The sequence below is a fragment of the Conger conger genome, chromosome 1, assembly GCF_963514075.1.
Source record: "Conger conger chromosome 1, fConCon1.1, whole genome shotgun sequence".
NCBI lineage: Eukaryota > Metazoa > Chordata > Actinopteri > Anguilliformes > Congridae > Conger > Conger conger.
The window spans coordinates 23265432-23325852 of record NC_083760.1 but is presented as its reverse complement, the minus strand read 5'-3'; the positions used below and the strand labels follow the sequence as shown (position 1 = coordinate 23325852).

Genomic DNA, 60421 nt, shown 5'->3' with positions numbered 1-60421 from the left:
ATCTCTGCCGCTGTAAACAATTTAATATTGGGGTCTACTGTGCAGGGCATAGCCAACACATCCAGATGATCCAGTCTTGGCACAGTGACATTTACCTCATTATTACCAATTGTCAAATTGGTAATTTATGTAAATGTTATTTTTTATCTTTCCAAAGCAGCATGTCTGTGTGAAGGCCCATGAATTTACTGAGGCTGTTTTCAGCTAGGTGCCTGGGCAGAGTTTTCATAGTTTAATGACAGACTATGTTCAGACCCTTCCTGTACCATCCTGCCATTAAAAGCAAGACTTTGTAATGGCTGAGCTGATCCAGTCCAGAGAGAAACAATGTTCTAACATAATTAACCCAACCTCCACCCCCTTAGAAGGGGACAGCATTTTCTGTTTCTGTTTTGGTTAAAAAAAGAAAAGAAAGATCTAACAAGTATCAGAAAAAATCTGCCTACGCCCATTTTCACTGTTGGGTTTTTGATCCCCATTTGACACACAGGCCTGTTTCCTCCATGTTATGTTCTGTTGGTACTGCTATAGCAGTGGCTGTGATGTGACAACTTATAGAAATGCATACATTTCTTTTCATTATTTGGAAAATGTGTGGCCAGAGCAGTTCTCACTGAAAGAAGATGGGTGAAGGAAAAATCCTTATTTTCAGGTGTCTGTCTGATTTCTTTTGATCATATTCCCCATACATTTTACTTGAGTTGGAAATCGAGTCCACTAGCATTCATATTGTATGGATTAATCAGTAATTATTGTCTACTGTCAATCTGTGATGTTCTGCTATGATCTGTGGATCTGCCCCGCGTCTATTATTGCCCAAGGTGATTTGTTCTGATGTGACTATCGCTGTTGTTCTTTTTCCACCCATAAGATCTATAAAAACATTACAAAAAACTGTCTTCTGTGAAGCACAGTCCTGTACTGTAACGGCGTATTAAGTAACATCTGACCGTCTGATTGGCGGAGGGAGGTTCAAACCTGCAAGTGTGGTTAAAGTAATAGCTTGCATTTCAGCTTAAACGTCTTGACGGGGTTTGGCAGCGCTTTCTACCCGACACCCAGGGCAGACTGTGATTTGGCCCTTTTCGCGTTTACTTTTCGCTTAAACGTGCGAGAACTACTGTGTGCGCGTTTGCTTTGCCCTCCTCGGCTTGCCACCCGCTGTCTCCGTATGACGTAACAGACGGGGGAAAAAGTGACGGGGCCCTGCTAATCTGCGAGGTCCAGGAGAGCGCCCGTCATCGAACTCTCCAACCTGTCAGTGAGTCCATGGAGCCCGTGCTCTAGCAGCGGGGATATTAAATTGCGGGAGAGGAGGATTAGATGCGTTTGCGCTGAAGCTTTGGCACGTGCTGGAGAGACGAGGGAGGGCGGGCTGACCTTCCCCGTGTGAGGGGCTCGGAGGCACGTGCTGATGACGATCGAGTGGAGCGAGGGGGGGGGGGGGGGAGGGTTGGGCGGGCGACGTCATCCATCCCCTGGCTGTGAAATGATGGTGCATTTCCCAGAGTCCTCCCAGGGCAGGTTAGGGGAAGCGCAGATCTGACCCTAAATGTCCGGGCCTCCCCACCTTCACCACACTGCGACCTAGAACATTCAGTTTCCTGTCCCTGCTACAAATACCAATATGAAAAGTATTTGTTCTTCCTTACTGTCGTGAATTTTCTCCTCCCGGTTCTGCAAAAGAAATGTTGAGGAAACGAATCATCGGAAGGCAGAGGAAGGAAGGCCTGTGAAGGAAATGTAGACCAGATGAATGCGGTTAAAGAAATGTGTGTTCGGAGATAGTCTTGGATTCGCATTGTAATCTGGTAACCATGCCACCTTGGCCGCCTATCCGAATGACGTCCTCCGCCGAAGAGACGGGCGTGTGGGCAGGGGGAGCGGGTTTAAACGGGCGGGTGTGTAGGACGCGCGAGACAAAGGGCACAGCTGATGCCACAAAGCCACCCCCTGCTTTCTCCTACCGTCGCGCTCCCTCCCCACGGGGTCAGATAGTGCGTGGAGACGATTCGGGAATGAGCGGGGGCTTAAAAAATGCCGGGGGCGGTGACAATGGCCCTCGCAGGGCCGGGGGGACCCCATCTGCGAGCCGTCGGCTGTGTCGGCCCCGCCTCGTCGGGGGGGGCCGGGGGTACACAACGCCGCTGGCTTTTGTGAGGCGTGCGGGTCAGCAGTGTGGTCCCCACGGAGCGAGCTCAGCGCATTCCCAGAATTCCGATGGCTGTCAGGCTGCAGTCGCTTGATTTTGGGCCGGGCCCAGCTGCCCCATGGGACGCAACAACAACCCGCCAGTCCTCCCCCGAGCGGTTCCAACCCCCGCTATGACCCACCGGTAACCCAGGGAAGGGGTGCGGGGGTCGGCCTTTAGTCATGCAAATGCGTGGTAACGTTCATGTAAAAAAGAGTGCCTGGTTCAATAGGAGGGGGGGGGGGTTGCATCAGAGCAAATGCATCAGAGCAAATGCTGGAAAGGTAGAAGTTGCTGACGAGGGGAGTCGCGTTTCGCAGTCGGTTGGAAGTTCACCCAAGCTCACATGGTCCGCTATAAGGCACTATTGCCCGGCTTATGCTGCTCATGGGTCAATGTGTTGATTTTGCCTTGAATTAACTGCTGCTTCCACATCCGACCAAATCCCAGTACAAGATAGAAGCCCTACAGCCGGAAGGCTTCTTCCCCCATAGCCCCAGCTACTCCTATTGCACATCTCACCCCTGAGTCAAAAAGCCGTGCCTCTCTTAATCAGACCACTTCTGAAGTAGCGACTGAAACATCACCAGAAGGGTTCTGTGCTGGTCTGTCACACGTCCCAGTGGCCACAGCGGCTGCAGCGGCCAGCTCTTTAATCGGCTGGCATTCCGATCCCCTCCCCTGGCCACCGGGCACATGCTCTTTTCTAATCCAGTCAGCGGCGGCCCTGAGAACGCCTCTATCACCGTGACAGCAGAACCGCGCGCTTAGCAACCGCTGTCCACGGGTCAGGCCGTCACCACGGAGAGCGGGCTGGAAGCCGGGCCCGAGCGCTCTTTGATCCACTGTTCTGTAGCAGTCCTGACCTTTTCGAGCCGGCAGCGAATACCGTGATTATTATTTTTTATTTGTATTTATTTATTGTACAGTTGTGGAATACGCTGGGGCCTCGTATATGTTCCACAAATCTGCCTGGGCTTCGGCCAAGTCTCTTGAGGCGAAGTGAAGTTCTATTCTTGGAACGGGCAGATTGCCGCACGTGTGCAGCCCCACACACACACGTTTCATTCGCTGCAGGTCAGACGGTCAGTCATGCGTGTGAACGGACACAATCTGCCTTCACTGGGCCACAGCCTCTGGCAGACCGTACTGTACATAAACACTGATCCAAAACAACGTCCTTTCTGTATTCACCTCTGAGAACATCCGGGTCTTTTTCTCTAGTAATATTACTAAATACTCGCATGTGGGGAGATGCTTTTTCTTGGGCACTAAGTCCGTCTACCGATTTTCTAAATTTGAAAAGCAGGCGCTGTGTGCTGTAAATGGCATATCATGAAGGGGGCTGTGATTTAATGCACGCAGGCAACGTGATGCTGTTAGAAGAATGCACATGCATGATAGCGGATAGCCAGCAGACACAGGATATGTTTCATCTTTGTTTTGTCTCTGATGCATATAAAAGCCTTTTCAGAAATGTGAAAATATGACAGTGACTGTGACTAAGATCTGCCTTTTTTTCTTTCTTTTTTTTTCCTTCTTTTTTTTTTTTACACTGCAAAGTGAGCTTCATGAGCACCAAATTGTTTGAGGGTAACCGTGTTCCCTTGGACTCCAAAACAACCAAACCATGGATGCTTCTCCCAGTGAACTAATTTGAGCTCATTTATACATCTTTGGCATGCTCTTATCAAGTATCTAACATAGCTTACATCAGGGGTGCACAGCAAGGGCCGATCCGTTTCAGAAATTAGTGACAATTTCTGCTCTTAATTATTTCATTAACTGAACCGTATCTGACATTTGATTTGACTGCAAGTGTATCGTAAAGATTTTACTGTACAAGTACAGGAGTGAATCAGGTCTGCATAGTTTATCGAGCTGTTAGAAAACTAGTAACTGGTTGATACAAAAACTGTGAGTTGGCCTACATGCTTCCTCAACCGGGTCTCCAGGTGAAGCACTTTGTGCTCTCACGCTGTGGATCTGAACTTTGAATCTCCTGATTGCAGGTCTCTCCCTTAACACTGCCGCATTGCCACTCCCCCAGAGCTATTTCAAGAGTTCTGCGAATACAAAAACCCCAGCAGAATCAATATGACAAAGAACTTTGGCTTTCACAGCAGAAATGACTACGTTCCTCTGTTTTAGGGTAATGGACAGCACATGTGGTTGTGGTTGCCAAAGTTAACTGATGCATAGAAGGATGCTGTTACATCCACCTATTTGTGAAAAAATGTGCACATGGTAGTATGCACTCGGACTGCAACTTGAGTAGATGAAAACAAATAAAAGTGAAAACTAAACATCGGGGGCAAATTGCAGTGACCTTTGCTGGTATTTAAAACCCCCTAATTAGAACACCCCATCAATCACTACAGTTTATAGATCTAAAAGCATGGCCTAACCCTAATGTGGTTGCTTGCTTTAGTGTTTGTTTTCCAGTTGTGGTGGAACTGAGGACACTTGTAAACTATTTTGTATAGTATATCCGTATTTTGCAGACAGCTGATAAAGGTGTGATTAATCATGGAAAGCTTAGAGCAACTGCCTCCAAGGAGTCTTTAAAAGCATATTAAATACTTATTGCAATGTATTGAAGGATTTCAAGTCAATCTGCTCTATCAACCGAGGAGACGATGTTTCATTGGATTTCACTGACCATGTAAAAATATCGACTTTGACACAAAGTCCCTGATAGAGATATTTTTCACTCCAGCAGATTGTGAGAAAAGTCAATATTCAGCCTGGGAGCTCTTGGTGCTCATTGCCAGCTCTTTTCTTTCTTTGTGCAATTATGTTTGTGAGAGCTGTTTGAGGAGAAAAAATGGCTGAGGGATCATTTCACCTGTGAATGTGTTTCGTCGATGTCGAAAAGAAAGAAAGAAAGGGTAAAGAAAGAAACTTGACAGCCGAGTGACGAACTGCGATGGAGGTGATGAATTGAGTTTTGAGATCATCTGAAGTGTAGCGGTTTACAGGATTGCGAGGGATACATTCACCCCCCGGTTTTTATCACCGTCTCCTTTGTCTCACCAGTCCTCGTGGCCCCTTGGCCTGCTGACCCCAGCCCAGTGCGTGGTCACTTGTTCAGAGACACAGTTATAACCCCCTTTCAGGCTGAGCCAGAGCGGCTGTTAAATGAATTGGTGTGTTAACGGGGTCGATACTCGCTGAAATACCCACCATTGACCTGGAAGAGGCCGGGGCCTGTGTCTGTGACACACGATAAACTGCAGCATCATTGCTCACACATGCAGATCCTCTGACACACAAAACCACACGCGCCCACATGCGTGTGTGCCCACACACATTTCTCTTACGTAAGGAATCAGACTACCACCTTCTTGTTCATTCATATGCCCTGTCATACTGATACCCAGTCCACAAATATATCTCACCCATACGACTTCCGATATACATGCTCAACCACTCACTGTCACACCCACTCAGAATCACCCCTCTTGCGCAACTTTACCCTCCAAAGTTAAACGTAGCAGGAATGCCATCACACAATGCCTACACTTGCACCTTAGGAACTATAGTCTCCACATCATTTGGGACTTGGATATGAAAGTTGCCATCTTGAAATTCTACCTAGAATCTTCTATTTATTTTCCCTTGCAAAATAATAAGGTATATATAAGTAAATCTGCCATTTAGGCAACCAAGATAAGTATGTACTTGGCATGTGCCCTCATACGTAAGAATACAGTAGAGGTTATGAGAACCCAGATCTCATCGATGTGGTTTATATTTGACCTGAAAAACACTCCTAGGTGTTGTACATCCCATAAACACCTCATATCTCATACACACTCAAGCAAATACTGATCCAGCCAGAGAATATCTCACACACACACACACAACCCACAGGCATCCATCACCCTCCACTAAAAAGATAATGACATTCTTCAGTGCTTGATTATTTTCACTATAATCAAAAACTTGATTATCTTATCTCCACTCCCAAAATAAATGAGCAGCACAGAAGTGAGGACAGCCAAACATCCATTTCCAATGATTGTGGCAGCCAGCCAGTGACATCGCATGCAGGTATGAGCTCCTCACACGTTCCTCTTGCTCCAGGAGACGGGTAATGCATGGCCTACATGCCTCATGCGACTAGCGCTCTGCAGTGTGGGAGGTCTGGGCCCTGCTGTTTCAGAGCTGTCCCATCCACTTCCTGTAGGAATGTCTCCCTCTCTCCCTCCACCGGTGCTCTAGCCATGCCCTGTTCCAGCCCTGCTCTTGTTTGTGTTTTTAGGGGAAGAGGAAGGGTGGGGGAGGGGAGTGTCTGGCATAGAGAGCCCCTCTGTCCCCCTCCCCCAAACACGCACGTGCGCGCGCACACACACACACACACACACACACACACACACACGCACACACACGTATAGGCCCAGCCCACCCCAGCACTGTGGCTCCTTGCACCTGCTCTCAATCAGGACAGTGTGTGCTGGAGAGCCTTTGATCCCTCCTCCTCCAACAGCCAAAAGGCGGGAGGGAGGGAGGGAAAGGGGGCAGGAAGTGGAGAAACAGGATTCTTTTTTCAACAGATCTTACCCTCCTGTCAGCGAAAGGAGAAAGAAAAACGGGGGGAGGAGGAGGAGGAGGAGGAGGGGAAGAGATGTGTGGGGACTGCTGCTTTGCACACCCACCGCCGCCAAACTGGGGGAAGGCAGGGGCGGCAGGGCTTCCAAACACTCGGACAGAAGGGCCATAAATACTCGCGAATGTGTCGAGAACCCCCTGAGGCTCAACAGCCAGCACAATTTGGACTTTATTGCACATAACGACCCAAACACAAATAGGCCCCAGGTAGAAATGAAACAGTGCTGCACTTTAGCCAGACCTCTGGCCCATCCAACTAACATGATCTTTTCCCACCATACTTGAATCTATTGTAGAGGCTCTCCATAAGTCACTGTCGGAAAAGGTTGTCGCCCAAAGTGCATGAGTTAAAAAAACAAAAAAACAAAAAAAGCCCAAAGCTACAGTGTGGATCCAGTCTAATTTCCATAAATCAAGGCAAGCTGCTGAGTTCTGTACAGGTGTAAAGATCAGTGCACTGTACAGTAGGGGCTGAAGTGCTCTATGTAGAGACACTGGACACAGAGGAGAACAGAGAGCATGCGCAATGTGCAGAAGCAATACTACACAAAGGAACGCTACCTGCACCCCTGCACAGGCCACTCCCTCTAGAACACACCGATTATTCCCCATTATTGTGGAGTTACATTTGAATCAGTCAGCAGGACAATGGCCCTGCCTCCGCTGAATGGCAGCGAAAATCCCTTGCTGAATCAAACCGGTATCAAAAGATGGGGCTGCTGGATGGCTCATCCTGCTAAGGTACTGTTCTAGTGCATGGATGGGCCCCACACCCTACAGAGCGAAGCACAATTGGCTGTATCAGGAATGAGAAGATTCAGTCGGGTGAGATGACGACATCTCATTGCACACCAATCACCCCTGCCAGTTCATTGGGCCACCGCAAGTCTGCCTGTTGAGCTAAGCATCACATTTTGGAAGTTAAAGTGTCGCAAAGATGCATCTTGGTCATTGTGAGAGACAAATGAGTACGCAGAAACCTTCGGGATTCGATAAAAACAAATCAGATAAGATCAGAGCTGGAATTTTAGTTTGCATTGTTCAGTTTTCTAGCGCTCGGGTTTACCACTGAGAACTTGAAAACCTCTGAATCCTAAATAACAGAAGAAAATGAGAACCCCCCAGAGATACTGACACAGCCTTTAACAAAAACTTTACGCAGATTGAAATATAAACTCAGCAATTATTTGTGTGAGGTCGACAGTTCTTTCACCGTCAATTCTCTTCCCACAAATGGGACTGAAGATGTCAGTGGAGATTTGGTTTGGACTTGGGCAGTCAGTCTCTTTCACAGACACTGGACCTAAAGGGATCATTGGTAACCATGAGGACTGTTGGGGTTTTGTACATAACCTGGTTAATTGAGCAATACAGGCTGTGTGTAACCTGTGCAAGATCTGCACAGCATGCTTACCTTGAATGAAACCTCCTCACATAATGCTGGTTTGTACATAGATCACCGCCAATGTTCCATGGAACTGCACAGTCAGGCTCTAGGAACTGAGTAAGGTCTCAGGGGAGAGGGAGGAATGCTAGGCTGCAACACGACCAGACTCTGCCTCTTTGACCTGATATCATCCCCACATTTCATCTAATGTAAACTCACGGGAACCGGCTGCTTCCATCAGACGTTAATGTCCATTCTATGGTAGTTTTTCTCCTGAGGAATGTGGTTTATGATTATGGTTGCTTATTGACTATTTCAGACATTAAACACTTTTATTGATGTGAATTGATTGATATTAGTTCACAATGGTCCGAACAATGCCGTATAAGCCTGCCCAGTCCGTAGTCTCTCGTTAGCAACAGCTTCCCCACCACAATGTTACAGACTGTTACCATATCACTGTATTCTGAAATGGATTGTGTATGAGACTCATACCAAGTTTTTATGAAAACGGAAGGAATTATACTTTACAGACACACACACAAATAAAAGCTGATCTGAACACGGTGTTCAGAACACGGTGATTTTACAATACTGTACATTATTCCAAAATAATGCTTCCCTCCCCGTGACATGTCTACTTGTATGTAGCCAAAAAGTCAAGTCAAGGCCAGGGCCAGTGTCTGGGCCAGGGCCAGCACCTCTTCAACTGCAGGGCTCCTCCAGCCTCTTCACACGGAGTCTTCCCTTCTCACCTCGTGGATGAGCCCACACCACCTGCTCTGGTGCCACAGAGACAACACTGAGCTAATGGCTGGCTCAAACAACATCCTGTTTAGACAGCTGGATTCAGATAGGAGTGTAATTTCAGAGGGAGGAAGAGGAAAAGTCACTCCCTGAAGGTTGATGACCGCAGCTAACACCATTACAGCATGGGTGCTGAGTAAAACTGCTGCAATCAACATAAAGATAAGTTGAGTCAGGTGGTTAGCCAAGTGCCTAAGAGGCTGTACCCCCCCTATCACCTCCTCCACTCTCCTGTCCGATTTAAGCCAAAACACTGCTGGGAGTTGTGTTGCGTGCATGTGGGCAACATTGGGAAGTTATGATTGGGGAACTTGACTGAGATTCTAGGCGTGGCACTGTATCCATGACCAAGGAACAGAACCTGAATCGTTTCCAGAAATACACAGCTGTGTATAAGGAAACCAAATATAGCAAAGAAAGCTGTGTATTATAAACAATACAGGTACTGAGCTACATTGTATGCTAAAAAATGAGAAATTATATATATGAGAGTCCATTTACAAAGGACTTTGTCTGCATTTGATTAAGCAACATAAGTTCTGGAAGATCACTAAGCCACATATAGGAACGAATGCAACCTTACCCAGTGCCGACTTTCACTTGCCAAATTCTATTATAAATGATGTTCAGAGAATTACCCAATCATAAACAAATGCACTTTGGAAAATGTAACATGATATACCTATGTGCAAGTTGAACATTTCGCATTAATATTAGGTAGCCGTTAATACCTGTTAGCATTCCTGGCATGTCTTTTAGCTAACAAACAGTGGTGGGCAAAATTATTAGAACACTTGGCATATTCAAGAGGTTTCAGTTGTTTTTGTTGAATTGGCCATTAAAATACCCATGAAACAAATGAAATATCTACAAAGCATTATGTGAGGAGAATAGAGCCATCATAAAGAGATATACGTCATTTTCCATACAAAAAACAAGCTAGGCCTATTTCACTGTCAATGTCACACAATCATGTTCTTTCACAGAAGAAGCCAAATTACCTGTGTAATCATTGTCAGGTGTGATCGTGGTTAAATTGATGGTGATGCAAGAGTCTTAGGACACAGCTGCATGATTTCTTTGAATGTACAAGGCCTATCCTGCTCATTAAGTGATTGGTAACATCAGGGTTTTATCACTGAGGCCACACCACCAATTGGTATAAATTCAAAGCCTCTAGAAGTAGTCTTGAAGCACATGTTGCTCTTTGAACATGGCTAAGGTGAAGAAGGAGCTAACGAGTGAGCAACGGGTTCGAATAAAGGCCCTTTTTGATGCTGGCTGGAGTTACCGCCGCAGAGCCAAGGACTTGAGATGCAGTCCAAGCACTGTAAAGTACACTTTAGACTGCCATGATGCCACCAATTCACACCAGAACCGAAAGGGGAGAGGTAGAAAAAAGAAACTTTCAGACAGACAAGTGAAGCATCTCAAAATTCTCAGTCTTAAGGACCGAAGAAAGACCTCACGAGAACTGCGTGACGAGATCAACACCACAATGACTAATAGTGCAACAGTGTCTTCAAGAACTGTGCATCGGAAACTGGGAGAAGAAGGACTTGTTGGCAGAAAAGCAGCAAAGAAACCGTTACTGAGAGAGAAAAATACCAGAAACACCAGAAATTTGCAAAAGAACACAAGAAATGGACAAAGGAAGATTGGTATAAAGTGTTGTGGACTGATGAGTCCAAGTTTGAACAGTTTGCCAACAAGCGAAGAGTATATGTTCGATGGAGGGAGGGGGAGAGATATAAAAATGAGTGTCGCTTGCCAACAGTTAAACACAGAGGGGGTAGTATTATGGTGTGGGGTGCCATTTCAGCCTCAGGAACAGGTGACTTAGTGAAAATTGATGGCATCATGGATAAGAAAGTATACCACAACATTCTGGTGAGGCATGGAGTACCATCTGGGAGTCGTCTTATTGGGCCTGGATTTATTTTCCAAGAGGACATTATTCTAACTATTGCCGGAACTACCTGCGACAGAAGGAATCTGCTGGAACATTGAAAATGATGGACTGGCCCCCTCAAAGTCCGGACCTCAACCCCATCAAGCAAATTTGGGGCGAGTTGGACAATAAACTGGATCTATTGTACATTCAAAGGAAAGCCTTTGGCTTGAGTTGCAGAAGGCATGGGATAACATTAGTGTTGAAGTTCTCAGGAAATATATTGACACTATGTCAGAGAGATGTGCTGCTGTAATTGCTGCAAAAGGTGGACATACCAAATATTAAAGTTAAAAGTGGATAAAAACAGTAGGACTCACTTCATCTGATATTTGTTGTGCTCAGAGCAACCATCTGCATATTTGATGAACATTATGAAATGAAATCATGTTTTGGAGGCAAGAAAATGTCAATATTTTCAGATCTGTCAGGTGTTCTAATAATTGTGGCCACCACTGTATATGAAATTGAATAAATTGAATCTGGTGACCTTAATGGAGGTTTGAAGCCACTAGGTATGGGTGTTGTTGGGTTGACAGAGAAATATCCTCTGTGCTTTTAGCACAGCCTTCTGTACAAGATCAATTACATTCTTGTACATCCTTACATCTTGCCTGTCTGCGCATCCATTAATTCACCATTGTATTAAAGACCCAAAGATGACCACAGAACACAAGAGACATAGAATTACACTATTTAGGGCCTCATTTGACATTGTCAAACAATATGTGAGAACAATTATGCCAAAATATATTACTTCAGATCTCAATGATCACAGTGGGGAAAAAACCTTTTGTGGTCTCACTTTGCTGGGACATTTTAGTTACAATCTGTTCACTAAAACAAAATGGCTGCTTGTGCTGCGATGAGTTATGGGGGATGTAAGGCAGATGGGACCACTTCTTTATTTAATTTGTATAAACACCCTCAGGAAAGGATGAAGTTCCCTCATCAAAAAAATGGAGAAGAAGTTAACCCTTTGACATAACGTAATGATACGTTATGCAGTTTCATAACGTATTATTAGATGTGCAAATCTCATAATACATGCAGAGAAATTCCAGTGAATGTAAATATATTATGAACAGAGCAGATATCCTATTTTGTTATCTGCAATCCAATCAATTAAGTCTTAAGACTACAACAAGTTGAAGTTGAAGACAGGACAAAGCAATTTGTGGCAATTTATTAAGATTATGTATGGGAATAGATAAGACTAGATCATTCTTACACTAAACATCAATTAGCCTTTCTTTGAACAAACTTCAGTAGCAGTGTAAACCTGGTATACCATACAGGGAAGAATATGATTATTTTGCACAAACATAACATTTTAATAGCACAGCTTTTTTGTAATTCACATGCAGTTGTAGAGGCGTCAACTATTTTTAAAAGTTTAAATGCATGGTTACCGGACTGTAACAAGCATTACATTTTAGGTCTTTACCGTGTTAAATTTAATTTTGTAAATTGCTTTGGATAAAAATATAATCTATCAAATGACTAAATTGTAAAAAGTCTTATAGATTTCAGTTTTTTCCATTTTAATAAAGAATATTTAAAATATTGAAAATGATTTTGCTCTGTCCATTAATCAATGCACAATTGCTCATAATTGGAAATAATGAAAGAACTGAGCTCCGTAGGATATCACAATGTGTGAGAGTTTAATGATTACTCCACAAGAGACAGTGTCAGAATCTTGCCACTGGGGGACGGAATTATAGTGTTTAGTCCCTGGTAGACTGAAATGCAGGACCCAAGCGAAGAGAAACAGTTCTGACAATACTTTTCTATTGAGTATAGTAGGCCACTGTATAGCATATTAGGTTGGACCATGGTGGCAAACACACATATATAGATATACACACACAGCGTGGACTAGTAGGCTTGCTATTCCACTTACCCTCCTTAAGTACAGTAATTGAAATTGACCTGCTTATTAATAAGCTGCGGGTTGAGGTCAGGACAAAGGAAGGCGGTGGTATGGTGAACATGGCAGTGGGCTGTGAAATGTGGAGTGGCTGAGGTGGGGAGAGTAGGATGGTGTGAAAAGGTCTCTCCTTGAGGAAAGGCCTATTTCCAGCAATGTTGTAGCTGCACATAGGAGAAAATAGCACAAAAATACTGTAAACTAAACAATAATAAACAATATTGACATGCACTTTACTTTCCAGCATGTTTAAAATAATGTGCTTTACTAATGATTCAATGGAATCAACCAAAAATATAAATAGAAAATAGAAAAAATATTTCCCCCAAAAAGTTTTTCACAATTATTTACCATTCCTCCATGCAGAACATTTCAAGATCATTGATATCCTTGGGGCGGCACGGATGGTGCAGTGGGTAGCACTGCCGCCTCACAGCAAGGAGGTCCTGGGTTCGAATCCCTGTCGGCCGGGGCCTCTCTGTGCGGAGTTTGCATGTTCTCCCTGTGTCTGCGTGGGTTTCCTCTGGGTACTCTGGTTTCCTCCCACAGTCCAAAGACATGCAGGTTAGGCTGATTGGAGAGTCTAAATTGCCCATAGGTATGAGTGTGTGTGAGTGAATGGTATGTGTGCCCTGCGATGGACTGGCGACCTGTCTAGAGTGTATTCCTGCCTTTCGCCCAATGTATGCTGGGATAGGCAGTGACCCTGTTCAGGATAAGTGGGTTAAGATAATGGATGGATGGATGGATGGATGGATGATATCCTTGGGTTTTGCACTTCAATTCAGACCACATTTTTGATGGGATTTAAGCCTGGAGACTGAGATGCCCATTGCAGTTCATTGGCTTTTCCCATCCTGATGTATGACAAACGGATTTTGCATGCTTCTTACCTCATTTTATACTTTAGTGAAACACAAAGTGATGTGCTGACACAATATACACTCAGTGAGCACTTTATTAGATATTTATTAGAGATTAGAGGTTTGACACTTTGTGTGTTCAGAGATGCTCTTCTGCATACCACTTTTGTAATGCGTGGTAATTTGCGTCACTGTCACCTTCCTGTCAGCTCCTCTGACCTCTCTCATTAACAAGGCATTTCACTGAATGTTTTTTGTTTTTCTGCATGATTTTCTGCAAACTCTGGAGACTGTTGTGCATGAAAATACCAGGAGTTCAGCAGTTTCTGAGATACTCAAACCACCCTGTCTGGCACCGGTCATGCAATGGTCAAAGTCACTTTGATCACATTTCTTCCCCTTTCCGACATTTGACCTGAGAAATAGCTGAACCTCTTGACCATGTCTCCATGTCTGCATAGTTGTATGCATTTAGTTGTTGCTACATGATTGGCTGATTCAATATTTGCATGAACAAGCTGGTGTACAGGTCTTCCTAATAAAGTGCTCAGTGAGTGTGGTTCCTTTAGACATGTTAACTAAATTAAGTATTTAATTGCCAATTAATCTTTGATTTTATTTGCAAGAACTGTTATGGGTGCCATGGTTTAAAGAATTTTTTGATTAGTTCATAAAAAAACATTGAAACATGAGGGCAAATGTATTGAAATAAAAGTATATAGTTTTCCCATATGTTTGAATATAACATATTGATTATTATCTGTGTTATTATATGTATCAAGGGCCCCAATTCTGGAGCTGACTGTATGTGTGTGTGTGGGTGTGTGTCTTTGCCTGCGTTCATGCATGTTTGCGTTTGCTACTTGCACTATTTCCACTCTGTGGCAAGAAGACTCCTTGCTAGTCCAATTTAAAAGGACTGTACACAGCCAAGCGACAAATTGATAAACATATTAGACGCGTATCAAAGTCTAAGAACCTGGGTCTGGACTCTTTACAAGTTTCTCTTAAATACCTGTTTAGTGGTTTTTAAAATGGGTAGTATTACCGTGCACCTTCTATTCAAGCTATAGATTTCCTGCATCCAACGTGACGTCTCAAATATATTAAGCGATATAAGGGCCATATATTTGCTCCTTTAAGAATCCCGAGTCTTTACTCTTTGTTTACATAACAGAAGAGACCGCCTCACACCAAAGACGTAATCATGTGGAGTTGAAAGGAGATAATTCATTTATATGTCATGATTCACTTGAAAAAAAATACTTTTAAAACCACCATTTTAACCAAGGATTTTAAGTATAATTTAATTATGTAGCAAAACAACATATATGGTGCCGAATGTTTACAACGTTAGGTACATTTCTCCACTTTTTAATCATTGGTCCCCCCTCATAAAGCAGTGTGTAGCAGAATGGTATAACCCACCCCCTGCTCGGGGCTGTTTTTGTATCTGCTTCAGAGCGGATTGAACCGCCAAGTGGATATGAGTAGTCTGTGATGTGGCTTGGAGTCGTACTTTAAACAAAGTTTATATTCTGATATATATGACGGAAACACAAGATTATAAGCGCGACCTACAAAGATAAAACTACGGCCATTCTGGCAACGACATGTACACTGAAATGGCAGTCACCTGCCCTCTATAAAGGGTAGGCTTTTGCTTGTGGGTTTTTTTCCACGCTTGAGGACGAGTAGCTACATTGTAACTGAGTTGCGTAGTTCACAGAAGCCCCATGTTTTCGCCGAACCAAGAGGAGCACTGCGCCCCCACGAAAGAGCCAGTGAAGTACGGAGAGCTGGTGGTTTTGGGGTGAGTTGGAAACATTAAATCACTAGCACTCCACTGGCGACTTCAAACAATTAAGCAATCCACGAGCAAGATTTTCACTGCCCATTCGTTGATGTAGCGATAGCTAGGCTACATTAAAGTGACTTCTTTTCATGTATAATTATATAATTTAAACATAGGCTTTTTAGATGCCTAAAATATGCCATCACACAAAGTGAAGAGTAGTTTTTTCTTCCAAACTATGTGTAATAAATATTATGTTTGTAGGTTAGTGAAAAATTGCAAATGAAATGATTGTTTACTGTTAAAGAACAGTTTGGTTGCGTCAATTGAGAACCGTGCGAAGTATGCTAGCTAACACCGCCACACACATTATCAGATTAAGTAGCCTACGTGTGCATAAATCTATTTCCTGCATCGCCTATTCTGTAAATGTAAAATACATTTCGGACAAATCAATTGCTGCTTTCATGGAGTATTTTGCAACGTTGAGACCAACTTACAGGAGCTCGTGAGCGGTGGGGGAGGGGAGCAGAGGAAAAGTATAGCTTCTGGCTTTGGTGATTGTGTTCATCGCTTTTCCTCTTAATGTCGGGGAATGTAAGCTACCATTGATAAGTCAGATAGGAAATGTACTTTTTTGAACTGCCTCATCCATGGGTAAAGATGGGGGGCAATGTGCGGCCGCCGGACTCGGAAGTATCCTAAGTTTTTACAAAGTCGTGATGGCTGGACACCACTGCTGATGTGGATGGGAACATACTGCCCTTTAATTTCCTGACCCAAACATTACCGAGTCTCGGTGTAGCTACGGAAAAAGGCTAATCTCCTCCAAATAGCAGAGGCAGTCGCGCAGAAAATTCCAAATTGTCCAAGGCCCCGTTTCCTGCACGGGACCGCTTTTAATTGCCCTTTGTTTTTTTCACGAGATCAATCGTGTGAAAGTTATGGCAGCTAGCTGCTAGGCTACATTAAAAAACAGCATCCGTATGTTTGTATAGCCGATGCTGGAGTCTTATAGTAGCCTATTCTGTTGCTTCATGATACATTCCCATTAAAATGTTTAACTAGGCTTAAAATGGTGGAGGAGAATAACGCGCAGTTTTTCCAATCGACACCTCTGCTATGAACTGTTCGTGAAATTCGATAGGACGAACTAATGCCGCGCCTAATTACCTAGAGATATAAATGGAGGTATTCTGTGGAGTTTTTCTGTCGTTGAGTTCTGGTAGGGCTACTTTCCCTCCGGCAGTGATCCTTTGGTTACTTCCCCCACAATGAGCCAGGGGACTTGGAAGTTACTTATCCCGCCCTCACTAGTCGCTCACGCCTTAGATCTTTAACAATGCCGTCAGTAAAATATTACCAGTACGCGTTCTGTTCCGTGAAACTTTACAGCTGCGCATATACTGTTGCATAACCGATACTTTTTTAAAAATGTTTTTTTGTAGACAACTTGGCGTAGTATCCAAATAACACTTCTTCATTTAGGGCTTAATTTGTCAGTGTATGGGTTCGAATAATCCTCCGCCTCTATAATACATATTCACAGAAAGAGCGTAGGCTATATGGCACGCTCGTGTTGAAGCACACATTTGTTGTTTTTCTTCCACTCACTGTTTGTATTATGAAAATGAAAGCCTTTATTAAAACGTAAGGAATACTGAAGTAACCGCTGGAACGATGCCCAAGGTGATTGCGTTAGGTAGCGCTAGGTTCTTCCTGTTTGACACCAGCATATTGGGTAGACGCGTCACCTTACTAACCCTAGGATGGTTCACTTTTTTTTTTGCAAGTGAAAACAATAGATTTTCTTGTGTGCATACTGAAGTTTCCCTTTTCTGCGGTTGGTAAACTACACATGACCACACAAGAATGCCTGCAAATGACATGTTTTTATCCTTTTAAAATAAAATGGCATACTGCACCATATTCAAAACTATATATAAATATATAATTGTATTTTTTTTTGTACCAGTGTTTGTTTCCCCTTTTCTTTGATAGGACTAAATACTGTTGTCTTGATGCTGTGTCATTACATGCTCAGCAAGAACCAACACAAGACTATTTGGTTGCATTTTTGACACGTTTCCTTTCCTTTCCTTTCCTCAAAATGCAATTTGAAGTTAAGTAATGATCTTGCATCTAGTGTTATTTCAGTGTCCAGTCAGTGCAACATTAGTGCTTTCAGACTTCCCTAAAAGATCTTAGTTTCAGAATCAAGCATAGCTTTTTTCTGTGCCGTCATTGTTTTATAGGCTCGGTCTGAAATATTAATAGGGGTGTATGAAGTAATGCATCGCTGATTTCCCTGGCATCTGATGCTCCCTGAACGTCTTGCGCAGAGCATCAGCTAAAAGCATTCGGGACCAGGTGCATGTAAAAGATTTATATGTACACTTTCCTCTGCCTTCCCTCCCACACCTGCACGTGTACATGTACAACACTCGGAATCACACAACAGGAAGAGTGTTAGCCGGTCTCCGCGCAGGGTCGGTTTCGCTGGAAGTTGCGCACGGGTCGGTCGAACCCAGTGCCCTGAAACCCGCCCTCGGTCATGTTGACCGGGGGCGCTGTGAGCAATGGTGCCAGTCTCTCGTTCCCGCTTGTGCGGCTGCTTCCCCGGCCAGGTGCGCTGTCGTGTCCCTGGCACGGGGAAGCAGGCGGTGTGGGCACAGGAGAGGGGGTATCATGGGCACAGGGGATGGGGTCCGGGCTATGAAAGGCAGTATTGATCAGGGCGCAGTAGCTCCATCTCCCCGGCTCCCTCTGTCCATTGTGTCTGCGGGACAGGACCTAACGATTGTGCATTGTGCGCCTCCTCGAACAAGACCTCTCTGTTGGGGAGGTGTGTCGTAGACGTCACAGGTTGGCCGTCCCCGACGCCAGGACCGCCGTCTCCTCGGGCCTGGCTGGGGACTTGTGGAATCTTTCTTTCTTTTCTTTTCTTTTGCTAAAAAAACATCTGCTCCCATTCTCCATCAGAAATGTTAAAATAATGTTGCAATAATTTTAAAACGGGCCATTGGAAATTGACCTTGGTGATGAGGCATTTTTCAAGGGGCTACTTTAAATGGCGACAACAAAATGAGCATCCGCCCATCTGACAGTCAGATTAAAGCAATACAGATACAAATGCATGCGAACAAAGAAGAAACTTTGGCAAACTGGGATGAATTGCAAATCTCTAAATTCCATGCTGAAGCGGTCCCAGTGACTGGAATCTGAAATGGGAGCGGGAGGGGACTTGCCCAACATGATCTACGATCATGGACAACCAGTAATGACTTTAAAATCCAGGGGCTCAGTAACCTGGTAATGTAACCCCCCTGGTTCTGTGCACTTCCCTCTGCAGACTTCAGGATTCCCTTTGAAGTGATTTGCAGCCATGTTAATAAATGGGGACAAGGAGACTAATGTTAGAATGTGTGTGGTGGAATTTCAAAAGTAAATTTGAACATTTTTGTCAACATTTGCTTGATCTGTTTTTGAAAATTTGTTGTTTAATGAGTGATGCCGGTTATTCCACTGGATGATCAACTAATTTGTCACTTTTCGTGATGCGTGAAGTAGGGCCGATTTTGTTATTCTGGGGAAGTTGCTCCGCCATCTTTCTGGGTTACAACCTAGCAACTTGATGTTTAATGTCGGTGTGAACAGTGCCATAACATTGGATCTAATGCACAAACCTCTTATTGTTTTGCAGAGACAGTCCAGCTACGGTGTTCTTTACTAGCCTACTGGTGGAAAAAATAAACTGCACCAAATATTTTATACATTACTTTTGCTACACAGAACATGTTCACACTATCATGCATCCACCTTGTCTTTCTATGCAATAGCTTCTAAAGTTCCTGTAGTTGTACATGCTGTCGTGCACATTGACATGAGTTGTTCGCTTTTATAATAAAACGTTTTCTTCATTAGCAAGCTTCTTAATGTGTGTTTGCTTCTCTGATTTAGTAAACCAAAGCCACAAAATCATACCTTGTTTGGCCTGCCTTGGGTATGCTCTTGACTTATGTCCATCCCAGCATAGCTCTTTTTGACCATTTCACAATTACTGGCACGTTCATATCTGAATGCTATCAGCCTGTTAAAATAAGAGTCGCTGGTTGTTTAAACAAAGAGGCGCCACCATTGTTGCTGGAAAGCAACGGTGTTCAGTGTTGCATGTGTGAACTTGCCGTGGAGAAATGCATTTGCAGGTGATGCTGGCTCTGCTTGAGTGTGAATGAGTGCACTGGAGAAGTTTAGTGCTTCAGCAGCTGTGCTATTTATGTGGGTGCCACAGCACAGTCTTCATAAGCATGATTAGCGCTTCCATATTGCGGGTAAAAATGAAGTGGTGTTTAAAGAAATTCACAGATTAATTAAAATCAACTTGTAGATATGTGTGGGTGGCTTTGCTACTTTAAATAGCAGTTAATCTTGTAGCAAATGTAAAAAAAGAGAATTGACCCTGGTCCTTGTACTGATTTGACTGCCTGTGGCATTATCATTGTTCCTCCAGGTTTGGACTTGTAACTGTGATGAAGATCAAACTCATATTTAACCTGTTTAGGACAAATTCCCTTCTACTTTAATTCTTTAGTTTAGGATGCTAGCTTACTTACTCTTGTCTATGTGATAGATGGCAACGGATGGGCACAATCACCATGAAATGAAATTAAAACACAATTACTGCTCAAGATGTCAGTCCTCTGATTTATTGTGCAGACCTAAACTGTGGACTGTTAATAAAGACCAATGTCTGACTTTGATCTGGGGAAGACACCTGCATTCAATGTGTCATCCTGAGCTACTGTAAGTTATACTGAAAGTAATACAATGGGCAAGCAGTTGCGCTGTATAGAGTTCACTGGTTTTGCCTCTAGCTAATGTTTGCATGGTTCCCCCTTTACAGTAGAAAAGGGGATTGAGCTTTACTCTTTGAAGAGTGGGTTTTTTGGAATGTTTTTTCAAAAATGTTACAGTGTTCAGTTAAGAACATTCTCATCACACATTGTTGGTCTTGTGCCTTCAAGGTTTAATTAAGGTCCCCATCCCAGCCAAAGCATCTGAGGATGGTCTCACTTGATTTCTATCTCAATCCATCTTGTCTATTTGACTCTATTTGGTCTCTTTCAGCAAAACCCTATCTGTCTCTCTCTGTCTTTTATTCTCCCTCTCTCTGTGTGAGAGGTGGAGTTGAGTGGAGAGGAAAACAAAAGGTCGCTCCCCCAAGTGAAGTTTGGATGCTCCACCCAGTGACAGAACTCCCACTTAGGTAAACAGAGAACACACTGTTGTCAAGCGACCTTAATGCACCCGTGGCTCTGCTGCTGAGGAATGCGTTCTGAGGTCCCTCTAATCCGTAGGACAGGAAGACAGAGGAGGCGCATTGTGTCTGTCGAGACGGCTTCATCGGGCTGTTAATGATTCATTAAGTCCGGGTTGCGTAACCGGCATAATATTAGAACTGTGCGACTGTGCAACAAAAGTTATCATGGGATTACTCCCGTTGTCTGTCTGAGCGGGCACGTCGGTGAAAACATGCGCTCCCTCGTGAGCTTGTGCTGCAAAACACTTCCATGTTCCCGAACAGGCTTCTGGCTATGTACGGCTAAAGTGTGCCGCACTATCTGTGGGCACTGGGGCAGTGCTTGGTGACTATATGACGAACCCACACAACAATGGGAACAAAAACCACGTTTATATCTCATGTCATCTTATCCTCTGTGATCTTCCGCCTGGCTTTCAGTCTTTTGTCTTTTTTTTTTGTGGACATTATCCTTTGGCCAGAGCTCAACATACATTTCCTGCCCCCCCTCCACCCCATCCTGGCTCCATTTGTCCTTTTTGAAGATACCCACCACCTCGTCACACGCAGTTCTTCTGTGTGAGGCCAGCTCTCTGTCTGAAGCCGGCCGCCGGGTCCCGTGTTATTTCCCAAGATTACCCTCTGACTGGACGGGATTTGTGGAGACGAGGCCTCTCCCTGCCTGAACTCTCCCTGCCTGAACTCTCCCTGTTTTCCCTTCCGTTTGCTGGGATTTCCGTCTGAAGTCCCGCTGAGGGATTGCGCCGAGGTGCAGGCCTGATTAGCCGGGGCATTATTTTAGCTTATCTGGAGAGGTTTCCACCAGATTAACGCTGTCCTGGCTGGGGGCCGCAGAGGGCCGAGGGACCCGAGAGAGGAGCAGAGGTGAAGCGTAGAAGAGCTAATCCTCCATCTGCGGCAAAGGCAGGATGCTGAGCAAGCAGCTGAAATCCGCTGTCCGTCTGATCCGGGTCACAGAGAAAGGGACTACAATTATCCAGAGAAGAGATTGAGGAGGATTTCCTCATCAACAGGAAGCGAGTGGTCTGGCGGATTCTGAGACTTCCTGTTTTTTGCGGAGGGGAAAGGCTTCATAGCACATGACCTAGAACATGGATTTTGCACTGAAAAACATTGAATGTGCATTTCACGCTTGTGCATGTCATGTCAACTTTCTGAAAGCGCCAGAAGCCTCGTGTTTACTTTGCTGCATGTGTAGCACTGCTGTGGGCTCAATTTGATTAAGTCCGTTCACTGAAAGAAAACAATGCACATTTTTTTATGTTTTACTATGCAGGTGTGTATCAGGACTTCAGAAATTAAGTGTGAATGTACAGGCAAATATATCACAATTGAGCAAAGTTCAAGGGTCTCCCGGACAGCTTGTACAGATAAAGCAGTTGACCTTGGTGAATCACCCCAATGTTCTGGAATCCATCGCTGACTTCGCCAGGCTGACTGTGTCCCAGAGTTCCTGTGGCGAATCATAACTGGCCATTGCGTCACTCTGGGAGGGAGTTTCCGTTCTCACGGTTCCCCCACGTCATTACACAGGCTGTTCCTCTGGTGGATTGAGTACCTGCCGTTCGTGACCTGCTGTATAACTCCTGCACAATGGCTGCACAGATTAGCTAGTGTACCGCAGAGTGAAAAGGCGCACAAACTGGAATACATACATGCTACTTTCCACTGAATTCATTTGGTGGGCTGAAAAATAAGTTTGGGGATTCCGGATTAGGAGAAAAGTAAAAGATGCGATCGAAAGTTGTTCCAAAATATGTTTTATTTGGAGGATTATAGCAGGGAAAATATTCAAAGTGAAGCTTAACCTTCACCGCAAACCTGCTTTTAAATTAAAATCAGTTGCGCTATTTTTTTCCTGCAGAAGCTGGCAAAAATATTAAATGAATTGCTTTACGAATTTCCATTAACAGCATACTCGGCACTATATAACCACAAAAGCAGAGCTGCTGTAAAGTACATTTGATTCGTTTTGATAACCTTGTTAGCGTTTATTTTTAACAGCTAAATATGAAGGAAATCATTTTCTATTTTTGTATTGTGCATCTTGATTCCTGATGCCTAATTTGGTTTTGGTTGGCTTTCTTTCAGAAGGATTTGCTTGTGGAAATCATGTACACCATGTGTCATGTAGTGAGACAAATCTTTCATCATGATTCAAAATGATACAAAACCGCTAGTTTCCATTGGTGGTCGCCCAGTGGGTAAACTTCAGCAATCACAAACTCAATTTTTGCCAGCAAAATTGGTGTTCCCCCTCAATGTTCAAAATGGTTGTCTTCAACTTTTCATGCATCCAGTCTTAATTTCACTGCTTTTGTCATACTGCAAAGGAGCAGTTAGAGATCACTGGGTAGATTGATTGCCAAGTCCAAAGTAGGTGTAGTCCCCCAACCCGATTGCTGGAACAAGGATCCTGCAGCTAGAATTCAGGTTCCACCTGCTTTCCTGTGAGGCGGAGCGAGAAGTACACAGTGACACGTTTCTTCTTGCAGCTGTGTAGCTAACTGCAATTGAAAGTGTGCACTTAGCTGTTGCACTACCAGGCATCAAAACATTTGAGGCATCGATTCCATTAACAAGAGATAAGCAAGGATGGAATGGAGGAAAGGAAATATAAAAGGTAATTCTGTTTGAAGAACAAAAAAAAAACCTTGCTCTTCGGTTGATTAGCTTGAGATGAGTATTGAATAGATTATTTATCATGTGATTAGTGAGCTTGAAAATTCTGACCTAAAATAGCTTTTCTTTAAAGTTTACAAATGCACGCTTTGTCCGCTCAGTTTCTGTTCTGTTTGGCTGGAACGGCAGTGCGTCTTATATGAACAGTGAGGTACTGTTTCTGCAATCAGGGTTTTAGACGCAGGCAGTGGGAACCTTCTAGAAAATGATTTAATTGTTACAAACTGAGCACTTCTCTCTGGAGGGGTCGAATAGAGATGCCTCTGTCCATTAAAAGCCAACGGGCTGACATTTTCTATGAGAGTAACTACCTTTCCACTCTCTGTAGTTGAGGGTTGTCTGTTAAAAATGCTTCTCTGTAACCTTGTAGAAGCAGCCAGGAAAAGGGCTGGAAAAAGGTAAACAGTTCTGAGAACGCCGTTAGAAAAAACATTTCCTCCTTTTTTGGCGGCCCATGGCTCTGGTGTCCCCGTTTCCGGTTTCTACAGTAAAACCACCCCAACTGGGACCGTGTGCCCCTCAGTCCGGCCAAGGGGTGGACAGGATGCCCAGTTGGAATACTCTAGGTACTCTTGAATTGGTCGGTTGTGGAGAGAGACAGAAGCTCCACCATAGGATCATCTTCAGTTGTGCAAAAATACAAGCGCAAGGCCCAATAGCCACAGGCCCAGTCTAAGAAGTCATTTGTAGTCCTTTCCTAAACCCTTCTCTCTGGATGGAGAAGAAAAGGCGTTGTGTTTGCCGGAGCAGGGGCGTGTATTAGAGGGGTGCAACGATAACAGAAGGACGGCCGCTCTTGGATGGGGGCAAAGGCATGGGGTTGTCCCAGCTGTACAAGACAGCTGGTGGGTGTAGATTTTTGGTCTCCTGCCCTAGGACGTTGGTTATCTCCTCACAACACCGGTCGCTTTATGCAGCAGACTCGGGGATTTAATTCGGGGGAGTACGGGGGGGCTATTAAAAAATAGACCGTCTCCCACACAAACTGATGGGAGGGAACGTGCTCCGGATCCACATGGCAGAAAATGGAGAAATCTTTTGTTCTAAACCCGGACTGTTTTTAGAGCCCTCTGGCTGTTAGTCTGGAGGCAGAGAAAGTTGGGAGGGGGTTTGTTACTCATCTCATTAGTGCCTATGTGCTTGGGGCAGTAAAGGAGAAGGCTGGGCTCCTGCTAAGAGAGCAGTTTAGGCTCTTTTCGCAGTTCAGCCTGCAGAGAGACACCCACTGTAATGCCAATTTTCCACTGCCCCGGTGCAGCCGGGCTGGCTCTGTGTCTGTGCAGATGTACATTATATTTTTATGGTTGTGCTAAACCAGTTGGCTCTGCCTTCTAGGATTACTTTTGTTTTATATTTCACTTTCTTTTTTTGTCAGGGGCCACATTGGGTTTTTAATGTAAATGACATCATATTATGTACTAATGTCATTTGAAAATATCTAAGCTAACTAAAGGCCTCTGTCCCTGGGCATGTATAACCATAAAATACATTAGCAGAGAAATGGTACTTTGCACGAGGAATGGTACTTTGAGGAGACACCAGAAAAAGCAGTGAAATCACTCTTCATTTGATCTGCATACGTGACAGCTTTGGGTGGAACAGTCAACCAAATCACTACCCTAAATGAGGTGCCGTTCCAGCATACTGCTTATTGCAGTAAACCTGCAGAACTAATAATGAAGTCCAGTTCATACAGAAAATCTGCAGTCCAAGCCTGATTAAGTACGCTTTGGTCGTCCCAGTCTAGGTTGACGGCAGAATGCTTATACAGCTACATTAGCTTGGTTGCGGGAAGCGCAGTGAAACAGCAAGCGTGCTGGACCCAGTCAGCCGGCATTGCCTCTAGCGCATCCTAGCCTTGTTCCAGCTCTGCAGTGTCTGAGAGTTATAGGGAAGGCAGGCAAGACCAACATCTCGCCTGAGAGGATAAGCTGCAGGAGACCCTGAGACCTGCAGAGAGGACTGTTTCTAGAAGGTTCTTCCACGATTAGCCCACAGGGTTATTCCCTGAGTGCCCCTTTCTCAGTAAATGGTGAGAAATCAATATGACAGGGCCCCACACTAAATCATGTCCCCTGGTGAACGGGCCATGTGTGCTTTGTGACAGGGATTCCAGAATCATGGGATCACTTCACAGAAACCCCAGCAGGATCCGAAGACTGGCTTTTCCCAAGGCTTGTGGCCTGGCTTGTATTTGATAGCTAACTGCAACATGTACATTACAATGTTTGCTGTTCTGTTTCAACTGTGCCAACTGAATAACAAACATCGTCTGTCTCTGCATTGTTTGTTGGTTTCTGTACATGTTCCATATGAATAATTGCAGAAATAAGCAAAACAAACCAAAAAAAATAAAAGTCGGAGGAAGACGTTTTATGTACAGCTTACCATGCAGACGAGCCGGCGCCCGATCAACCAGTAGGGATTTGCTGGGGAATGATAAAACGCAGATCCCTGCAAACTGAATCCTCCCTAACCCTGGGCGACGTTCCTGATGATTACGCGTCGCCCCTGCGGGGCTACCAGCCGCTCGCCAGTGTAGGTTTGATCATGAACAGTGAGCCTATCCCTGCACTAGAATGAGTGCCTGAGCCAAAGGAGCCACCAGCAGCCCATACAGCACTGATACGGTTACGGCTAATCTCGTATCTGAGGGCATGATTGTAATATGGACAGAACCTGCACTGTGTTGTGGCCAGGTCACGTCCTGTGAGTAGCCTGACATTACATTACAATCACTTTGCAGACGCTCTTATCCAGAGCAACGTACAGGAATGGAGAACATCAGTGCAACTCAGCAATACAAAAATGTGATATCGCCAGGAAGGCACTGAGGGCCATCAATAAGCAATAAGTAAAACGTTACTCTAACAAGCCACAATTCGTATTATAACTAAAAACTGTACTATGAGACAGAAACAATATTTTTACACAGCTGTAACTATAACATTAGTCAAAGCAAAAATTCCCCAGGATTCAGGGGAGCAATGGTGGAATATGACTGGACCACCTGCCACCACATTCTTTCCAGAACATTCTCTGGTACAGGGCACTCTTTTTGGGAACGCGCTGTCTTGTCCTGGAGGGGGGCATTAAAAAGGCTTATTTAATAATGCGCTATAATGCTGTGCTAATGGGGCAAAGCACAGAGGTCAGCAGTAAAATAATTATTTTTTGTTTGATTAGCAGTTGTGCTTTAGCACTTAAAAATTCCTGAACAAAGACTTGTGCGGTAAAGCAAAAAAAAAAAAACTTCAAATAAACATTTGAAGGTTTAGGGTATCATTGTATTGCCAGTACTAACATAACACATTTTCATGTATTGTATTAATTTATCTCTTCCGTTGCATTTGACCCAAATGGAAGTGATAAGAGTTCATACACAGAAGCCGGCCTGGTGTGATATAACCTCCTAAGACCCGGCAATTCATTTTTGTTCCCTGGTGGAGACACAAATCTGTAGTCTTAATCTGAAGAACCATATATTCTACTATGCTGAAAACCTACACCACAAATGGATATAAAATAAAAAAAATGGAATGAGTAATCTTTTTGAAAATATTTTCCCTTCAACATATTTTTGCCATCCAAGATGCATGTATTATGTCAAATAAAATTAAAACACTTAAAATGTTTTTTCTGCCAGGTCTCAAGAGGATAGCACTGGCGTACTGTTCTAGATTTTTCTATTTGGCTCATGGATGCCTCTTAACTCAAGTGCCTCTTTATGATGTCTGGCTAGTCGGCTTCATGATTATCTATGATCATTCACCATGATTCCAAGCAGCCCCCCTGTCTGTTTGAAGTGCCCCCGGGATAAGAGATCCAGGCTCGGCTGGCGTATTGTTTTACAACAAGGTGCTCTTTATGAGCGGCACCATGGTCGGGGGCTCGTAAAAAGGGGCTCATCTGAAGAGAGCGGGGGGATCAGTGTTAACGGTCAGTCCGCTGATCCCTCTGATCCTTGTTTTCTTTAGGGAGTGGAAATCTCTGCTTTTCTCATTAACCAGCCTTTTTTTGCCCCCCCCCCCCCCCGGGGTGGGGGCAGGGGCCCGGGGGAGAGGGTAGAGGGTAGAGGGGTGGGGGTGGGGTTAGGCGTAGGGGTAGGGTGTGGTTGGGGCCCCCCTGTGGAGAGATGGCTCCACATGGCGCCACTCTCTGGGCCCGTCTCAGGACACATTCAGGCGCTGGTGTGACGATTCGGTATGAAAGTAAACAGACTGTGAGGGGGAGAGACGCTTGAATATTTCATAACGCGTGCGCTCGCACGTGAGCCGAAGGAGAGCAGCCTGCTTCCGAGACGTCGGGGCCAGCGCTACGGCACTCGCGAGACGTCATCCGCCTTTCCTTTTATTTCCTCCTCTCTTCCTTCCTCCTTGTTCTTCGTCTCGTTCGTGCCGTTGGCCATTGTTCTCAGCACAACCACGGGCTCGTAAACGACACGTTTCCGTGTGAAATACCGCTTTGTTTTGGCGCCAGGCAGCACCTCCCGATATTAGCTGTCCCCCAAAATTAATTATTGTCCGCGTTACGACAGCGCTTACGACTGTATTGTTGCACTTGTTGTGCGGCCTTTGTGCTGTCAAAGGGAGAACAAACTTATATGGAGCAGTTAAATTATGCTGACTGATGTAGCTGGTGAATGAATGTGAACGGTAGCCCTTGGTACTCAGTCCCTGTCCATTACAGCTGTGGACTGGGGATAGAAACCAAGGCCTGTAACCAGAAAGTTACAGGTTAATTTCCTAGGTCGGTTCATGGGCATTTCACTGTTTTTTCCAAAGATCTCAATCTAATGGCTTTGAGTAAATATCCTGTTGTACAAGTGGATAGTATACGGAATGTAAGCTGTCTGTTCGGTCACCCTGGATAAGAGTGCAATTTAGGCAAATAATTTATATTAGAATTCTCCTGGGAAACCCTCCCGTTGGGTGCCTGTGCTGGAATTCGTATTCATTCCAGTGCGGTTTGTTGTCCTGCTGTCTGAATGCTGCTGTGCTCTTAACTGCTTGAGAACTAACCTCGTTATTCCTTACAGGAGGGCATACAATAGAGAGGTTGTGTTGTATTTGTAGAAGAGGGGTGTGGAGAAGTGTTGTAAAGGAAAAGCATACGTTGTTCCACGCTGAGATAATGATGGCCGTCTCTTCTCTCTCCGGCAGGTACAATGGATCCCTGCCCAATGGTGACCGGGGTCGAAGGAAAAGCCGCTTCGCTCTGTACCGGAGGGCCAAGGCCAACGGTGTCAAGCCCAGCACCGTACACATCCTCAACTCTCCGCAGGCTAGCAAGGTAACCACCGTACACATCCTCAACTCTCCGCAGGCTAGCAAGGTAACCACCGTGCACATCCTCAACTCTCTACAGGCTAGCATGACCACTGTGTGGGCGAGTCCCCAGCCCCTGCTGACCAGAAGGGACGGTTATCAAACCCCCAGAATGGCTTTAAATCTCTAGGGGAAGAGAGGGTTTGGAGGCCTCGCAGTGAGAGGGGAGCTCCAGAGGGGTTAACCAGTCCTCTCGGTTTGTTCCTCAGTCTCCCCTAGCCAAGAACAAAGCCCAGAACAGAACAAGACGTTGGTCTTCTGGCATTCCTTTATTTTGGTAGCTTAGCAATGCCGCAAACATGCAAGGGCCTGTTTACTTTAGCATTTCTTGGAGAGATGCGTTTCACAATGCCGTTCCCTTTTTCTTCGCCCCCCTCCCTCTCTCTCCCTGAATTCTGCTTCCCATTCCTGATAAAGCGCACTCCTCCGCTCCTGCCCGTAATAAACGCTAACTCCTCACGCCTCTTCCCAGTGGGTGGTGTGTTGTGGGGGCGGAGTGGGAGTGCAAGTGCGAGAGGTTGGTGCGAACTCAAACTCGTGCTGCCGTCTCCTCGCAGGATGTGGCTCGGAGGAGTGAGCGCAAGCTGTGCTGTGACTCACACGGTGATGAACGGGGAGCCGGCTTGCACAAGGGGTCACCGCCCCAGAGAGAGAGGGAGTTACCGGTCCCTGGTCTCACCGCCGTGCCCTCGTCTGTACACTGGAGGAACGCTGTCCCGTGACCAGCCGAAGGCTGCTGTCTGCGTTCGGATGTATTGGGTTGCGAGAAGACTGCAATTGGCGTGAAGGCCCTGCTCACACATGACTCAAGAAGCCGTGATGAGTTAACACACTCTCGACAGCTCGGGGTAAAAATAGAGAGGCAGAGCCGCCATCCTGGGGACCACCTGGCAGATGTTAAGTGAACAGTGGGAAATGGGACATGTTGCTCATGAGGGGGACAGCAGTGTGCACCTCTTCTCCCTGAATGTCCTGAGGGGCTGGAGCTCCACACTCTTCAGGCGCTCACGTGGGCTTTCTTTTTTTGGCCGGGCTGGAAGCCGGAAAGGTTTCTTCTGGCTTGCGTGTATGGCTCGGATGCGGCGGTTGTAGCGAGCGTAGGAGTTGTGAAAGTGCGATCAGATGGAGAAAGTGTCTGAAACTTGCCGTGAAAGATGGTGGAAGCCCAGTGAAGGCCTCCTCCACAGGTCTCGCTTATTGACCACTGATCCTTCTAGGGGGAGGAAGAAAAAGTCACATCCAAAATATGAGATCCGTGTTTCTTAATGATTCCCTGCCCACGGATGTCTAGTTTTGGACTCATTTTGAAGGAAATGTTGCAATTTTCTGCCATTTTCCATTGAGGAGTGGTGGCGAGTCATGCCCATTACAACAGTCCCCACTGAGAGAGAACTGCAGGCAGAACTTTGACTCTCCTCTCTCTACCAGCTCTGGAGTCCCTGATCTCCCTTTTCTCTCTGCCTTTCTCTCTCTTCTTTTCTTCTGTTTGACTTCTGTCTTTGCGAGTCCCCCTTGCCAACAATTGGAGATTCTTGTTCTTCAATTCAAATCCGTTCTCTGTTCCTCTTGACTACTGTACTCCACCTCTTTGCCTTTTCTTTCACTTTATATATACACACACACACACACACTCTGTCTCTCTCTCTCTCTCTCTCTCTCTCTCTCTCTGTTCTCTTCCCCTCTCTCTCACTCTCCTCTCCCCCCACCTCCTGGGGTTGTGACCCTCTTTCTTCTGATTGGAGGCAGGAGTTAGCAGTGTTGCTAGGCAGGTTTTCGCGGGTGGCAATTCCAGGGGGATGCGAGGGGGGAGGTAGTGCTGAAAGTGGGTTACATTGGGCCTGTCAGAGAGACTGCAGTTCTGAGTGCTATTCAATCAGAAACCCCAAAAAAGTTCCAGGCATTCTCCATAGCACAAAATCATGTAATGTCTGTAATTTATTTTTTTAATGCAGTTTTGCAGATTTATTCAGTGCCTGTCCCAAACATTTGTTTTTTGGAAAATGTTGGTACATAAATGTTGCCGAATTAGTCGGTTAGCTTTTTGCTAGCTGTTTGTTCCGATTACTTTCAGCACTTTTGATTCAAGCAGGCTAGCGAAAAAGGTAGTTACTGTTAATAAAGAACTTATTTCTATTACTTTTCAGTGCTTGTTTGTGGGTACACGGAAAGCCAGGCGTCTTGTTCTTTATGCTTATGCTGCAGGTTTGATAACGTCATTTCCATAAGTGACTTAATCTTCCTGTGATATAGAAAATTCTCTTTGCGTCACTGTGTTGTCCACACATCAAAGTTTCATTGAGTTGTTTGGAATTTACTGCACAAACTCGGTGGCAGCCCGGTGTAGAGGTTTTCAGAGTGGCAATTGGTGAGTGATGTGGGAGGAAGTTGTGTTCTGGTGCCTCCGGTACAGTCCCTTCTCAGCCCAACCCATTTAATCGAGAGTAAAATCGAACCTTTGACATGCATATGTGGACACACACACGCTAGTCAGCCTCATTAAAGAGTTGTTGTGCATGCAGAGAGGAAGAGGATGTGAGGTGAGGGGAAGGCCAGGCTTTGGCACTTGCGGTTACAGCAAAGATGTTTGTTAGGAAAGCAGAAACCCTTCCCGCTGCCACCGGTCCTCCCAGAAGGCCCTCGTCAGTGCCTTTCTCGCACGGGAAGCTGTGCCGACCAGGGCGAACCGTGTTTGGGTTTTTTCTTCAGCTGTGAAATGCTTGGGTGTATTTTGGTCCAAGGGGTTTTTGGGAAATGGGAGGGGAGTGTTGCCGTTGGCCCGCGTTCCTCCCCGCAGCTGTGGAGAGGAGGCCGAAAATAGCCGCTCTTTTTGGAGGATTGGTCCTCGTTTCGTTGCCCTGGTAGAGTCTGTTTGCTCCAACTTGTCCTTCCCACGCTGGTGTCCAGCGGCTCTCCTGCCTCCCAGATGCTCCCTCTGAGCCGTGCGATCCGCCAGGCTTTCCCCCACACATGTCCCTGAGTGTTAATGAGGTGGCCGCCTGATCTACTCCACCAGGCCTCGCAGTTCTTTCTCTAAAATATTAGGTAGACCTGTCCACCAGCTTGATTCTGAAGATATTTAATCAGCCTATCATCTGGCAGCAACTAAATACATAAAAACATGCAGACGTGCTCAATAGGTTCAGCTGCTGTTAAGAAGAAGTGTCATCTAAGTGACTTGGAATGATTAACCACACATTACAACAGTGGTATGCAGAAGAGCTTCATGCTGCCTGGCACTGGCTTTGAGTGTCCAGTCTGGCCCTTGGTCTTGAAGAAGTGAGGTATAGGGCATTGAAGTGGTGCTCTGTGCGGTACATACTATCCCCACCCCATGGTTGTGGTCCTTCAGCCTCCCACGGTTTGTTCTTCCACAATGTCCTGCTTTCACAAAGCCTGGGGAAAGCGTGGCTTTTAGCCCATTTGCCGTGGTGAATTATGTCACCAGGGACCTGCGAGGGGATTGGCTGGTCCCCGCACATGCTGTGTCCGGGCAGAGAGAACGTCCTCTTCGCCTCTTGCTGGTCACGTGACCGCCGTTCGTGTGGTCTTCCAACTCAACTTGGGGCCTCCCGTCTCACACAGAAACCATAGGGTCAGCTATATCCACACCAGCCGCTTTAGAGCTGCTAAGTGGGGAAACGTGTTCGGCAGGAGCGGTAGGTCCCATTCCAACCCCTATGGGGATCTTGTAAAGCGGTGGCGGGGATTAAAGTATCGCTGTGACATGGGGGTCTTGGGAACACTGAACGTGTGACGTAGCAAAGAGTAATCTGGGCTGTCTTTGATTACACTTCTGTTACACTGCAGGCATCGGGGCAAAGACTGGTCTAGTGTGAGTCAGGGGAGGGGAGGTGCCTTCCGGTGTGGGGGAGGAGCCAGGCCCCTGGGGCGGAGTCGTAGCAGTAAAGAGAGCATTGTGACATCGTCTGAGGAGGGGCTTTGTCGGACACTCGGCCCAGAGTGCAGTTTGAGGTGGGGGTGCGCGCTTTCTTAACGACGCGCAGCTGAGCCAAACTGTTAAACCCCCCCCCCCCACACACACACACGCACATTTTGATCCAAATGCAGGCCACTCTCCACCATCTGCCTCCTCCCCTCCCCCTCTCTACCCCAGTCTGTGAGGGAGAAAAATGGGGTCCTTGTGCAGCGCCGTCGCCCCCACCAGTCTCCCGGTCCCCGCTAGATGAATATCGCCCAGCAGTGTTATCTGAGCAGTCACACAGCTCTCTGTTTCTCCCACTCTCTTTAGTTCTTTTTCTCCCTCTCTCTCTCTCTCTCTCCCCCTCTCTTTCTCTGCCAGCTGCACGGTCTCACAAACGTGACCCACTTTCTCTCCGTCGTGCCAGGCGCTCTCGTCATGCAGATGTGGGCAAAAAATGTAAAGCGGCGATTAGAGCGTGTGACGCGCCACAGAGCGGCGAGCTCTGCTTTTATTCAGCTCCGGGGCCTTTTTTTAACCGAGACCGAGAGGCGGCTTCTGCCCTGCACCCCTGAGCGCGGAGGGAGCCACTGGCACTACAAAGGACCGCTTTGAAGAACGCAACACGTCGCAGTTTTACTTATTGCCTTCATAATCTTCCCTCTCTGTTCCTCCCGCAGCGTTCCTGGTTAGGTTCTGCTTTTCTGTTGTGGTTTTAATGGAGGTTTCGCCTTCCCCACCCGGGCGACGCAATCGCTGGGCTCAGCTCTGATTTTTAGTCAGAGGCTCTCGGCGTCAGAGCAGAGGGTGACCTGGGTCAGCTGATGTTGTGAGGAGGGCAGACGGCAGTCATGAGATACTTCTCCCCTGTCTCCCCCCACCCCCTCGCCCGCAAAGCCCAGTTCTGCGTTTCTAACTCAAAAACGCCGGTCACCTGACAACCAAAGCCTGCGCAAGTCCGGCTAAGCCGATTCCAGGAAAGCCTTTGTGTTCTAAACCATAAAAAACGGCTTATGCTAAATGATACCGTTTTCTACAGAATTCATTTTGTGTCATGTGGCTCCTGCCCAGACCGGTACCATGCTGGAGGAAGGCTATACACAGCATGACACATTTCTTTGATTCTTGGCAAACTTTAAGATGATGGGGAATTTCATTTTCAGGCAGACTGTGTAGCTGGTATAATTGTCCTGGAAATGACAGGCTACTAGTATTTTGGTGGCTAGTGTCCCCACGTCTGTGTTGAGAGATGCAGCTGGTCTAAACATTGATAATTAACTTTGGCTGTGGTTTTCTACGGTCTGTCTAAACCCCCTTTCATTGTTATTCTAAGCTCAGCATAACAATGAACTGTCAACAGTCCTTTTGTAGATTCTTTTAAGATGTTGATATTTTACTGATCTAGTGTGTCGAATGGATGAGCCCCATGTTTGGACTATGTCAGCGCTGACTGTGGCCAGCAGCCCCGCCGGTGTGACTCCGTATCATCCCACTGTTGGTTAATTAGAACCAGTGCTTCTCCTGTTGAGCTCTGCTGCACATCTTCCTCAGACTTGGGTCTGTGTAAAGCCCAACTTGCAAACTGTTGCATGATAAGAAGTAGCGACAGACATCAAGTTCTTTAGAGGAGAGCGCAAGCTTATATATTTATAAAATATATTTTCTCTCCTAATTTCTTAACAACCTGACTGACCTGCTGTCAGTCTGCAATCTGCATCATAGCCATTTTCGTATGTAGTTCTAAGAAACATTTGCATGCTGGGAATGTGAGTTTGGTTCAGAAAATGTGTATCTTTAGGGCAGCGAATGGGGAGCAGTTAACTAAGGCGACAACAAACAAATGTCCCGTTTCACGCCAAAGTGCTGCGTCAAGAAGGTGATTGGTCAGAACACAAGGCACAAAATCAAAGCTATGCAAATGCAAACAGATTGTAAAAATTGATTGCTCTTTTGTTGTGTGTAAGCTAAACAATCCTATCCTGAGTACCACACATTTGCAAATATTTAAGTAGCTGTGTTTAAGCAAATGTAAAGTTAAGATTGTCACGCAAATCCCTTTCTGATATTTCTTACTTTATTCAGGAGAGGTACTTTCATTGTTTTGAAATCTTGGTCATTTTCTGCCACATTGTCACCCCAGCTAGCTCATTATCGGAAGTGTCTTGAGTTAGCAAGTTTCAGACACCATTTATGAGGCTACATTCTTTACATTCTCCATTTGCTCAGTAAACAGTCTTATCTTGCCTGATTTACATATATAGTACTTTCTGCATTTTGTCCGTTTATAAAGCTGGATATTAACCATTAGGTATCTTGATTCATCAGGTTTTTAGTCTGATTTGTAAAAGTCCCAATAAATCATGGAAATGGATTCTTAAACTCCCTACACTTACAAGTTTTCCAGAATTGAACTTTTGATTGAAAATATGGAAGATCTTTATGGCGTTTACTTTTTTAATTACTTACTTGCATCTTAATTACTGAATTATTTAATGAAGTCTGAATCAACAAAATGCTGTGCATCAGCAATGTGGATACACAAGCTATTTGACTACCCATTTGGCCAGATAGCTACTGGTTCAATATCTGCAGTGTAGTATAATAGGCAAGGAGCTGGACCTGATTTTCATATGGTGTCGTGTGAATTTGAATCAAATTCCTGCTAATATTTGTCAGAAATAATTTTAAGGTCTGCGGTACTGTTTTTAATCTGGACAATGTAGTGTTGATGCTTCGCCAACCAATGTTTTCATGACACTAGCTAGCTGCAGCTTCCTGTTGGGTTGCGAGAAGCGCAGTCTACTGAAAATGTATTTCCCCCTCTGAAACGGGTGGTTTTGAGAGTCACGTCAGCAGAGGTGTCATGAAAACAAATAGGTGAGTTCTCACTGCCGTCTCTTGTTTCAGGCGGTGAGCTGCAGAGGGCAGCACAGCATCTCCTACACTCTCTCCCGGAACCAGACGGTGGTGGTGGAGTACTGCCATGACAAAGACACTGACATGTTCCAGGTAAAAGAGCAGCATCTAATACCAAACTCTCACTACACCAACCAACTCTGCTAGTCCGACAACGTGAAGTAACCTGTGCATAATGTGGTCCAAACCTCTCGATTTGAATAGGGCAAGCCTGCAACACAAAGGTTTATGGTATTACGGAGGAATTATCTGTCTGCCCAATCTGGGATTATTTCTATCTGAGCTAGAGAGTGTTTTTTCCAGTGCGCTGCCGCCCCCTGACCTGGGGAACGCATGTGAAGTGTGCCTCTGGCACTAATCTAAATCTACAAAGGAAAAAGCAGCATTGTCCTGTTACTGCCCTGGGCACCTGCCGCTTATTTAACATGGCACATGTTCACAGCCTCAAAGTCAAGTCTGTATTCAGATACTTGATTTACACATGTGTCTACAGGACTGTTGGGAAAGCGTATTAAGTGTAATTAGACCGTGCGGCAAGATTTAAAGGGGAAATAGGCCTGTCTATGCTGCTACATAGTATGCATTTCAAAATCATCCTCTTGAGTCTTAAAATTTTTCTTCTTTCTCGTGACACCTTACTCATTTGTCAGTGTATAAATGTCTTAACATTCTAAAAAATGATATTTAAATTGAAGCATGTGTTTAAGCCACACATTCATAATTCAGTGGCCTGGTTTGGCCCAGTGTTTGCTGTGACTGAGTCCTGCAACACAACGTGTGATTGGCTGTAATTTTCCACAGGAAGGGTAAACCACCCTCCTCACTCCCTATCGACTACCTGGTCGATTGAACACCTGCAAACTTCCTTTGTTGTCCGCTCCAGGTGCATGGTCCTCTTGCACTGCTAGCAGCTAGACCGCGACAGCTCGCAAAGTGAGAAATGATAGGTCTGCAGGCTTCGCGGACACATCAGAGGGTGTACACGCTAATCCCTGTATATGGCGATTGAGAGAACAATGTGTCTGTTCATGTCAGATCGGGAGGTCCACGGAGAGCCCCATCGACTTTGTGGTGACGGACACGGTTTCGGGGAGCCAGGGGGGCGAGGAGACCCCCATCACGCAGAGCACCATCTCCCGCTTCGCCTGCAGGGTGGTCTGCGAGCGCAACCCGCCGTTCACGGCCCGAATCTACGCAGCCGGCTTCGACTCCTCCAAAAACATCTTCCTGGGGGTGAGTGCGATTCGCATCCTTTCACGAGCTTGGCCTTTGGGGTTGAGCTCCCTGAAGGCGTTCAGGAATAGCTACAAAGTCAGATTCGAGACCACTTCTGCCTCTTATGTCATCTGTTTACCCCCTTCCAGGAAAAAGCAGCCAAGTGGAAGAACCCGGATGGTCACATGGACGGGCTGACGACCAATGGCGTGCTGGTGATGCACCCGAGGGGCGGGTTCACGGAAGAGTCCAAGCCTGGCGTGTGGAGGGAGATCTCCGTGTGTGGGGACGTCTACACCTTGAGGGAGACCCGCTCTGCACAGACCCGTGGCAAGCTGGTGAGTATGGCTGCTGGGGCCCAGGTGGAACGTTTCATTGTCTCCAAGTCGAGAATTGTTTTGCTGACAAATGAGACAATTGTAGAAATTGGTGATTCCCATACCATTGTTGGTTTTGTTAATCACATGTATTTGCACATGGGTCAGTGCAAGCAATGGAATAGAAACTGAGCATACCTTTTGGTTGTATATGTAGAAATTCCTGTTATTTAGTTACACTACTTAGGCATGATTTTAAGACACATATTTAAAAGCTATTGCAAGCTAGTCCTGAAAATTTTTTTTCTCATAATACATAATGGTAATACCTTTTGGACAAATCCATAGTTCCTTATTGATCTCATAATGCATAATGGAAAACAGACCAACAAGGCTTTCTACTCTGGTGGAATGTATGTTTACAGCCAATGCTGGTGGTGTTAACAAACTGTGTAAGTGTGTCAGCTAGTTCCCCTAAAACAGGGTGTTCGATACCATCTAGTGTTTAGGTAAACGAAGCACTAGGGACACTTTAGCAGTCGTAAAACGGCAAGCATTGTTGGGCTGAATGGCCTGTTATCCTCATTGTTATGTTATGTTACCTAATTTCCAAATGAAAAAAAGATTGAATGTGCACGAATATACCCGTCAGACCGTTGGAGAGGTATAAAGTGGAACCAGGAGCCACTGAGTAAAATAGCAAATGTTATTGCCTCTGGGAGAGTAAATGTAGTTTCCCTACTCAACAAGGACTCCTGAAAGAGCTGACCCCTACCCCCTACTCACAGCAGGAGAGGGGGCACTTATTTAGTAACAATGCTATAAAACCTGCTTTCTGTTTTACTGGTAAAATCCCCCACAGATTGTCTGTTTTGTGTGGAAAAAAGGGAAATTAAACGGTCGTATTTGTCCCTTGAGTGAACCCTTGCGAGGAGCATTTATCCCAGCAGTGAGTGTCACTCCTTCAGTGCCTTGAAGCATGGAATGTGAATACGCAGCTTTTCCTTCCTGAACAGCTTACACTGAACATAAGAAGGCCACAGGTTGAACTGCGCGATGGCGTAATGTGTGCTTTTCATCTCCGAGTATTGTGTTCTTTCTTTTATTCCTTTTGTCCTTATGCCTTCGCTCGATAGGTGAACAGTTCAGAAGTAGTGCCTGAAGCTTGAAATGCATATGATAACTGTTCCATTTTTTTTTTTTTTTGCAAATGAATACAATGCCTGCACTGTGATATTTGCAAATGCAACAACCGTATGTGGAAGTTGTACTAATGGATTTACTTTGCATTTACTGTGTAAAGTTTGCGTTGGGTGTGCACACGTATAAAGTTTGATAACTCATAACGACAAAGTGAAAACGTGTTTTTATAAATTTTTGAAAATGTATTGAATCCGTTAAATCCAAAACTGAAAGGGGTCTTAATACTTTCTGAAATCACTGTACACACACCACAGAAATGTCTCTGCACCGGCAAACTTTATAACGTGTCCACACCCAACGCAAACATTACAGCACTGTGTGAGTGCTTTGAGGGGCCCTGCTGACCTCTGCACCGCCCCCTGCAGGTGGACAGCGAGAGCAACGTGCTGCAGGACGGCTCCCTGGTGGATCTGTGCGGAGCCACCCTGCTGTGGCGCACGGCCGACGGGCTCTTCCACACGCCCACCCAGAAGCACCTGGAGGCGCTGCGTCAGGAGATCAACGCCGCCCGGCCTCAGTGCCCCGTGGGCCTCAACACGCTGGCCTTCCCCAGCATGCAGCGTAGCCGCGCCCTCAGCTCGCTGGAGGACAAGCAGCCCTGGGTCTACCTGGCCTGCGGCCACGTGCACGGCTACCACAACTGGGGCCACCGCTCGGAGCAGGAGCCCAACGCACAGCGGGAGTGTCCCATGTGCCGGGCGGTGGGGCCCTACGTGCCCCTGTGGCTGGGCTGCGAGCCGGCCTTCTACGTGGACACGGGCGCGCCCACCCACGCCTTCGTGCCCTGCGGACACGTCTGCTCTGAGAAGTCGGCCAAGTACTGGGCCGAGATCCCGCTGCCCCACGGCACCCACGCCTTCCACGCCGCCTGCCCCTTCTGCGCCTCCCCACTCAGCCTGACGCAGGGCTGCGCCAAGCTCATCTTCCAGGGGCCCATCGACTGAGGCCGGGGGCCCCTGGGCCGGGCCGGGTGGGGTGGGGTGGAGAGGGGTGGGAGCACTGTGAAGCTCAAGCTTAGATTTTCGCGAACTTGTCGTTTTTGTCGTCGTTCTTTTAACGCGCCTCGGGGGAGGCGTGACCCGGCGTGACCGTGCTTCTCAGCGCGGCTGCCCCGGTGGACCGCTGCGAGGCCGACCGCAGGTCTGTGGAACCGGCCCGTGTCAACCGGTTCAATCTCTCGCGTATGGTGTGCGTCTTCAGATCCTGAGGACCGTGGGGGTGTAGAGGACCTCCCTTAAACTTTAGATGTTGGCTGCTGGCCCCCCCCCCCCTCACTCGCATACTCTCCATTCCAGAGCTTCCACCACCGTCCGCTCTCACAGAACCCATCAGGCCTGCGGCAGACCCGGGGCGAGGGAACGCTTCCTCATCTGGGACGCCTTTTTTTAACCGTCGGGCAGAGCTTTTTAAACCCAGTTTAGTGTCCAGAGCATTTTTTTTGTTTTTTTTGAGTTCCTCACATTACTCACATAGAAAGGCTAACGTAGCGCCATACTCGCATTACTAAGCCCCAAACTCAACTAGCAGCAAACTGGGATGCCAAGCTGTGTGCCCTGTGGTTCCCCCGTCTGGTTCTCAGAGGCGCAGGAGCTGATGAATTACAGGGCTAGACAGCTGGACTGTTGTCTGGGATGAAGACAATAGGGGCCAGGGGGATTGTGGGTAACTGGTTAACTGCTCCCCACTGGTCCCACAGCTGTGATTGGTGCAGGCGGTTGAAACATGTAGCAGTACAGAGGTCAGCTGGAGGTCAGTAAGTATCCAGCTGTGGGTTTGGGGAACATCTTAATGTTTTTATTTTAGTTTTGTTTTTTTTTGGTCTTGAATATTGTATAAAGTTGGATTCCAGTGCCTGGGGTCCCAGCCAGTCCCTGGGAATATTTTTAAGAGATGGAACAAAAATACTATTTTAATGAGAGGGGAGGGTGGGGTTTACATACAAAAAAAAGAAAATGAAATTCACAAATTTTTTTTCCTCTTTCTTGCAAAGAAGTATTTTAATACACTGAGGCCCTTGTACAGTTTTCTAATTTAAATGATGTTAATATATTTTCTCTTAAGTACCATTGTGTGCATGTGTATTTGCACGTGCGGGTGTGTTTGCATGTACAAGCGTGGCTATCGATTGGTTCTCCCAGGCGACTTCTCTCCTTTGATCCCTCCTTCAGAACTAAGGCAAAATGATCATTTTATGATCCTATTGTTTTTTTAAATAATTAATTGCAATAAGAAGCCACAGTATCAAACCTGTTGGACTTGACGGTGAATGTATTTAAAATACGCAAACTTGATTGATCTCTGGTGCTCTTGCTCAAAGTGAGCTTTTTACTTTAAACCTATCTCTCAATTGAATCGCTAGTTTCAGTTGGCTTTCCCTGTGGAGAACAGGCAGTACCAATCGCACATTCAGCCACACCCGCATGCCACCCTCAGTATACACACACACACACAAACACTCAGACACAAATACACACGCACGCACACACACACACACACACAGATACAAATAGCCCCTCTCACTGTGTTTAACTTGCACTGTTGATTTCTAAGCTTTATTTTCTTGCTGTGTTTCATCACAAGGTCTTCACAGTCCTAAAGAGGGGCACAGTCTACTGTTAAAAGGGCTCATACCAAATATTATTTTTCTTTTTGTCAACTTACCGAGCCGTACAAGTTATACAGGTCTCTCGGTTAGCCCGCCGTTGCCATTTCTGCTTTCCGAACTGTTACTTGTGTTCAGTGCTACTAATTATAGTAAATGAAAGGCACTAAAAGCAACACTGCTGGACGCACAGACTTGGCGCTGTTCAAACCAAAGTCTTATCAGCCTAGAAAGGTGCTCCATCCCTCCCTGTTTAATCTCTCTATGAAGGATGGAATTTCTATTCTATTAGCGAGGCATAATATTTGAAAGGATACGGCCGCTATTTTGACAAATTTGTTTTGTATTCCCCTTGAATATATCACAGGGAGTGTTATGTCCCTTGTTAACCCCGTGATTGGACATGTCCTTATCCAAACCTGTGGCTTAAAGGGGAAGGCTGTCTGGGTTGGATGCCATGGGTGCCTGTGGGAGATATCCGATACGGTTTGTTGCCGGTCTATGTCTGATGAGAAGACCGTGGAAAATGGCGAATAATTCCGCCATGTCACATAGGCACTGCAGTTCCACAGCCCGTATGCACCTTCACGCCAATAACAGGCCATCTGCTTGGACAGTCTAATCCAGCAGTCCGGAAAGATGCTCACACAGCAGTTTCTGCAGACGAGGGTTAAACGATGTGGCAATAAGGGCGAGAGGCATTGTTTAACTTTCACGGTATACTTGGGCACGATAAAACAAACAGGCCCTGGAGGATTTGACTGTGCGCCCCCTTGGGACTGTGTGGGTGTGTAGTGCGCACAGCTGAAGCTGTGCAAACCTTTAAAATATTTTCCTTGTACTGGATTTAAAGCATTTACAGTGAAACACAGCCCGTTTTTTTGTGATTGCCAAGTATGAATAACACTTGAATGCAGTGACGGCCATGTATATCTCCTGTCAGGCAAAGCGGCGCGCTTTCAAGCCCCCTTTTGCTAAAATAGGGTTCACGACTTCAGGTTATGAGTGGTCAAAAGTTTACAGATTTTTTCCAAATTTTTATTGTGCTGGTGGGCTTTATATTCCCGGAAACTCGGCAGACGCTTTGCCCCAGAGGACCGCAGTGGCCCGCCCCCTCTCACCAACGGGAAACCGACGCGTTTGGGTGCACGAAGCCAAAGGTTGTAGCATGGATTTTTAGCGTCGTGTTTATGTGGGGAAATCGACTGGCTTTGTGTGCGTTTGACACGGCGGGGCCGTTTCTCGCTCTGTGCATCCGAGCCCCGCGCTGTACTGTGTCACGGGCAGGCTGTTTGTGGAGCTGCCATCTCACGCTTCAATACAGAATCAGGAAGACCCTCAAGCCCCTGGGGCTTACGCACTCTAGCATGGGCAGAGCATTAAACTGAGGGGTAAACTCAGCCGGTAAAGACATGCATTTAACAAGGCGATGATGCGGGTGCTCAGGCATTTACAATGATGGCTGCTCCCCGGAGGTTTTAAAATGGTTCCTGGAGACGAGGCCAAATACAGCTAGACACTACAAACGGGACGGCAGAGAACGTACAGTCCCAAAAGGAGATGGCAGCCCACCCTGGTCTTCCCTCTGTGGGGGGCTTGTCCACATAGTCCCACTGTGTCTGCACCGCCCGCTGCTTTTAACATTCCTCAGCCGAGGGCTGGGGCCGGTCCTCCCGTCACCAGAGGGTGCTGCCACTGCATTTGTGCTGAACCTCTGTATGATCACAGGGTGCACAGACACTCTCAAAGCCTACTTTACTAAAATAAATACATTTAAAAATTTTAAACTTTCTTGTGGTTTGTTTCTTTGTATCCAAGTAGTGGGGAGGGGGAGGGGGGTGGATGCTGGGTTCTGAATATGACATTTGAATATGCGCTCTTTAGGGTTCCTCTGTAGCAGAAATATCCCAGTGCTGACTGCTGTCCAGCGCCCTGTTCCGCCTGTATTAAGCCCTTTTGGAAAGCTTCCAGTGCAGCTGAACAGATTTGCTAGGCCCTTAATCTGGTAGCAGAGTTTGGTTTGTTTAACTTATTTCTGTCTGTTTGTATCAGTGTACATTCAATTTTCTGCTGTTGGCCTGGATGAACTTTGGAGCATGAACACTGGCCAACAAAACCGTACAAGTGAACTTTATATTATCAGTGCTGGGGTAGTCACACATTTTGAGGTGATGCCATACAGTGTAATTCCTAAGTATTTGGACAGTGGTACAATTTCTGTTCTTTTGTCTCTGTACTCCAGCACTTTGGATTTGTGGATCAGCTAAGGAAGCCATGATGCGGCTGCAAAATAAGAAAAAAAATGGTTAGAGACAAAGGCCAAACAACAGGCTCAGCAAAATCAACTGTTTGGAGCTCATTAAGAAGAGCATTGGTGAGCTCAGTAACTGCAAAGGGACTGGTAGGCCAAGAGGGACCTCTACAGTAGATGACAGAAAAATTATTGCCATCATGAAGAAAAACCCTAAACGCCTGCCTGTCCGAGTCCTGATCAGAAACACTGATCAGGAGGCAGGCACGGATGTGTCAGTGACCTCTCCTCAGAAGACTTCACAAATGGAGCTATCGAGGCTACACTGCAAGATCTAACCAAGCATTACAACAGTGGAACGCAGAAGACCATCTCTGAACACACAACATGTCAAACCTCTAAGTGGAAAGGCTACATCAGCAGAAGACTGAAGTCAAAATAAAATAAAATAAATAAATAATAAAGTGCTCACTGAGTGTGTGTACCACAGCACTTCAAATGTAATTGGAGGACTGAAAAGGATCTAGAGTGGAGTGTAATTCTCGGTGTTGCTCAGTTGCTGGTTAAAGTACATCTGGAAAATTTGCTATTAACACAATAGCTATCCACTCAATGGCCTATTCGGGTCTGGTGATATAAAGCAATTTCTTTTTTTTTGGCAATGTGGATGTTGTGACCTTTTCTATGTATTGCTATAAGAATGTCATTATACTTATCTACATAGTTTCAAATGAACTTCCAAGGCCAGTCTGGTACCGTGGGTCTAGTACTATATCTGCCCATGAACTCAACCAATAGCCTGAGCTTAACAGACCACTAAAGTTCCAATTTAGTCCAGGAGCTATTTGCAAATACTTAAGCCACAAATAGAGCCAAAACCTGATGCTCTGTGGTTATGTTCCCCTTGAGTAACAGAAATAGCCCAAAGAGACCATGCAGACCATTTCCTTCACGAGAGGACAGGTGTCAGGTAAGCATTTCAACATTCAGCAAGAGGCCAGGGAATACTCCAGATACCAGGAATTCTGGAGTTAAAAATTGTCTTTTTTTCATGCAGTGTAATCATGCTGCTCAATATGGCAAGGCATAATTTCAAATGATGCCTTTGTTTCCTTGACTTAAACCAGGGTTCATCAACCCTGTTCCCAGAGATCTACTGTCCTGCAGGTTTTCACTCCAACCATAACACAATGCACCTCATTCAATCGCTAGAGAACTCAACAAGCTGCTATTTGGTCAAATCAGGTGGGCCAAATTACAGTTTGAGTGAAAACCAACAGGATGGTAAATATCCAGGAACAGGGTTGGTGACCCCTGACTTAAACCATCCTTGACATTTTGAATTGAATAATTCAGGCACTGTCTTAGAGTGAGCTCAGAGCAGCTGCACTGTTCTATACTCATGAAGGAACAAGGATACTGTGATGTGTGAGCTATTGTTTTCTGTATTCTGGAGAGACCACAGAAAACTTAGAGGTGGGCTTAACTCGACCACTGGGCCAAACAGCCTCAGAGCATGCATGGAAGGAGCCCAGCAAGCTGTATGTAGGATAAACACGCCTGCTTTTCTCCTGTGTCTCCTGGGCTCTGGGATCTAGACCAGGTTATTTTGCTGTGGACCTCCCTCCCACTCATCCCAGGTCTAGCTGACCTACAGCCATGGCGGGTCAGCGGAAAATGCGTTTGGAACACAGGAGCTATGTGTTTGTGTCAGCTGAAAACTGAATCCTAGGCTATTAGAACTGCTGCCTGTCCGGGCCAAGCAGGAGCACTCTGGAGATGCAGACACTCCCCACCCCCCATACACACACACACACACACCACCCATCCATTCCCACCCACCTACGCATTACCAAATACCGAAGCGATGCATAGTGTTAATAGGACAGGAACAAAGGACGGTGTCCATGTAGTTAAATAAGTCTTGGCCTCCATCCATCCCAGACCCACTCTGTGCTAAAGAGCCAATCTCTTGATTTCACCCAAAGTAATGGTTTTAATAAATCAGTCTCCTGTCCTCTGCCATCTTTGAAATGTGTTTACATTACTTTGCTCTCACCTAATTTGTAATGTACAGTGGGCTCCAGAATTATTGCCACCCTTAATGAAAATGGAGAAAAAAGGCTGCATACAACACTGATGATAATCTGTGATATTCACCACATATTGGAAAACCATTTTATTTCAATATATTGTGTTGTGTATATAGTGTTTTTTTATTAAGCAATCAATTTTTTTTATGAAAACGATAGGTGTTGAAATTATTGGCACCCATAACAATTGTACATAAAATCAAAGTGAAATTGGAAATATCATTTTACTTTATTTAGTTAATGAAAATGAGTATGAAAATGTGGTAACGAGCATGACAAAATCTCTTTGTCATCCATCAGCATGAGGGAGAAGAACTGCCAATTCAGAAGAGACAGGTGGTAATTGACCATCACAGGTCTGGTAATGGGCACAATAAAATACATAAACATACCAGTCAGCACTGTATGGGCAGTAATAAAACATTTTTAAACATGAAATGGTTGCACTCTTGCCAGAAGAGGACACGGACGGTGTGGATGATTGTAAGAACCCGAGAACCCAAGGATCACGGTGTATGAATGACAGAGATTGGTTGCATCTTAGGGTCACCAACTCTCAAAAAGAACCATATAATGGCACCTCCATGCCAAGAAACTCTGGAAGGGTTTCCAGCCTTGACTGAGCACATATATGACAGATGTGTTTCCAGCCCAGACTGAGTTATATGGTCAGATGAGACCAAAATTTAATATTTTGGCCATACACACCATCGATATGTTTGGGGGCAAAAGAGGAATGCATACAAGGAGAAGCACCTCATACGTACAGTCAAATATGGAAACTGGAGGTCTGAACGCAAGGGGAGTCCATAAGTGCAAACCCAAGGATATCAATGATTCTCAAAATTTCTGCATGGAGGACTGGTCAGAAATCCCTCCAACTGTGTTATCTAACCTTATCACAAACTGATATGAGCTTGTCATCTTTGCCAGGGGTGCCAATAATTGTGAAACCTGTTTCTTTGAGGATGTGTTTGAAAAATGTAATCCTTTGGTTCATTCCATCGAATCATTAATAAAGCAAAATGAAGCTTGTATAAATAATGTAGTTTGACCCCCCCCCCCTTTACCCCTTTTTTTTTGCCCGCTATATCTAAAGAGGACTAATTGAATCTGGACTCACAACCTATAGGGGGTCATTGCGACAAGAGCCCACCAAAAAATGTGCAAAAAACCAAAGTGTTACATTTGGTGACATGTCCACTTGCTGTCTGAATGTCCAGAGGGTGTGTTGTAGTGAGAAATGTGACCCAGGTCAGGTCAGGCCCAGAGCACTCAGCAGTCTGGTGCCAGGCTGTAATCATAGTGCTTGTCTCAGAAAGTGTCATCAAATGGTCACAGAAGGGATGGATCATTTCTACACAAGTGTCAGGATAAGATTCATACTCACACTCTAAACCTGACCTGTTTTAGAAGGTTATTTTTTGCTTTCAACAGTGACCGCTGAACAACCATTCAAACATTTTTACTAAATATGGACCTGGTTCACCTTGTTTAACACAATTTGGACATATTTGGGGTAAACCGTGGGCTCCAGAATTATTGGCACCCTTAATAAAAATGGGGGAAAAAGGCTGCATATAATAAACAACATGGATAATGATCTATATTTTATGTTCAAACATATGGCAAATTCTTGAGTGTGAGCAGGCAGTTTCATCAAGAATGGTCCGTGGAGAACTCAGTTCTCAGAGAAGAATGCCATAGTTGTTTTGCACAAACCACTGGTTATGGTCAGATTAATCATCATCCACCATGTTCTTCTCAAATGGACGAGTACACACCTGGCAGAAGCCTTGAGAATCCAAAATAAACCAGGTTTGAGTTCTGGCAGTTCCGTAATGTAATGAAGGGGCATTCTCCTTCATCCCATGTTGAAGCATTTTCTTCATGCTGGGATGGGTGCCTTCCAGGATGACAATCCTCCTATCCACCAACCAGATGTGAGGTCATGTATAGTTCGATGAGCAGAACAATGTGTTTGTCCATATGCTACAGCCTTCTTAGTCACCAGCTCTGAAACCAATCAAGAATTTATGGTACAATGCGGAATGACTTCCGAGACATGCCACTTCCATCATCAAAACATGAGGAGATTCACTTGTGGAAGTCTAGTGCCTCATCCCTCTTGCACAATTCAAAATGCTGGAAGATTCTATGACATTCTATGCATACATTCTATGGGAGAAAATACATTCTATGCCATGATGGATATAGGCTCTTGTGGCCACACAAAGTGGCCAAGTGTCCTATTGTGTGACTGACTTCATATTGTATTTCCACCTTTGTGGTCAGTACCTATATTTAAGGGTCATATCCACTGACTCATAATGTACCAGTGACACAAATATCAACCTAGATTTGAAGTTGAATACACTAAGTACAGGCACTTTTGTCTCTCAGAGACAGGGATGGTGAGACAGAGTGGTACAGACGATACCAATGTAACTGCCAATGCTTATGGTCTTCGACCTGGTGGCAAACTGGCTATCATTATCTCTGCCCAATCTGGCTGGTATCAGATGTGGAATCCCACACACACTGATCTACAACCCAGACTAGATGGGACCGTAATTCTTTGCGTGAATACTCAACGGCCTGTTTATAACCCTAAACGTTTCCCAAAATCTCCCCCTCTCCTTGTCAGCGCTGGCAGTGTGTCTGTCGCCTGTCTTCTCTTCTGTGAATGCTCTCCTTTATTTCACAGATGGATTGGCTCAGGATACCCTGGGCTGACCTTGTCCTGGGGACGTCAGCTGATGCAGGCAAGGCTCCAGCTGAGAGGATGAGCTGCTTCTCTTCTGCTGGCTCCCTCTTCTGGATGAGTAGCTGTACTGCAGCTCGCCTGTCATCTCTAAGCTGGTTTCTAATTGAGGGTTTGCGAGGAGGCTGACCCAAAATTAGGTTGCTTTCTTAAAAAGATTACAGTGGCTATGTTCTGGGAGATCAGCTCCACCTAATGTGGGCCTCTACAAAATCAAACAGTTTTAAGGGTGTTGGCATTAATTTGTACAGTCATATATTATGGCCATAAATATACATTTGTCATATGACTGCCTAAACAGGAATGAGAAATGTTTTAAGAAAGTAAATTTACATGTATGAGCTCTTCAGTGTCAGGAAGGTACCCACAGCTCCAAAAGATTGAATTTTCTAAATATGTAACCAGCACCCCCTTGTGGTGCTCTTCGGAAGCCCAACACAATTGCAACTAAGAGGTCGAACTCTGAGGGGTTGCCGTTACATTGCATCATCCCTTATTATACCAATTAACCAATATTTCCAGCTGCAAATTGGAACATTTTTTTGTTGCAAGAAAGAGACTGCAGAACAGAAGAACAATGGAACAATGGAACAATGGATAGAAAAACTATTAATCTCGATCAAGGAATCCAAACCATGTAGTGTGAAATATCCTACAGCAGCCAGGGCTAAAACGTATGTATATATTCAGTATTCATCATTGTCTCTGATGTATGGCCCAATATAAGTTACAGCAGCTATTTTTCAGAGCACGTGTTTAGATGATTGTATAGCTCATTGAGCACACTAAACATATTGTTCCAAGACCCACAAACTACTTAACAATAAAGCAAAACATGCCTAAAAATGGCTTTGTCTACAACCATGGACAGTTTGAATGAAGAAAAAATAAAGTTGCCTAAAGCGCAACAATAAAAAGAAAGTTTGAGCACTAGGACTACAACACTCTTGGTGCACTCATGAGCTCAGCTTATTAATTGAATTCGCCAATTAACAAATTCCTACATTTTCTACAATCCGGGAGTCATGTTATTCATCTTCTAATCAAATTATGTCATTAGAGAATACCTCTGCCAGTCGCTTACTCCTGGCCTTAGTGCTGATTGAGAGGCCCCTTCAACCAGTAGCTAACTAACAAACGGACTGAAGGCTCTCTTTAAGTAACTGTGGTGAACAGAAAAATAGGAACTCTCATCTCTGCAGTGGAGTCTCTCTTTAGTCTCTCCACTCTTTATACAGAAAACAGCTGGAAGTGGTTTCCAAGTCTTGCACTAGATGGAGTCAAACCCCTGTCAGAAATCTCTGAGGAGGGAAATGTTGCTTCCGTTTGATCATTTTGGCAATGCTGGCCTATTAGCCACAAGAGGGCGGTCTTCCCACAGACAACGTGGTACCTTCCTTCCCAAACCAAATACGCAATTCTAGTGAAAAAGACATATTTCTAAAAAGTGCAAAAAGAATAACATATTTCTGAGCTGTTAAATGAGGGAAAAGGAACTGGAATGAACACAGTTGAGAACCTGCCCAGTGAGTCCAACACAGCATGAAGACCATGCTACATAACTGTTCTGCAGCTGCCTTAAGAATAGAACATTTCTACCAAGGTAAATATTCACATTATTTACATGTTGTTTTTGTACAGCAAAAAATGCATACCACTGCCTACACTCATAGTGAAAAAACAAAATCCTAATTTAATTCTGTTTTAGTCCATATCTTGTATGCTGCAGCAAGAAGACCCAATTTGAATCTGCATTGCCAGAATTTACCTTCAGTTACAATGCCTTGCTCCAGCACTGACTCCATTAAGCAAACACAAGTATTATTGTATAGTCATGAACTAGTTCTGAAATTGTGCCCTCTTACAAACAAATACATTGAATAAAAATAAACACACATTACTAGAGGGCGCCAGGTCACAATCTCATAACAGTTTTAAACCAGCTCCTTTAGTTTGTTTATGCATGTCTGAATTGGGGCATGTTGCCAACAGCATCCAGATATAAGGGGTCAAAGGGTCATCGTTGTGAGTTAAGAGTAGTAGACTGAACACAGAAGAGGACTAGGACTAGGTTGTTCAGCCCTCATCCTCATGCCATCTCATGCTGTCTCCCACACTTTCACTAACTGACCAAAAGCAGACTCCTCTCTCCAAAGCACATATCCAATACGAGGTGCGCTCCACTTTATAAAGGATGCATTAAACCCATTTCATGGATTTTAAATCAACATGACGCTGGCATATTTCAAAATACGACTTCCGTAATACTGTACAAAGAGCCGGTTCTCTTTGAGTGCAATTGCTTCTCGGAGCGATAGACTGGGGTTCATGAAGACACTGTAGCTTAACAGGTTTTCCAAGGTCCCGCATTTCAGGTGCTAACGCTAACGTCTGGTTTTCGCCTTTCTCACTGTCTGGACCGGTCATGGTAATTTGACTGCCAGTTGGGTCTGGAGAAGCATAGCTTTTTTCGACAGGGGCTTGGAAACCCAACATCATTTGTGGGTTTTTGGAAGTGAGGATTCTCTGTAGCCCCTGAAATAGGAAAGGAGGCATGGAGCAAGATGGGTATGGATGAAGAAGTTCACCCAGAGTACATTTCCCTATGCCTGTTCCATCTTTCCAGAACTGAGCGGAGGGGTGTCCTGGTGTGGAGAAGTCAGTGGAATTCTGGTTGAATGACCGGGAGAGTAATTTCAATTTATTTCAGTGTTAAACCATAAGCCCTTGCTGGCAAATCATATATATTTTCCATTATTCATTAGATGGCCCTATTGTAAGAAAATAGATAATAAAAATGGTTTAAGAGACAGCTAATTTATAATGTGTATTTATTTCTGGTGTATGCATATAAATGTAAAAATCTAGAGGAAATTAATAAAAGCTCTATTAGGGGTGTATTTTGTTTATTCTAATTGTATAATATGCATGACAACATACAGGTGGCCACTTGACAGTCTTTCATATCAAGTAGCAGAGAGAATTAAAATCTTGCTTTACCCTGGATACCTTACCCTAAGCAACACATATATAAGCAAAATCCACATATATCAGAAGACAGATCTATATGGTGAAATGGCTTATATATCACCCACCAGGCTAATAGTAATTAGTAATGCTGAGAATAGTATCATTCCCCCATACCAAAATGACTTTCTTAATTGAAGCAATGTGACATTGTATTTTTGCTCATTTTTCATGCCTTTGTACTAAAAAGAGTTTTGCCACACAACAATATCCAACAATCTTATTCTAAAATAAGAAGCAGGTGCTTGAACAATGAGGATTTAGATATGAACATAATTTCATGCCCGACGTTCGGAAGGAAACATCCATTCTCCATCCGCACATTTCCACCCTGTATCTGCCCCTCCCTCAAGCCTCTCCTTCCAGTGAACTCCATCAGAATATGGATTTAATGAGCAATTGACCCGCTATGCCAACAGTTTCATTATGTGATGATCTCAAAGCACAGGTAATTAAAAGGGACGTGCACTTCAGCTTCCCTGAGAAAGGCTTGTTTGTTATTTTCCGTCTGTAATTAATATGCACGTCTCCCCGGGGTGCATCAACAGCGAGGCGCGAGATTCAGCCTGTTTAATTCATCGAGCGAAGGCCCCTCTTCCCCCCGCCTCGTCCGCCCCTCCCGCTCGCGTGCCATTCCGACGCTCCTTTCTCCAATTTCAAATTCAAATAAGCCTTATTGCCATGACAAATAAATAAGTATTGCCAAAGCAATTAACACTGAAACGTTGCAGCATGTAGCACATTCAAGTAGCTAAGCATGTCCAATCTACAAAGTTAAATGAAGGGGCTCGTTTCGTTCGCCCCACCAAATGTGCGAAAGTGCCTTTGCGCACACGTGCTGCAAGTGCGGTTCTTCCGCCCTATTTATGAAAACACTCTCACGCTGTTATCCACCTCGGCTCACCAGCTCCTTCACTCTGATGAGAACTCAAATGAGCGGTTGCACATAATTCCAATTTACATTGTAAATGAGCTTTACGGGGGCAATTAGAAATACTGCCAAAGCACTCAGCGCCATATATTACAACCTTACAGTGCATTATTTGTTTGCTTAACAGGCGCCCCTTGGACAGGGCTTGCAATTTTATATCTTAGAAATTCTGGAGCTCATTTATATAAGAGGATTTTTTTTACTGAAGTAATTGAGGTGCCCCTTTCTTGTCTCATGCCTGTCTTTCTCTCTCACTCTCTTGCACTTTCTCTGTCTCTCTCTTTCCCTTTTCCCCTCCCTTCCCCTCTCTGTCAGTATTCCATTTCCTGTCCTGTCACGGTGGAAGGGGCCCCTTCACTGGAGAAGCGTTCTGCCTTCTGGAGCGGAGGGCTTAGTGCCACTCCACAGAAATGTTCTAGCCCGACTTTCAGAGAAGTCCATCAAGTCTGCACCGACAGGAACAGAGCAATGCGATGAGAAAGACAGAGAGGGGGAGAGAGGGAGAGAAGGAGAGAAGGAGACATGAGACAATATGTCTTCTTCTTGCAGCCCCTTGACAGCCTCTGCTGGGATGTCTGTCAGCCAGTCCTTCCCTGGGGATCAAAGCCCCAGAAAGCAGGAGACATCAGTCTGCATCAGCCTGGTATAGATGGGAGACTTTGAATGACGCTCACCACCAATTTCACACACCGGGCTCCCTCCCCTACCTTGCTATGGTGTCCCTCCCCATCCATGGTGTTGGGCCCCGGCTCCCAGGCAGATATGTTTGGTGCAGGCAGGTGAAGAAGAGCTGTTGGTAGATGGGAAGATGGCAGAAAGTCTGATGGGCAGACCAGATGTGAAGGCCAGCTGTGTCTGGATATTTGCTGAGGAGTGTGCATCGATACAAAGACTCAAGGCCAGCTAATGTTTTTGTTTCACAGCCAGACAGCTGAACCTGAAGGGCTTCAAAGCATCTCTTATATGATTCAATGCTGAGGAGCCCTAAAAATTCATTCAGACATAGGGTAGGATAAACCAGGACCACCATCCCCTTGCTGCCCTGCTTGTCAGTGAGAAATTCAGCATTCATGGCTGTGCCCACAGTAACAGTGGCTCTGGGCCTGTAGTCCTTCAGTGACAGGGACTGTGCTCTGTGGAAACGGGGCCTGAGTTCCACAGTTCTGTGAATTCAGTTACATGTTATCTATTTGAGTTATCTCTTATCCATTTTGACTTTTTGGGACATTTTACTCCCAGTACAAGATATCTTAAGCAAGCCAGCCTTTTACCTGATACATCTACACTATTAACAAAGGCATCTTTAACATTGTCCAGCACTTTAAGTAGCATTTGATTCATTTCCAATATCTGACTAGGCACCAAGTAGGCCTACTCCAAACTGTAGCTAACATCATTATGGTATATCTAGTTAGCCCTTATGTTGATAGCTAGCTGGCTAGCAACACTCTCAAGGAGCACCGCGAAGGTTACACACAAGATAACAGCTAATGGCCTGTCAACAGCTAACAAGGTGGCAAAGAACTAAGAAGCAAATTGTAGTTGTAAGACCTTGTCTCCTTGATTTTGTGAACAGCGGTTTGATATTTTGGAAAGAGTTATTATGGAACCGCTGAAGTTTTCTTCGGTCCTCTTCCTTGATCCGCTAGCCCTGTAAAGTTACCATAGAAACGGGATCATCTTTGACTGCTGCGTACCTGACTCCACTACGTGTTTTTAATGTAGGCATATTTCTTTTTTTATGTTTTTAAGTGAAAAGATCGTCAGATTAGGCAATTTAGCCCTAAAACATTATATGGTAGTGACAATGGGCTAATTACATTCTTAAAGGAGCAGCTGTATGGTATACTTGAATTGGCTTTTTTTTCTTTTCTTTTTTTCTTTTTTCTTTTTTTAACCTTTCTATAGCGGTTTGCATCTGGCACTGAACCCTATGCCAAAGTTATGCTGGTGTAGTCTTCTCTCAGTTTTAGTCTTTGATGACACATTTATCTGTTAACCCTGGAGAGTGGTCTTGATCTGTACAGTTGAAAACTGAGTTTTCTTCATGATTAAAACTGGTCTTCCATGGTTTAACAGGTTGTTTGCTATTGCTGAGCAACACACAACTGGCCAAGAGAGCTGAGCAGGCAATTGTATAATTACTTTTGATCCCACTGAATGGGGGCACTACACCTATGTACAAAAAGGGCTGCAATTCCTACATGGTTCATGGATGTAAATCCGTGTAAATGGTTTCACTTCAAATCCAATATGCTGGAGTAGCCTACAGAAGAAAAATTTAGTCACTGTCCAAATAGCTACTTATGGAGTGCATTGTATTTGTCATCCTTTTTGGTTATATTTGATCAATTTGGGCTATATGTTGTCTAGTTTCACTATATATTATCAAGTTTAACAGGAGACGATTCAGCTAATAAATAGGTTGTTTGCATATTGAATCTTATGGCACTTCTCTGTGTGCCACAGGTGGTGTGGAGGATGGGGGGCCCTTTGCAGGTGCCTAATCACTGTAATTTCATTAGGTCCTACCACAGGCGTCTGAGGGACTGATATGCAGATTGCAGTCTGTAAATCAGAGATAGTTTCTCTTTCCCCCCTCCCCAAAATAACATAAAAACTCACAAACGCCACTGCACGCTTTTAATTTAGTCAACTTGGCAGTAATTTTAATCTCCCGGCAAATTGAACCGGTAGGGGATCGTGGCAAGCGTTGGATGAATGTTATTAATTCCACGCAATATCTGTCTTGCACAATTAGTCACTGTTTGCTGCTGAAAATGTCTCATTAATTATCCGCACCCGGTTCCTGAAGTTGCCCTTACCTCCTTCAGCTTTAAAAGCGGCAATCAGCGGTCCATGCATTCCTGCCCTATGGAAGTGCACCTCCACAAACAAGGAAAGAGAGGGTATTTTAAAGTCTTCTTAATTCCCCTCTCCCACCCCCTACTTTCCTTGATACGAGCGGCAGCAGGATGCCGCTCACTTTATAATAGCTTTCATGGTATAATTGATCATTTTTAGCGCGGTAAAAAACGTAACGCGCTCAGTGCAGAGCAGTATGAATATTAAATATTAAATTTGATTTCACACTCGGCGTTAAATTGAACTCATCTTTCCCTCGCAATCGCTCGCCTGTTCCCCTTCATTTATGCTGCCGCGTTCCACATTACCAGGAAAATAAAAATAAACACTTTTTTTCCTCCCCTCGCTTTTCCTTCCATTTATTTATTTATTTATTCATTTATTTATTTAGTGTTTGTTTGTTTATCGCTGTTCCTCCCTCGAAAGCCTGCAGGCGGGGTGGTGGTGGGCTTTACTTATTAACAGGATGCTTTCACCTCTGCCGAGTCCCCACCTCCTTACGTTTGTGGCATTTTCTAACAGGGATCCAAAGCAGTGCATGAATATGCAGATAGGGCTGTAAATGTCTTCTTTTGTTCACCTGTGTCCTTCTGTCTCTCACGGGAGAAATGAAATCTCCCCCACGTCAGGGGAACTTGCCATCAGGTCGTGTCTAGGTCCTTTCCCTCATGTCCAAAGGCATTGTGACTTGAGGTCTCTCACTGATTGAGTCCTACAACTCTGTATGTAGACATCATTTAGAGAAATTCTCAGGTTTTTTCAAATTGCTTGCCCTTTGAGTAAGTCACATGACACTGCACATATCACACGCAGTCGCAAAGAGAAATAACAAGCTGCCGACATGGACCAATCAACACGACCGCGGTTCTGTGGGTCGGAAACACAAGGCCTGATATGAGCACGGCTTTTATTACCACGTGGCTTTAAATATGACTGTCAGAGCTCCAACAAAATGTCTCCTCTAACCGCCTGTCCTCACTGCTGCATTTCACTCTCCTCTCCCTTTCTCTCTCTGTACCACTCTGTCCTTATCTTCACACGGGCTCTGTTGTTCTCACTCAGCTTTCTCTCTCTTCCTCCCTCCTTCTCACTTTCCAAGCGGCTGTGGAGTGATGACATACTCCCCGCAACGAGGGGCCAAATTACTTTAATTACAGAGTAATTGCGAAGTGTTGTGTTAATTAAATCTTGATCACTTAAAGTAAGTGGATTGCTCCCATGTGGAAAGCATGCTGTGCCATGTTCTTTCTCTCTGCCTTTCTCTCTCTCTCTCACTCTGTGTTTCCATCTCCCCTTTCTCTCAGTGCATCTATTTTTCTCACATTCACATCATCCTAGCTGAACAGGCCCGGTACTGGTCTTCCCTTCTTTCTTCTTTTTCACATAAACCGAAGCGCGAAATCTCTCTCTCTCTCTCTCTCTCTCTCTCTCTCTCTCTCTCTCTCTCTCTCTCTCTCTCTCTCTCTCTCTCTCTCTCTCTCTCTCTCTCTCTCTCTCTCTCTCTCTCTCTCTCTCTCTCTCTCTCTCTCTCTCTCTCTCTCTCTCTCTCTCTCTCTCTCTCTCTCTCTCTGTTTAGGATTAGCTGGCATTATAGGGGGTGGGTGAGGTTTTTCTGGGGGGTGGTGGCATAGTTTATACCAACTTTCTCACCGCAGTTGGTTTCAGAATCGCCATAACAAACAAGATAAGAGGTAATATTGTGGTGGGGGGAGGGGGGCGGTCGGCAAGTGGCTTTTATTGCAAATTTAGATACAAAATATTATCTTTAGGTTCCTGTTGTTTTCAGAAATTGAATCCACTGATTTTAATTGGTCCTGGGTAGGTGCAGTGCTGTGGGCTATTTCAAAAAGGGCCCGCTTTGTCCTCTCCCATTCTCTGCACCCCAATGAATTTCATCGTGCAAAATATTGATTATAAATTCTCTAATCTTCATCTCAGTAATTTATGTCCGCTTGGAAACCGCAGGACAAAAGGCAATCACGGCGAGTTTTCATTCCAGTGATTCGGTTAATATATGCAAGTGCTGAGGGTCGGTGTGTGTTTTTGTGTTGGTTGTAAACAGAGTGGGATCAAGGGTGCTAATTTGGTTTTAAATCACAACAGGCTTCGTGTGGATGTGACGGAGTCCCGTGAATTGCAAATGAATGGGTTTCCTGCTGTATCCGTATTTGTCATTAATCACTGTGACATTTACATAGTAATTACTGAGTGGCTATATATTAATTACTTAGTGACAACCAATATATATTATTTTAAATAACAGTTTAATAATACTGGCTATTACTACGATAATATAGTGCAAAACGTGTAATTGTCAGGTTACAATTATTACATCGGAAGGTATTTTTATTAGGTATATGTTACCCATATACCAAATTGAAACTGTTATAATACTATTGAAAGATCATTTAATTTATAAAAAAGGGGGTTTAAACTGCTTATGCATTTGTCAATGTATTAATTAGGCCAGGATAAACATTTCTTGTGGCAACTGCTTCAGTTATGAATTGGTATGAGCTAGTATGTAATGCAAGTTAGAGGGGGTAATGTTCTGAGTTCTCAGATACTATTCATGAGCCATTGTAAAAACTCAGATATTCTGTTGTTACTAGATTGTAATTTATAACCTTTATGACAATAATTTATAACGTGATATTCTAAAAATGCCATTCAGTGTAGGAACTGTACTTGATGGCTGAGTTGTATAAGGATCGCTGCCGTGTTCTTTTTGCAAAACGCTTCTGAGATATAGAAGCAGGCGCCTGCCCAACTCTTGAAACTCTCTCAATTTAAATCTACAGAAAAAAGACAGGAAATAGCTCCCTTTAAGCCTGTCAAAGTCAGTGACATTCAGTGATGTAACTGCATAAAAAGATCTCTCTCTCTCTCTCTGTGTGCTATCAATTGACGCTGGCTGGATAAGCAGGACTGCTTCGGGATATGAATAAATGACTCTGTAAGTGATGATGTGTGGAGACATGCCTTGTAGTTCCGGATACTATGTTTAAGGATTTATGTGTGTGTGTGTGTGCGCATATGTGTGTATACATGTGTGTGTATGTTTATGTGTGTGTGAAGGTGAAAGTTAATTGTGTGAATGACTGAATATGGGAGACTGTGTGGCCATTTACCTGTACCATTCTGTACACCAGTGTGTGGTAGTTTGTGCTTTATATTTTGCCGGTGCATGAAAGTGAATGTTGGCCTGACCCTGTGAATATGATGGGCTACAGTATACGTCCCAGCATTTTGTTATTTTGGCGTTTTTAGTTTGTCATTATGCATTTCAGAACACATTCTTGTAATAACATATATTCATTTTAGTTGTGTGAATTCATATCTTTTAAAAGTTGGCATAGAAACGTACACTTTTAAATATATGTGTGTGTTGAACTGCAGTTGGCTGAATTTATGGATCAGTGCATGCTGGTGTGTGTAAGCCTGAGTCTGTGTGCTGTGGTGGCAAAGTGGCTGTTAGTTTGTCGTGGTTTGGAGGTTTTAGTAGGGGTTTTAAGGGATTTTCACTTGCTTGCAGAGTGTTTTGCCAGAGATTATAACTGATATCTAGCATATGGCAGCATATTTGGAGAAGACTTAGACCAGAAAGAGGGGAACTCTGTGCCCTGTATGCCTGTCTGTCTGAGGTTTTGGTCTATCAATTAGTCTGTCTCACACAAAAGTTGTAAATTGTGCTATCACAGGTTACTGACAGAGGTTGATCTTCATCCAGGTGAAGAAACAGCAACTGGTCACGAGAAAACTACCTTATACCATAAGGCTTTTAAAATGGTCTTTTGGCATGCATTTTACAGTGTTGTTCCTCCACTGCCCTCCAAGGGTCACTCTCATCACTCTCCTGCAGAGAAATTGATGCCTGCAGTGAAATGATTGTAAGCAGTGTTAATTAGGTAATCAACACCCAACACCCACCCCCTGCCTACTCACACACACACACACACACATACACGCACACACACAAACAAGCATACGCATAGGCAGAAAACCACTTAGCCAAAGGGCAAAGAAACACAGACAAACATAAGAGCACAAACACCATACAACCCAATCCCCCTTCACATACACATACACACACGCACAGTGCATACAAAATACTTGGGATTTATGGCTATTTCAGTGGCGGTGCACATAAAGACACATTTACACACACGCGTGCGCATACACTCACTCTTAAACACCCTCACTCCATCGAAAGTTAATACCTCTCCCCCCCACTCCCCAGTTTAAATCCCCAGATAGAACACATGAACTCCCTTTCCCTGCTCCCACTATCTGCAAAGATAATGAATTTAATACCAGTGCGCTTACTGCCCTCTAATAATCTCTAATAGCCCTGCGCCATATGGAATAGGGGCTTTGTCCATTTGGGTAATTCCCGTCCTCGGACAAGCCTGTCGATAAACGTCTCCTGCTTTGGGAAAGACGGGACTCAGTAATCCCCTGCCACTCCGATGGCCACTGAGTGCCCCTGTGCGGGCTGCCACCAGCGAACAGGAGCACATTCAGTCATACGATAAAGAGCTTGTTAGTATCAGGGGCGCTGGGCTCGGTCACAATGCGTGATGGGAAGGTGGAAGGTGGAAACGGAGAAGATGACTCCGAGCCAAGGCTAGCCTCTAAACGTCCTGCTTTCAGCCAATCGGAGTCGGGCCCGTTTGACTGTTGTCACCGGTTCCTCTGCATCAAAGTGGCGTCGAGTGAACTCTGATGTCACCAGCCGCCAGCTGCTCGGTGAAAGGATTGACGCTGAAGTAAACTGCTTTTTTAATCTGAGGTGGTTGTGACACACCAGCTAACACTTGAGGGGTCCCTGTGCACTATGACCGTTCCATCAGCGAAATGGAGGCACTTACACTGCGCGGCTTGGGCTGTCAGTCCTTTCATCAATGTGGACGCCGCGGAGCTGTAATCCCAAATTTTTTGTGCTGGGATTTGCGAGAGTAATGAAGCGGGGAGTTTGGTGCAGGGTTCCTGGTGAGCGGACCCCCCTCCCCCAGTCCCCACCCCACGCCACCCCCCACCCGCTACCACCAGCACTGCAGCCCAGCAGATAACCAGGCAGGGATTAAGTGTGACATCACGATGAGATGTGTGAGCAGGAGGTGGGGGTGTGGGTATATGTGGGGGTGCGGTGAGGGGGTCGGGGGAGGGGGGGGGGGTTAAGACTGATTAAACAGACGGGACGATGGGGGGGTGGTTTTGAGGAGGAGTAAGGATTAGAAATCTGTCTCTGAGTTCTGACATGCTGACACACAACCACCCAACTCCTCCTGCTCTGCCACCCCCCTCTTCTGCTTGCCTCTCTTCACCTCAACCCCCCCCCCCCCCCAAATACCCCTGCCTCGTTTCCTAGACCCCACTTCTGCCGAGGTCTGAGACAAGAGATAAGAGATAAAAAATGGGATGGGATAGAATTTGGGAAAGCTGTCC

General features: G+C 45.1%; 1 protein-coding gene across 4 annotated transcripts; it reads left to right on the top strand.

The window, feature by feature from the left end:
* Positions 1 to 15222: 15222 nt before the first annotated feature.
* Positions 15223 to 39384, top strand: peli2 (pellino E3 ubiquitin protein ligase family member 2). Of its 4 annotated transcripts, none has more exons than XM_061254108.1 (7): positions 15223 to 15559; positions 28706 to 28835; positions 35697 to 35798; positions 36741 to 36938; positions 37070 to 37258; positions 38100 to 38186; positions 38806 to 39384. In XM_061254108.1, exons 1-7 carry the CDS (start codon positions 15483 to 15485, stop codon positions 39382 to 39384), a joined length of 1362 nt encoding a protein of 453 aa, XP_061110092.1. In that variant the 5' UTR covers positions 15223 to 15482. The 4 variants fall into 4 exon arrangements, with proteins under 4 accessions (XP_061110092.1, XP_061110086.1, XP_061110111.1 ...); XM_061254102.1 differs by having other exon boundaries at positions 28706 to 28877; XM_061254127.1 differs by lacking the exon at positions 38100 to 38186.
* Positions 39385 to 60421: the final 21037 nt, after the last annotated feature.

Bases quoted from the DNA above. Each gene is read 5' to 3' on its own strand.
- peli2 (XM_061254102.1), top strand. From the start codon at position 15,483: ATGTTTTCGCCGAACCAAGAGGAGCACTGCGCCCCCACGAAAGAGCCA. The intron at 15,560-28,705 runs GTGAGTTGGAAA...TCTCTCCGGCAG, and splicing joins GGAGAGCTGGTGGTTTTGGG to GTACAATGGATCCCTGCCCA. The intron at 38,187-38,805 runs GTGAGTGTCACT...CGCCCCCTGCAG, and splicing joins GAGGAGCATTTATCCCAGCA to GTGGACAGCGAGAGCAACGT.